This window comes from Lepidochelys kempii, chromosome 5, assembly GCF_965140265.1.
Source record: "Lepidochelys kempii isolate rLepKem1 chromosome 5, rLepKem1.hap2, whole genome shotgun sequence".
Lineage (NCBI taxonomy): Eukaryota > Metazoa > Chordata > Testudines > Cheloniidae > Lepidochelys > Lepidochelys kempii.
In genome coordinates this window covers 76,597,980-76,670,068 of record NC_133260.1, presented here as the reverse complement: position 1 = coordinate 76,670,068, position 72,089 = coordinate 76,597,980, and positions in this window count along the sequence as shown.

Below are 72,089 nucleotides of genomic sequence, written 5' to 3'. Positions count from 1 at the left end.
ATTGCCAATTCTCATGATTTTATGAAAAGTCTTCTTTTACTTGGTTGGTTGTTTAAAAGATAAAAAAGTGTTCATGATGTTGTAACTGACCCCACTGCAGGGTGTTGATGCAAGCGCTGTGGTACACCAGTCCACAGCATCTGATGTCAGACAATGCTTTGGGTGCACATGCTCTTATTGGCAAGCACTACAGGCACTCCAGGCTCTATGGTCTCCATGCTTTAGCGCTTGGATTCCCATAAACACTCTCACTTTGCATAACTGAGGATTCCTTTACTAGAGATGCTAGAAATAAAAGGTGAAAATACCCTAGGCACGCATACTTTCACAGTAACAATTAAAGATCGATAAACACAACAGTTCCCGACCCAGCCCCTCAGAGCAGTCAGTCCAGCAGTATGAAAGTTACGGAGTCCCAGTGTAACCCCTCCACAGTGCCCTCCTGCTTGCAGATTCTAGCGGTGTCCTGCTGCTGCAGCTACTTCCGGCTCCCTGCCTGCATCTGGGTGTGTCTGTCCAGCTCTCAGGCTTTCCAGCCCCAATACCCAGTTTGTCTGCTTTCAGGTTTTCCCTCTGCACTGTGGTCTCCCATACATACGTATCCTCTAGCTTCTTCCTGAGCCTGGTCCCTCTGACCTCAGGCTGTGCTTCCCTTTCCTGTGGTGACAGGATTGTGGTAGCAGTAGAAATGAGACAGCAGGTTCATTGCAGTGTATTCTGATTTCTGCTTTCAATGTCATGTAGTTTTGCCCTTATCCACAGTGGCTGCCATCTTCTGAGGTATCCCCAAGCTAAAAATTGCCACCGCTGCTCAGTAGGGCTAAAGTCAGGCTGCCTTCAAAAAAGATAGTGGCTATATAGTCACCACGTGAGGACTAGACAGGGACCAGGAGAATGTGGAAGTACTGGGGATGACGCTGTGGAGGAAACAGGCATAGGGGGGCATGTACCAGTAGACTATTAGGAATTAGAGTAATGGGGGGAGTATAAGACAGACTGAGGGGTACAGAGAAATATGAGAGAAGTATACAGACTGAAGGGAACCACTATTTGAGTGTATTCAAGTTTTGATTTTGAATAAGAGAAGATGGCCTTCAAATTGGCATTGGGCAACTTCCCACTAGCAGAGAAGAATACCAGAAGAAAAGCAAAAATGACTTTTTCTAAAAGACATGAGATTTTTAAGACAATCTCAGGACTTTTGAGGGTCTGACTCATGATTTTGGAACATTTGGGATTGGTAATACTGCAGTGCTCTCTCCCTGTGATCTCAATCCAGGTCCTCAACGCTCTCTATCACCACCCTCACATCTTCTGTGCTACGTGTCTTTGTGTTCCCCATGTCATATATCTTGCCCAGGGCTATCAGACACCCATCTGTGCCTCACAGGTCTCAGCCCTGAGATGGAACTTACTCACAGTAAGCAGACATTAAAGTGGCATGACTGTTACTATGCAGGAGTGAGAAGTAAGGAGGGGGCCTGTTTCCTGGTCACTCCTCATCCTACCTCTTCTGTATTTATAATACCATCATCTGCTCACAAAGGCTCTAGTGGAGAGGCGAACAAATTAAACAGGCAGGGAGAAGGGGCACAGGCAGCCAAAAGCCTTCCACACAATTCCCACAGTGGCTTATAATGGCAGAAAGCTAACAAAGTATACAGTACAGACCCATTTACGCACGAATCCACTTAACACACAGTAGCACCATGCCTCCCAGTGCTACCTATTTAACACGCAAGACTCATTAACACGCAGTACAGGAACTTGCTATGTAGGGCTACAGATTTGCTCACTAATTCACTGACATAGAAATCGACAGGAACTGTGGAGCAGAAACATGTTGTACGTCTTTACTGATATTGGTAAAAACGTATCACGCATGCTTAGTCATTGTCACTATATATGTAGTAATATATATACACACACTATATTAGAAAATTTTAACCGTAGGCCTAATATAATGGCAGAGGGCAAGAGTCAGCGTTCCTACACTGTAGAAGAAAAGCTAGCTGCAATAGATTGAGTAAATAGCGGAGAAAACCAGGCCAAAGTCCCAAAAGATATTGGGACTGCTGAATCTACTCTCCAAAAATGGCTAAAAAACGAATCTAAACTGAATGGCTTTGTACAAAATATTGATTCTGCCACGGGGCTTAAGCAAAAACATGTGCGCTATTCAGCAAAACCCACAATAGATAAAGCCATGCACACGGGGTTTACTCAGGAAAGGCTGAAAGGAATGATGCGAAGTGGGCAATTCTTCTAGCCCAAGCAACAAAATTTGGAAATTTAATGGGGGATGGATCATTCCAAGCCAGCAAGGGGTTTATAAGTCGTTTTTAAAAAGCGTCATGGCATAGTGCAGGTATTGATTTCTGGAGAAAGCCAATCAGCTGATGAATCGGCCATAAACGCATTGCCCGCTGAGTTAAAATCTATTTTACAAAATGAAGACTACCATGAAGAACAACTTTATAATTGTGACGAAACAGCTTTATTTGCTAAACTGCTACCTGATAAGACTTTAGCCTTTAATTACAAGACACAGAAAACAGCTGGATTTAAAAAGATAAAAGATCGTGTGACTCCTCTTTTTTGTAGTAATAAGATGGGCAGCCATAAGCTTACCCCTCTTCTCATTGGCTGCTTTCATAACCCTCGCTGCTTTAATCACCTCAATAGAGCAAGACTGCCAGTAATATATGCTAACAGCAAAAATGCTTGGAGGTTGAGACATTTTCGACGAATGGTTCCACAACAGCTTTGTTCCAGCTGTTCATAAGCATCTGCGGGCGAAGAAACTTGAAGCCAAAGCACTTTTGCTACCTGACAATTGTCCAGCCCATCCTCCAGCTGAATCACTGATATCGAGCGATGGAAAAATTCGAGTGCTATACCTACCATTCAACACAACATCAAAAATCAACCTTTAGACCAGGCCATTAGTCAGAATTTTAAAAACAATTATCGACGGGAGCTGATTTCAGCGATTGTGTCATGCATGACTTCAGGCATTTCCGAATTCCTGAAACAGTTAAACATGAAAGAAATTCTTTATTTAGTTAAAAAAGCTTGGGATGGAGTAAAACAAAAGTCCATAGAAAACTGCTGGCTGAAGGCTCTCGGTGATGCCTTTTCTGTCAAGGACAGCTCAGACTTGGTAAACTGCAGCAGTGGCACTGATTCAGAGCCAGACCTTGAAGGATTTTCAGAAGAAGACATCCTACAAACACGCACGCAGACAAAAGAGGATAAAGGTAAACTTCTCTTTCAAATGATAAAAGATTTTAGTTTGGATACGTCGCCGGAAATCATTACCGAGTGGCTGGAGATGGATGAAGATTGCCCGACTTCAGAATTTCTGTCCGAGGGAGAAATTTTAACAGGCTGCAAGGCTTCGTCAGACCACGAAAATGATGGTGAGATGTCGTTGAAAAGGTCAAAATTTTGCCCACAGAAGCCCTTAGTGCTGTAGAAACTGTTGTAAGATTTATGGAGGAGCAAAATGCAGAAAATATCGAAATCATTCATCTGCGGCGAATGACAGACTTCATAGGAAAGAAAAAAAATGTGAGCCAAGAAAGAGCAGAAAATACCAGCTTTTTTTCTAAGTGAATCATAGACACATTTTCAGCATGGCCCTCTTAACCCGTGGTCTGTTAACACATGGTCGTGATGGCTTGATTCCTGACATCCGCGCATAAATGGGTCTGTACTGTACTTGTTTAATTTAACTTGCTACTAGGACTTTGGTCAAGACTACCAGCATCCAGGCCCCAGACACATACAGTTTGACACATTTAAGGGTTTTGTTTGCTTATGTGGGTACACCCTACAGGGGACAGCTGACAAATAATGCTGTACTGTGATATACTGAGGCAGAGAACAAACGTTTACTAGTGTCTCCTAAAACACCTTTCCAAAACAACTGCACCAGACCTCACAAGTAGTCTTTCTCCAAAATAGCTGCCAACGTGTTCACTTAAAAACAGCATATAAGTTTACTTCTAATAATGTTGTCTGGTAACTACTAGTAACACTACAGCATATGCCTGAGCAAACGAGTACAGTTGGCAAATATGACAAAAAACACCCTGACTTTTTTTTCCCCCATTTTCTGTTCTTCCTACCATGAGCACCCAAGGGACAGTATGAAGCTGCAGTCCAGTCAGAAAGGATTATTAATGTGCATTAATAATATTTGTGATTATAATAATGTGCTTTCTAGAGAATCCTTCCTCATGGTTTCCAGCATTACAGCTTCACCATATGGTATGATATTTCTGTGCTATGCTTACATTTCTACTTTCACTGATAGACAATACATTAGAACTTAATTTAACAATGCTAAGATATCAGTATAATCAAAACTCCATATCATTAACAACAGTGCTGATATTATTTTATTCAGTCAAGGCTACGTATTAGACTTCTAACCATTTCTTTATTATGCCAGAAAATAAAAAATAAATTGGAAACCTAATGAAATATTCTGCAAACATCATTTTCCAAGTAAGATGAAATATTCAGTATGATTCCACTGAAAGGAGAAAGTGTATTGTTGTGTCACATTTTGTAATTTCCTATCAGTTCATCAAATTGAGTAAGAGAGACAAATTATAGCAGAACACCTAATACAATATTTATGAAATCAATGAAAAAGTAATTCACTATAAGAAGTCTTGAATTGAATGCTTAGTTAACACACATTGGCAGGATGTGAATGACAAATACAGAACAGTAGGACTGTGCCTGGAGGCTGATATTCATGTTTGGATCCCAAAATCTGAAACAAAGTGTACAAACTGAATATAAATAAAAGGAGTTTCAGTAGCTGAGAAATCTCACTCCCCAAGTTTTGCTTGCCTCTTGGAAGAACACCCCATCCTACCTCCACAGAAATCACTAAAGGGATAGCCCAAAATTATTGTTTTAATGTTTTTTAGACAGAGTTTACATCCAAAGGGGAAGGAACACATATCAAAATAGAGAAAGAACGGGAAAAAGAATCTTTAGACAAGTTAGATGTATTCAAGTTGGCAGGCCTTGATGAAATTCACCCTAGGTTACTTGAGGAACTAGCTGAAACAATCTTTGAGAACTCATGGAGGATGTGCGAGGTCCCAGAGGACTGGAGAAGGGCAAACATAGTACCTTTCTTAAAAAGGGGGAATAAAGGGGAAGCAGTGAATTACAGAGCAGTCAGCCTAACTTCAATACCTGGAAAGATACTGGAACAAATGAACAAACAATCAGTTGGTGCACACCCAGAGGATAATAGAGTAATAAGGAATAACCAGCATGGATTTGTCGAGAATAAATCATGCCAAACCAACCTAATTTCCTTCTTTGACAGGACTTATTGGCCTAGTGGATAGGGGAAAAGCAGTAGAGGGAGAGGAGAATACTGCAGGGTTTACAGCATGGTCACAAAACTAATTTTTAGCCAAAATGAATTACATACAACAAAACATTAACAGAACATTATGTTTTCACTGTTAAGCATTTGAAATACCACATTGTAGGTACAGGTTGCAGGTACAGCCTCAACTCTGTACTTGTTCGCATATGTATTACCAAGTATTTAATTACATAATCATATACCATGTCCCAACTAGGATGAAATATACATTTTTCCTAAACATGATACATTTATGGCATCCTGCAACATATTTTTATTCTTTTACACTAATATTCACTGTCATAATGTCCCTACTGGATCTTTATTGAAATAAGTTCTCTTCTCTAAGAAATCAAAAACAGAAAATTTCAGCCATGAAACGAAAGTTTTGAGAAATTAAAATAGCCAAAGTGGAAACCATTATGCAATCTTAATCTTTCCCCTGATATAGCCTTTAAGATAAAAAGATACCATCGACATGGAGAAATTACTTACATTTTGTAGCTGATTGAGTGGATCAGAAATAGTTCTGAAAATTCTAGGGGGAATTGGGTTTCTTAGTTACAGAAGAGCAACCATTAGAAAGTGACAAACTGAGTAGCTTCAAAATTACATTTTCCATATTTTTTTAGGTGTACAATAGCATGGCACATTATATTGTCATATAAAACATTTCAATACTTAGTTCAATCACTTTATTTTATAGTGCCTTTAATGCAAGCACTTCAGCAGGACTTATAGTACTAATATCAAATGAAAATAAAACACTTAATTAAAAGCCCCAAAGAGAAAACAGCAAAGGTCCAGATGTTGCAGTCTCCTGCCTGCCTAACACAATGGGTCCCCAATCGATCACAGGGGCCCAGAGAGGCTGATGTAATAAAAATAATACATTTATACATTCTATGCACTCCTATGAGGTAGGCATGGCCTCTTGTAATATGCCATCCTAAACTATGTGTCAAGACCCCTATGGTGCACAGCTTTGCTAAATTATACAGCATTATGTACAATGTTACTTATAAAACCATAAGAGAAGCTAAACAGATCCTGTGTTAGCAGAGCCGGAAACAGGCAATCACAAGAGGAAGTAAAACACGATCTTGGATAGAGCAGGGTGTCAAGGTTCCTCCCCCACTCTGAACTCTAAGGTACAGATGTGGGGACCTGCATGAAAACCTCCTAAGCTTACTTTTACCAGTTTAGGTTAAAACTTCCCCAAGGTACAAATTAATTTTATCCTTTGTCCTTGGAATATCCACTGCCACCACCAAACTCTAACTGGGTTTACTGGGAAACGTAGTTTGGACACGTCTTTCCCCCCAAAATCCTCCCAACCCTTGCACCCCACTTCCTAAAAAAGGTTTGTAAATATCCTCACCAATTTGCATAGGTGACCACAGACCCAAACCCTTGGATCTGAGAACAATGAAAAAGCATTCAGTTTTCTTACAAGAAGACTTTTAATAGAAGTAAAGAAATCCCCTCTGTAAAATCAGAATGGGAGATACCTTACAGGGTAATTAGATTCAAAACATAGATAATCCCTCTAGGCAAAACCTTAAGTTACAAAAAAGACACACAGACAGGAATAGTCATTCTATTCAGCACAGTTCTTTTCTCAGCCATTTAAAGAAATCATAATCTAACACATACCTAGCTAGATTACTTACTAAAGTTCTAAGACTCCATTCTAGGTCTATCCCCAGCAAAAGCAGCATACAGACAGACACAGACCCTTTGTTTCTCTCCCTCCTCCCAGCTTTTGAAAGTATCTTGTCTCCTCATTGGTCATTTTGGTCAGGTGCCAGCGAGGTTACCTTTAGCTTCTTAACCCTTTACAGGTGAGAGGATTTTTCCTCTGGCCAGGAGGCATTTTAAAGGGGTTTACCCTTCCCTTTATATTTATGACACAGGGGGTGTCTTCTGCAGGAAGTAGAGGCTAGATCCAGAAAGGGGCTGAAACACCTTACTGCCATTTTAAGTGCCTACATCCAACATTTATGCATCAAGATCCTCAAAACCTCGTCTCAGCTGCTACCTAACCCTGAAGGCACCTAAATTCTGCAGGTGGGCATGCACAAAACCACCTACGTCTTGATGCCACTAAGCTGCCCAGAACCCTCGACTAAACCCCAGTGGATGTTCTACCGCCTGTCTCGCCTGTGAGGTCCAATCTAGTAGGCATTCGCAGAGCATGCCCAACCCACACACAGGACAACTAGGGACAACCAGATCAGGAATTGTGTGGGGGGGGGCAGGTGGGCTGGCTAGCATGAGACGTGTGTGGGTGTATGTCCCAGAACACCCAATAGCCTGGTCGTTAGGACACTCACCTGGATTAGGTGACACCTAGATTCAAATCCCTGCTCCGCATCAGGCAGAGTGGGGAATCTGAAAACAGTATTGCCCCATCCTAGGTAAGTACCTTGTCCATTCAGTTATTGGCTCCAATGGGGCAGAGGGAGATATCTCTTTTGTGATTAAATGGCTGCCCTAGATTAGGTGCCTAATTTCAGGAGTGAGTTTACTGTGGTGTATTGAAAACTTTAAATTGTCATTTATCTTTCTACATTCTCAGGGTTTACCTGTTCCTGCTTGTGGGCAGGGAGCTCTGTAGGGAAGCATGCGCAGTGAGTTTAGCCTACAGCCAACCTAGAGAAATGAAGGGTGAACTGGGCCTCTCTGTTTTACGGAGCAACCTGCTTTGCCTGTCTCTCTTTGGGTTTCTAGGGTGTTATTCTGGATTATAAGAAATAAGGTAATGTTGTATTGCAACCTTCCTGGGCAAGAATGTTTAATGTTTTTATCTAACTTCCAGTAGTATGCTGTGAACATAAAAGTTCAGGTTTCTAAATCCTGAGCTGAGAAGGGTGCATAACTAGTCAGGGGCTTAGACCCCAGCCCTCTCCTCAGCATTCTCTAATGGATAGTTTAGGTGGCTCCCCACTTATTTTGCTGGCTTTTGTGAATCCCATTCTCAGGTGCCTAACTTGCCCCATGTTTTGTATATAGAGCCTGGGTGCCTAAATCAGGACTGAGAATTCCACTGGGCAGGAAGGTGCCTAAAATGTAGACATTATAATGCTCAGCATTTGAAGGCTTAAGTCCCTTTGTACATTTAACCCTATTGCTAATACAGCACTGAGGAAGACAGGATTGCAGTTGTGGATCAGACCAGTAGTCCTTCTACTCTAACATAATTTCTCTGACAGTGGCCAGTATCAGACTTCAGAGAAAGGAGCAAAAGCCCACACAATGGACAAAAAAAAAAGAATCAGCCATAAAGACAAATAATTCCATCACTTAGAAGCATAAAACACAAATGCTCAAGAACCAGAGGAAGACGTCCAAATCCAAGATATAGTCAACGATCCCTCTGAGCATAGGCACTGACTCCATGGATGCTCTGGGGCTGGAGCACCCATGGAAAAAAAATGGGTGCTGAGCACCCACTGGGAGCCTCATAGATCAGCTCCTCTCCCACCCGCCGGCTGCCCTGCCGATCAGCTCCTCCTACCGCCTCCTGCCAGTCATGATCAGCTGTTCATGAGGCACTGTGGGGAAGGGAGAGGAGCAGGGCCAGGAAGAGGCAGGACAGAGGGCAGGAAGAGATGGGGCAGGGGTGGAGTGGGGGCAGGAAGACAAAGGGCTGAGGTAGAGTGGGGGCAGGGGCTGGGGTCGAGCAGGGGTTAGAGTTGCCAACTGTCCAGGATTGTCCTAAAGTCTCCAGGAATGAAAGATTAATCTTTAATAAAAGATTATATCATGTGATGAGATCTCCAGGAATACATCCAACCAAAATTGGCAAACCTAGCCACTGGGGACTGAGCACCCCTGGGATCTGAGTAAGTCGATGCCTATGCCACTGAGACTGAATATTAAGACAGACCAGGGACACAAGGAACCAGCGAGATACCAGTGTAAATTGGTCATAAACAATTAACTTAATAGTTAACTTGCTAATTATAACCACCACATTAAGATCAATCAACCAATCAATCAAGCGACCAGCTTGGCTTAATGGTGAAATCCTAGCGGATCTTAAACATAAAAAAGAAGCTTACAAGAAGTGGAAGGTTGGACATATGACCAGGGAAGAGTATAAAAATATTGCTCGGGCATGTAGGAATGATATCAGGAGGGCCAAATCGCACCTGGAGCTGCAGCTAGCCAGAGATGTCAAGAGTAACAAGAAGGGTTTCTTCAGGTATGTTGGCAACAAGAAGAAAGCCAAGGAATGTGTGGGCCCCTTACTGAATGAGGGAGGCAACCTAGTGACAGAGGATGTGGAAAAAGCTAATGTACTCAATGCTTTTTTTGCCTCTGTTTTCACTAACAAGGTCAGCTCTCAGACTGCTGCGCTGGGCATCACAAAATGGGGAAGAGATGGCCAGCCCTCTGTGGAGATAGAGGTGGTTCGGGACTATTTAGAAAAGCTGGACGTGCACAAGTCCATGGGGCCGGACGAGTTGCATCCGAGAGTGCTAAAGGAATTGGTGGCTGTGATTGCAGAGCCATTGGCCATTATCTTTGAAAACTCGTGGCGAACCGGGGAAGTCCCGGATGACTGGAAAAAGGCTAATGTAGTGCCAATCTTTAAAAAAGGGAAGAAGGAGGATCCTGGGAACTACAGGCCAGTCAGCCTCACCTCAGTCCCTGGAAAAATCATGGAGCAGGTCCTCAAAGAATCAATCCTGAAGCACTTGCATGAGAGGAAAGTGATCAGGAATAGCCAGCATGGATTCACCAAGGGAAGGTCATGCCTGACTAATCTAATCGCCTTTTATGATGAGATTACTGGTTCTGTGGATGAAGGGAAAGCAGTGGATGTATTGTTTCTTGACTTTAGCAAAGCTTTTGATACGGTCTCCCACAGTATTCTTGTCAGCAAGTTAAGGAAGTATGGGCTGGATGAATGCACTATAAGGTGGGTAGAAAGCTGGCTACATTGTCGGGCTCAACGGGTAGTGATCAATGGCTCCATGTCTAGTTGGCAGCCGGTATCAAGTGGAGTGCCCCACGGGTCGGTCCTGGGGCCGGTTTTATTCAATATCTTCATAAATGATCTGGAGGATGGTGTGGATTGCACTCTCAGCAAATTTGCGGATGATACTAAACTGGGAGGAGTGGTAGATACGCTGGAGGGGAGGGATAGGATACAGAAGAACCTAGACAAATTGGAGGATTGGGCCAAAAGGAATCTGATGAGGTTCAATAAGGATAAGTGCAGGGTCCTGCACTTAGGACGGAAGAACCCAATGCACAGCTACAGACTAGGGACCGAATGGCTAGGCAGCAGTTCTGCGGAAAAGGACCTAGGGGTGACAGTGGACGAGAAGCTGGATATGAGTCAGCAGTGTGCCCTTGTTGCCAAGAAGGCCAATGGCATTTTGGGATGTATAAGTAGGGGCATAGCGAGCAGATCGAGGGACGTGATCGTTCCCCTCTATTCAACATTGGTGAGGCCTCATCTGGAGTACTGTGTCCAGTTTTGGGCCCCACACTTCAAGAAGGATGTGGATAAATTGGAGAGAGTCCAGCGAAGGGCAACAAAAATGATTAGGGGACTGGAACACATGAGTTATGAGGAGAGGCTGAGGGAGCTGGGATTGTTTAGCCTGCAGAAGAGAAGAATGAGGGGGGATTTGATAGCTGCTTTCAACTACCTGAAAGGGGGTTCCAAAGAGGATGGCTCTAGACTGTTCTCAATGGTAGCAGATGACAGAACAAGGAGTAATGGTCTCAAGTTGCAGTGGGGGAGGTTTAGATTGGATATTAGGAAAAACTTTTTCACTAAGAGGGTGGTGAAACACTGGAATGTGTTACCTAGGGAGGTGGTAGAATCTCCTTCCTTAGAGGTTTTTAAGGTCAGGCTTGACAAAGCCCTGGCTGGGATGATTTAACTGGGAATTGGTCCTGCTTTGAGCAGGGGGTTGGACTAGATGACCTTCAGGGGTCCCTTCCAACCCTGATATTCTATGATTCTATGATTCAATCAGCTGTTGTACTGGAAGAAAGTGATGTTCTGTCAGAACTAATGTCCTATGAAGACATAATTTATTCTTTGATGTGGTCAGTACAATGGAATTCTGCAAGTGCTGAAGGTGATTTAGGGATCCAACAGAAGGACTTGCCAGCTCTTGCTGCAATAATTTTGGAGGACGTTACTGTATTTCTTACAACAGTTTCCTGCATTTTACTAGTATGTCTATATATCATTTTAATTATTACCCAAAAAAATCAGTTATTGCAAGATTTATTATAAACCAGTTTTAAAAGAGATGCTTGCACTGGAAAAGCTATATAATTTAAAAAAAGAAAACCCACCCTACAGCTGGACATTCAAAACATACCCCAAACCAATCTTTTCGCCATATCTCCGTTCTTCTGTTAGCAACATCACCAGGGCCCCATCACAGTTCCAGACCACAAATTTAAAATCCAAATCTCTTGGCTTTAACAGATTTTGTCCACCCTTTCTCCTCCACCTGGCACTACTGAGGAGTCTGGAAGGAAAGCGACACCCACCAAAAGGCTTACAGAACATGGGCATGATTCATCACTGTATCACTGCAGTTTACCAGAATTCAAAATGGTGATTCAGACCCCAGGTCTTTAGCATTTAACAATCAACTTTTCAGTTGCAGCAGACTGTACTCCTACAACACCCAGCTTTATGGAAAACAGAGAGAGGTACTACTACAGCAATGCTACTAGCCCATCCTTCAAAATCTAACCCAATCTGCATGAAAGAAACCTGTTCCCCACTCACCTTCAGCACCATCAGGAAAGTGGTGCAAGAGGATAAGGCAGGACCTTTAAAACCTAGGGTTCCTGGATAAAGCTCTAGGAAACACTAAGGAAAAATCCTGCTTTTGGCAAGGAGATGCACTAATTGATCTAGGTAAGCCTTTTCCATCTCTTATTATCTATGCTTCTGTCTAGCTAGCAGCTGCTAAATGAAAGCTACACAATACGAGCAATCATTAATAGCTGTAGTAACTGAAGTCCTCTAAGAGAATACAGTTTAAACAGAAAAATGTCAATGGATTTTGCCAACACTAATTTAATCTCAGATCTGATAGTTCAATGAAAACTAATCAATTAGTACCTGACACACAAATACAAAAGGTTTTTATATTATCTCAGTCAGAATGAGTCATGTAAATGAGAGTTGCCCTTTTCATGTCTATCTGTGATAATGTAACAGATTGCAGGATGAAAATCAAGTGGCATTTTAATCCCATCATCTGAAAGGAACTAATAACCTTCAGGGTTATTGCATAAGCAGGGCTCATCAATCCTAATCAACCTCAGCTCTAAAATGCCTGAGGCTTGAACTAAGGAGAACAAGGTAAGGGTAGCTTAGCAGAAAGATCCTGCTGGGAGAAAGCTTGAATGTCCATATTTGAACAGCAATCCAATGCTAAATTAATATTCAGTGAACTGTCGTACTGATAGTGAGAAATACATAATAGAAGGCCAGATTTTGCCTAGCTCTTAACCTGGTGCACAGTAGGGATGGGGTGGGGGAACAAAGAAAACTTCCTCCACTTTCGCATGGCCCATGTTAAGATCAACATTGCCCACATTAGGATCAGCAGAATTTCAGTTCTACCCATGATCCCACAAAGATAGCAGTCTTGAGTTAGCTGCATCCCACAAAGGGGTGTAGCATTAAGCAGCCTCTTCATACTTGGGACCTCTGGGAGACATTTGTATGTCTCAGATTTCTAAGTAAAATGGCTTTGCATCGCTCCTTAGCTCTTCTTCTCAGTGTATGCACTTGTCTTAGGCGCCACATGACCAGGATTCATCATAGAATTTGGTCCACTGGTTGGATCATTAGCTTCCCTGGCCCAGGCTGGTTACTGGTGGGGAGTGAGACGGGAATGCTGATCCATGCCCCCCACTCCTTAGCTGTGAGGCCAGGATGAGCAAGTATCGTTCTAAAATTAGAAGTGTACCTAATGTCCTACCTTAACAGGATTTTAAAAATTGCTGTTCTACAAATATTTCCAAGTCACGTCAATGGAAAGGAAGCCTGTAACTGAACTAATGCAATGAAATGGCAGCAGTGTATGTTCTCAGAACTCTTCATAGTGAAAAGGATTTAATCCTCTCAATATGTCCTCATAAACAGCATTTGCCCTCCCCCTCAATAACCACTCAGACTGAGAATAGAATATGTTGGGGAGGAAGCAGCAAGTACATTTTTTAAAAGTTGAATTTTATTTAACAGAAAAATCTTTAAAACAACCACTTAAAGATTAAATATTGGATTTAATTTCTAATTACCCATATATTACACGATCGATACAGAAAAGGGAATTGAAAAAGACATCGGTTTTCACAAACATCTTGCCACTGGAAATGGGCCTGAACCAATGCCCATATCCAATAGTACATTCCAGATCCAGTTCTATTTATTACCCTTACAGAAAAGATAACATTGCCCATTTTTTAGCTATGAAGATCTTAAGCCTGGTTTTCCACTCCATTACACCAATTTCATAGTGTGACTCCAGTGATCTCAGTGGAGTCACACCAATGAAACCTGTATTATGCAGTGGAAAAATCAGGTCCCGTTTCCTTTAGCTAAGACACAGACTACTTAGTTTAAAAGAACCACACCCATTTTACTCAGCAGCATCAGTCTGAAAGGCCACAAGGTGATAAGTACCTCTTGCCATTTATGAACTGTGAAATATACTTAAAAATTAGTTTTTAGTTAAGATTGGCTTCTGGAGCCCACTGCTGCTAACATTCGTCTTGCTGAAAAGTATACCAGAGATTAACTTATAATGAATAACGTAACCAGTGGGGCTAGTCTCTTTTTTTTTTTTTTTTTTGCTCCCAGACTATCTGCACACAGATGATATTTTCCTCAAATTCTTCATCATTCACAAGTATCTGGCCAGTGTTCTGTCATTTCTTTTGAACTTCTAACTTTTTAACCAAGAATAGTTATAGTTGGCTGCAAGTATTTTAAATTAAACATACTGCTGGGGGAATTCTGCACCACTGCATGGGCACAGAATTCATGTCATCCACAGATTTCTTTGCTTCCCCACAGAAAAATGACTTCTGAGGGGAAGCAAAGAGAAGCTACAAGAGCAGTCACTCACCCCTCCGTAGCAGCCCAGAGCAGCTGGCAGAAACATACATCCATGAGTAAGGGTGGGGTTGGGCATTTTGTGCCTGGGGAGATGTCAATCACCACCAGATGGGTGGAGCTGGGTGTGAGAGCGAGTCAGAGAAACACTGTCCCTGTGGCTCACTATTGCAGCAGGCCCAGTTTGCAGGGGCAGGGCTTTGGGGTGTTTGGAAGTAGGTGTGAGGCATGCTTTGTCCCCTCAGGCAGAGCATAATGTAGCAGCCTGCCTGCCTAGTTGTTCCCATTGTTGTTAGTGAATTGTGCGCATTCTTAGTGAATTCCCCCAGGAGCATAAAACATATGTAAAAGTTTTAAGGCTCCTTTACATTGCCAGAGCGGGGTAAAGGAGCCTTATTGAAATGACAGTATGGACTCAAATGCTTATGGTGCTTTAGTGATTATAACTGGTCTAAATTTTTGAAATTTTCCTACCAAAATGTGCTCCATGAACTGTTTACTACTGACCTTTCTGGAGATGAAATTATGAGTTTGATTCCCCAGTCCTCACCTGTTCTTCAGCTGCATATGACGTAATACTGAGCACACGGTTGCATAGATTTGTTGACTAATAACTAGATAATAAATGGTCAAACCTACTGTGACATCCTGACACCCCAATATTCACCACTGTTGTGTAATTAAGATATGTTGTATACAAAGTATGCTTTGTGAGGTGTCATTCTAAAAGTCTTGATCTGCTAGACAGCAATATCTCGTTGGATTGTATGTGCTGTCATCGTATGTGAAGTTATGAAGTTTGGCTATATATGTGTTGCTGAAACATGTCCTGAGGTTGAAAACACCCACAAGCAGCCTTTCAGGTATGACAGTAAAAAGACCAAACAATGTTTGTGGTTTATTGAAGAAATTCACACAAGGACAAGGATTACCCCAGGATCTGGTGAAATTTGAGAGGAAAAAACTCTTTGCTCTTTCTACCCTCAGCTTTTACACCCACACAGAACTAAGTGGAGCACTCTGTTTAGAAATACATTCTTAATAGATGGTATATACTATATGGCACAATTGTTTTTTTTTTTAAAATTAGCTGTTGCATTTTCATAATTCATTGTGCTAAAGGCAATCATCCAGAAACTAATGCTATTTGTTCTGTCTGTTATTGAGAGCGATGATGATATCATACACTTAACTATTACATGTAGTAAATATGATAATGTAATGTGTTTCTGTAATATATTCTAGTAAAAGTAGGAAAAGGTGGGAGGCAAGAACAAGCTGATATTTGACCCTAACACAAGAATCTCATATGCTGAATATGATAGAACTACTCAAGGGTACAAGGGAAATATATTTTTTTAAGAATAAAAGATGCTTTATATGGAAATATACAGAATTATGGATAACAAACAGAAAAAAATTGAGTTCCAAATGTAATTCCCTCCTCCCCCCAAGAACACACTTTTAAAAAAAAAAAGTTAATTTGAATTTCCTGGGGTGGGAGGAGTCATTATCTTGTGAATGACATTCACATCTGATTGATTTTTATCAGTTTGGGTCAGTAATGGCCAACCCTCATGTTTAGAGGCACATGAATTTCTACTGCACTGTTTTAATTTTGTGTCAGAGGCAGGACCACCTTTGATTCTTACAAAAGGCCATATGGAGTCTGATCCACAATGTTGTCAATCTGCTCATGCAAAAGATATAAACATGTCTGCAGTCTGATGTTCCATTTAACCTTAGCACTGATTGCTTTGCAAACAAAACAGTCAGCCTTTATTTCTCAGTCAGTTGCTATAGCTGTCTGCAGACTCATTCACAGCACCAAAAGAATAGTAATTTTAGTAAGTTTGTTTGTTGCATTCAGTATGCAAACAATCCTGCTTCACTAAATAAAATAATTTAGTACAAGATTCTCCCATTTCAATGTCTGAATAAACCTTTACTTACAATATCAAACTTTAACAGCCTGAGTACCCAGAAATATACTGTAAACAATCTGAAAATCTTGCTTTTGAATAAATATAAACACTACTCTCTCAATAGCCTGAATGTCAAAACAATGATTATTATTCAAAATTTGTTTTGAAAGCTCCTCATTTTCTCAAGAGAGAAATACTCCAAAGAGTTTATATTCAGAAACATCTTTTGGAATATTATTTGATATAAAGAATGAAAATTACACTAACCAATAATTACTACTGATTTGGCAATTAGCAACTTAAGTCACTAATTGTATTGCCACACAGTTCTGGTTAGAAATAGAAATATTAGGTGCAATACTGAATAGGCTGAAAGGGCCAAATCCCGATTTCTTTTATCAACATTTAGTCAGTTCATACTAGGCAAACACCCATTGAACTCAATGGGTGTTAGCCTAACCCCAAACTGAGTAAAAACAGAATAAGGACTAGAGAAACAAATGCTACTCACAAGCCTTAACAGGTGGGGGAACTTGATGAGCCAGTGGCAAAGGGGGACAGCACCAATAATAGGGAGACACTTGCTGAAGGATACCATTTAGCTCTCCCCTTCCCCTTGGAGTCTCTGGAATCTATTGGCCAGTTGAGGCAAGAGGGTGTTGATTGGCCAGCATCCCCCAGTTCCAGGCATTTAACCTGGAAGAAGGGCCATGTGAAACTTCTTTCAGCTCCAGTCCAGCAACCCCACCTTACCCACCCTGAACTAGGATGGGAATCCAGCCTAACAGATGCTGTGGATCTAGCTGATCGCCCGTTTGGGAGTCAGGAAGGAATATTTTTCACCCATAGGGACAATTGAAAGAGGCCCAGGGAGTTTTTTCCATCTTCATCACAGCACCTTCAAGCCACAGTGGGATATATAGAAACGTGCTCAATGCCTAACTGAGGTACCTGGTTGAGTTGTTAATTCATCACAACTTGCAGCCAGTTTCCAGTGCAGTTAAAAGGAAAAAAATAACCATTTCCAGAGGTAAAAGACTTGGAATTTTGCTGATGGGCCCCATCCTTCTGCACCATGGTCCCTTCGGGGGATTGTTATGGTCAGAGTGAGCTGAATACTGGGGGATAAATTCAGGAAAGCCTATTCTGACTTATGGTTTATGTGGCAGGAGCCCTGAAACCCTGCCACACACTGGAACCAATTAAGTGCTTGGTAAGGGTGATGGGTTCCCATGTGCTTAAGTTTAATAAAAGTTGCTGCCTCCCTCCCCCTTAAAACCATGCAGGCATTTGCATCCAGGTTTGATCTGATTAGTTCACCTTCATTCTGTCTAATGGCAATGACAAGTCTGATTCATTTTCCTTGTGGTTTAAAGCACAGAAAACTAGTTTTCCTCACCGCACAAAAATATGAATCACACAGAAATGGGCTCCTGTCTACATTTACCACTCTGCCATAATTCAGGTTTCTCCAGACACAGAAGACAACCTGATGTTGGCCTATGAATAAGGCTGCTATTTTCCTACTTGCACTGCTGAGATATGATTTATTTCAGTGTGACCTTTGGAGGCAGGCTTGACTCATAGCATTAGAGTTTGATCAGCTCAACGTCATTTAAAAACATTGTTTAAAAATATTGTAAAATACACAGAAGATCTATTTAGATATGAATTTCTACTTGGTTGAGCAATTCATGGCTCATAGAGAATCACGTAGAACAGGGGTGGGCAAACTTTTTGGCCTGAGGTCCAGATCGGGGTTCCAAAACTCTATGGAGGGTCGGGTAGGGAAGGCTGTGCCTCCCCAAACATCCTAGCTCCTGCCCCCATCCACCCCCTCCTACTTCCCGCCCCCTGACTGCCCCCCTCAGAACCCCAGACCCATCTAACACCCCACCACTCCTTGTCCCCTGACCACCCCCTCCTGGGACCCCTGTCCCTAATCGCCCCCCAGGACCCCACCCCCTATCCAACTCCCCCTGCTCCCTGTCCCCTGACTGCCCTGACCCCTATCCACACCCCCACCCCTTGACAGACCCCTCCCCCGGGATTCTCATGTCTATCCAACTGCCCCCTGCTCCCCGTCCCCTGGAAGCCCCTGCCCCTTATCCAACCCCCCTGCTCCCCACCCCCTTACTATGCTGCTCAGAGCACCAGGACTGGCAGCCGTGCTGCCCGTCCAGAGCCAGCCACGCCACTGCACAGTCTAGAGCACTGGGGCAGGCCGGCGGCTCTTGCAGCCGCGCTGCCCGGCAGGAGCTCACAGCCCCACCACCCAGAGCACTGACAGCACGGCGAGCTGAGGCTGCGGGGAGGGGGGGACAACAGGGGAGGGGCCAGGGGCTAGCCTCCCCGGCCAGGAGCTCAAGGGCCAGGCAGGACGGTCCTGCGGCCCACGGGCCGTAGTTTGCCCACCTCTGATATAGAATAAGAATAATCTTTCTATAGAATTTTTTAGCCAACCTAGAGAATTCTATAGATATAAGCCTCTACTAAACTCTATAGCCTGGCATAAAAATTATATTAAAAGGATAGTGGGAGTAGGTGCAGTTCAGGACCTAACCCTGAATTTTTTTCTACTTATCACAGCAATTGTCTTTTTCACCTACTCTCACTTGCTTTTTACCCTTCATATATGCTTACTCATCCTCTCTTCCCGTTTATCATACTCACACTTTTGCTATTCTTCTTATGCACTCTTTTTGCACCTATTGCATGTTCTCTCTCTCTCTCTCACACACACACACACTCGTCTACACTCCCTTGACAGTCCTGCTTCCATGCCCTTCTTCTCATCCTCAAAAGGTGCTGACTCCCCACTTCCTCCAATTCCCTTGATTACAATTACCTTAACAGTTCTTGGATGCCACTGGGGGGAAAGGGAAGTAGGTATTAATACTTTCTCAGGCTTAGCAGGGCTTTGGGAAAGTACTACCAGAGTGAACATTATATAAAATGGTGCTGTTCACAAAAGCAGTAGCAGCTGATACCAACCTTTCAAGAATCTGTTTGTGTGTCTGTCTATCACACTGCTCCCTGGCATGGACCCAGCTCAGAGAGATAGACAGACAGACAGGGGTATGGGCTAATGCTGGCTGGATCACGACAAGCAATTCCTTAAGCTAGGATTAAACTCTTCCTCTCACTTGGCACACATCAAGGCCATTAACAAATCTTGCTGTTTCTTCCTCCCTGACATTTCTAAGATGTACCCTTTACTGTCCATAGTGCTAAAAGCTCACCCAAACCCTTCTCATCTTCTGGCTGGATTACTTCAGGTTCTTCCTCTCTGGCCTCCCCTCCTACTCTAATACATAAAAGCCACAGTTGCTAAAGTCGTCCTCCTTGCCCATCCTATCACCCTTTCCCCCTTTGGCATTACATCTAGTTCAAAATTATTGTCCTCACTTTAGAAGCCCTTGCCAACATATCTACTCTTAAAAGTGTATCCCATCTATTGCTGCTCCCTGGGTTTTGACAACAATCCCAGGTTCAAGAAATGATTCATCTCATCCTCCCCAAACCATTTGTGCTTTCTTCCATCCTGGCTATTACTCATGGAGTACCCTCCACAAACTGATTTTCTCAGCCACTACTCTTCTCCCTCCAAACCCTTCCTTAAGGCACACTTCTGCCTACAGCAAATCTACTAGTTTGAGAGGCAGTTTAGTTATATGGTGATATACTTTTAATTGATTTGGAAACCCTTGTGTTGTGTATGTACCTGGCTTCTGCCTGTTTGCTCTTATTACTGTTACCGCCATTCTTTCCCATTGTTCCTTAAATTCATCTGTTGCACCTTATCTTGAACTGAATTGTAAATACCTGGGGGGGGAGCAATTGTGTCTATGTTTGTACAGCACCTTGTTCCAGAGGTCTAATCTTTAGTAAGTCTTTCAGGCACAAACACATTACAAATAATGAAGAAGAAGAAACATGACACCAAATTCTGGTTTTGTATTTCCATGAGAACGATTGTTAAACTGAACTCAAAATTCTGCATGACTATTCCATCTTTACCGCAATGTTATGATTCATCTCTGTTCTCTTTTGGTCCTTCTCAAATGACCTACCGTGGCCACTAGTGCATTCATGAACAGTATATCACCTCCCTGTGGTGAATCACCATTCAGGATTTGGTCTTTAGAATGACTCAGACTTAATCTTATAAGATGCTAAAACAACATACATTGTACACTTTAACTATATTATACTTCAAACTCTTCAGCTGATACATGGAATATTTTATATATCTGTTCCTGCACAAAGGAAACAATTGGGCAAACCTGACATGTCAGAGAGTTGCCCTAACTTTATCATACACGTTACCATGTGGCAATAGCCTAATTCATGTCTCTAATAACAATATGAATGTTGCCCATGCAGATATTTCAAGCATATGTAGCTATTTATAGGAATAAAATACAGTTGCTTTTTTAGGCAGAACTCCAAGAACAGAAGCAAGTATTAATGTTAAGAAAATATAGTTATGAAGCAAACCACATCCTAATGTTTATTCAGTTAAGAATTATCAGTCACGATATAACATCAGAGTAAGTTTCACTTCAGGACTCCATCATTCATTGATTATATGCAGTACTGTGAGCACATGCTTAACCGAGATAAAAGGTTCAATGTTTCTAAAGTATGTTTGCTTTGTTAAAGTCTGAAAATGTTAAACTAAGTGTCAAGTTCGTACCACTGAGGTATCAAAGATTTTAGAGGAAAGTGAAAAGAAGTTGTGCTACCAATGCACTACTAATGAACATTTTTTTAAAAATAGCATCTTGTAGTGCACCTATTATATTTCCACGATATACTGTATAATGTTATGGTCATCTTACCTGGGTGTTCTATCATTATAAAAGAGATATTCAACTTCATCTCTTATTTACAATGCAAAAAAAATCAGAAAAAAATCATTTTACATTGGAGTAAATATTTTCAATGTTTTGCTAACTATTCAGTAACAACAAAAGTAGACTTGTAGACTTTTCAAAAATAGGAGCCTAACATGAGGCTACTAAATCATTAGTTTGGCACTTAGCAGTTTAACTGTCACAATGATTAGGGTTGGCTGATAAGAGATGATGACCCAGAAAGGTTGCTTATAAGGTAAAAGGAAAAGACACATTTATTACCAAAGAAAAATATAACAATAAGACAACAAAGAATTTTACATTTCTCCCAAACAGGCTTTTACAGCTCACCAAGGGCTTGAGGATGCCCACAGCTTTTATATGCTCCTGCAGTTGTGACACAGGCTTGCCCAAACCTCTCCCTGAGCTCCTGATAGCCATTTTTAATCTCCTGCTCAGCTTTTATAAGCAATAGGGTCACATGACCTCAGCTTGCTGGGAGCTGTTCCTTCTCCAACGGAGCCCATTTCAATTAGATTCTGCTGCACATAATTGCTGCTGTTGCCTCCCCTCAGGAACTCTAGCTGTTTTGGTAGGGAGGAGGAGTGTAAAGGTGGATAAAAAAATATGACAACAAAGAAAAAATACATTAAAAAACTTTTTTTTTCTGCTCTGGGGACAAAAATCAAGATGTGGCAGCAATTTAGAGAAGGAAAGAAAAGAAGTGACTGACTAGACATTCACACACATTTATACCAGAAGAGATTCCCAGAGCAGGCCGTTAAAGGGAAAAATACCAACTCAGGGGCCTTAAAATTGGAGAGCAAAGGAGCTCTTACCCTTAGACTACAGAGCTCTGCACTCTGGGCTCCCAAAAGAGAGAGAGACTGACAAGAATCCCCGTTCCTGCTATGTAATGCACTGAGAGCTCTTCCTCCCTACACCTCATATAAATCCAAAATAACTTAACTTATTTGCCTAACTTGCTGCCTCTGCTACCTCCTGATAGTCTTTGACTCCGGAGGCATTCCCCTGACTGCCTGAAACCTAGCCATTCTGACGTACTGGCCCAATGCCTTCAACTTTTGCTGTTGTAGTTATATTCATTGCAGATGGAGTGTTACATAATGAATACAACTATAACAGATTGAATAAATACTGCTCTATGAAAATAGCACTATTGTAACCAAGGCCTCAACTATAATAGGTATCTGGGCACTACCCATGTATATCTGGGTACCAGACAAAAACCACTGGATACACATTTTTATATAAAGCAGACAAAGGATAGCACGATTTTAAAAGTCTGGGTGCTTAACATTTTCTGAAAATCAGGCCCATTTAAGGTATCTCAAGTTGCTTACCAAAAATGGAGGCACCCATAATCACTGGTTGCTTTTGATACCCTTGGCAACAGTTTTACCCTGCTAACTGAGGGGGGCTTTTTTTAGCAGTAATCAAATGGTGTAGAAAGTTCAGCATGTTTCTCTCTGAGTTTCTTGTATCACAGAATCATAAAAACGTAAGGCTGGAAGGACTTCAAGAGGCAGGACCATGACAACAGGTGTTTGTCTAACCGGTTCTTTAAAAACTCCAATGATGGGGACTCCACACTCTCTCTTGGTAGCCTGTTTCAGTACTTAACTATCCTTATAGTTAAAACATTTTCCCTAATATCTAATCTAAATCTCCCTTACTGCAGATTACGTCCATTATTTCTTGTCTGACCTTTAGTGAACATGGAGACCTATTGATCGCCATCTTCTTAATAACAGCCCTTAAGGTATCTGAAGACTTATCAGTCCCCCTCGGAGTCTTCTTTTTTCAAGACTAAACAGGCCCAGCTTTTTTTTAACCTTTCCTCATAGGTCAGGTTTTCTAGCCTTTTGTCATTTCTGTTGCTCTTCTCTGGACTCTGTTCAATTTGTCCATGTCTTTTTTAAAGTGTAGCACCCAAAACTGGACACAGTACTCTAGCTGACATACATACCCTCACTTTTCTTTCTCTGAGCATATCACTGGCACAAGAGACAATCTACCTATATCTTCAGTAATTTGTGTTAAGACTGGGCAATCAATTATAGCATACTGGATTTTGTGAATTAGAGAACAGAAAGAAAACAAGGGCATCATATAATGGAGTTTTTTCAAGGATAGCTAAATTTTAATTTCATTTTTTATGATAACACTTCATACTAGATAAGCAAACGATCTGCAGGATATTTCAAGCAACATATAATGACCTGAAACTACAGCTTTTTTTCTTTTAAATCTTTACTGCCATGTAAAGAAAGGCCATTGGCTTCTATGTGCAAATTAAGGAGTGTGTGGTTTTGCAAGTGCAAGTTAGCAAGGCTTTAATATATTTAATAGCTTTGAGATCAAGAGGTAAAGAATCTATCTTTGATTTTCATTATCTGATTACCACTAACAATTACATATCCTCATGTTAAGGCATTGACACTATAATGTTAATACATGTTAATGCCTTGTACTTCATCTATGCATTTAACCTACTTGCTTTAATGAAATGAAGATGAAGCACCATGCCTCGATGGTGATGTATAATTAAAAATAATAAAAATGGATAATAGAGTACTGACATGTGCTTGATGAATACAGCAGTGCAAGTCACATGCAAATATACTGTACAATTCATTTAGGCTTTCAAAAGTATCTGGAAAGAATTGTAAGTAAGCGTTCTATATACAGCTGATGTACATCAATGTCTGCACAGCAAGCTAGAGTATTAGCAAGTAATTAGTATTCAAATCCAAATGAGTAAACAGTTTAAAAAATTTGATAGACCATCATACTCAACCATGAGTATGCATAATTTATTGTCAACCCATAATGTAATGTTTTATAACACCATGATATTTCAACATCAGACAGGCGTATACAATTATCTTGAGATTGTTAGAGGCCATGTTCCAACACAGTAAGTCATTCACTATGGAGTTATGTATCACGCCTTTCTTTTCAAGAAGATGGAATGAAATATAGAAAATTAAAACACACCTTGAGCATTATTGCTACAACATACATTTTCAAATGTATTATGTCCACAGTCACAATGCTATCTAGATATATGTGATACAGAAAACTATTACTCATTCCTTAGTGTTAGAATGTAGAGTTTCACCTTTATACACTGGCAATGTAATAACTCTATAAAGTTGGAATCCCATTTACAATGGCAATTTTAGGCAACCTCTTCTGAAAATACTTTCTGTGTACCTACATATATATTTACAGGGACAGAAGGGGACACACACACACACTCAGGGACCCAGAAACTGTAATGATGGGTGCAGTATATGAAGCTATCTATCTTAATTACTTACATGACCTCCACTTCTGTAGTATCTGAACACCCCACAATATTTAATGCATTTATCTACACAATACCCCATGATGTAGGAAAGTACTATTATCTCCATTTTACAGATGAGGAACTTAGACACAGAAGCCCAGATCCTCCAGGGTATTTAGGCACCTAACAGCCATTGAAATGTGAGTTAGGCACCTCAATATCTTTGAGGCTCTAGGTCTAAGTCAGAGGTGGGCAAACTACGGCCCACAGGCACATCTGGCCCGCGGGACCCTTCTGCCCAGCCCCTGAGCTCCTGGCCCGGGAGGCTAGCCCCCGGCCCCTCCCCTGCTGTTCCCCCTCCCACGCGGCCTCAGCTCACTGCACTGCAGGCGCAATGCTCTGGGCGGCAGCACAGCTGCAGAGGCACAGCCTGACCCGGTGCTCTGTGATGCGCGGTGGGCGTGGCTGGCTCCCCGGTGCTCCGGATGGCACAGCTGTAGTGCCGCCAGCCACCAGTGCTCCAGGCAGCGCGGTAAGGGGGCAGGGAGCAAGGGGGGTTGGATAGAGGGCGGGGAATTCGGGTGGTGGTGGTCAGGGGGCAGGGGTGTGGATAGGGGTTGGGGAGGTCAGAGGGAGGGGAACAGAGGAGTTCTATGGAGCAGCAGGGGGCAGTCAGGGGCAGGGGTTCTGGGGGCAGTCAGGGAGAAGGGGTGGTTGGATGGGGCAGGGGTCCCAGGGGGGCAGTCAGGAATGAGAGGAGGGTTGGAAGGGGCAACTGGGGGCAGTCAGGGGCAGGGAGGGGTGAATGGGGCAGGGATCCTGTGGGCAGCCCATCAGAGGACAGGGGGGGTTGGATGGAGGTGGGGGACAGGCGACGCCTGGCTGTTTGGGGAGGCACAGCCTCCCCTAACCGGCCCTCCATACAATTTCAGAAACCCAGTGTGGCCCTCAGGCCTAAAAATTTGCTCGCCCCTGGTCTAAGCAATTTGCCCAATGTCATATAAATAATCTATGATGAAGCATGGGAGACTTGAGTTCAGTCCAAAGTCATGGGTTAGCACCCTAAGCACTGGACCATCTGACCTCAACCTGAATAGAACAGAAGAGAAATTGATAAATTTATGTCAACCTGAATTGAACAGAAGACAAATTGACAAATTTATGTCAACAGAAGTTATGTCGTTGCATAAATTAAGCCACTGCAGTTAGTACATCAACCAGAGACATTATAAATTATTTTTATATATATAATATCCCCTTTGGGAGCATATAATGTGATATAAAGTAAAACATGCCATCAATTCTATGATTAATAAGGTATAATCAATGACCCACTTCCTGTGGGAATTATGGGTTTTTTTAAAACTTTCTTCTGACTGTAGCATGATTCTAGAAGCTATGTCCTGGTTAGACAATTAATTGTTTTCTTCTCTAAAGACAGATTAACTAATTAGAGCTAAGGTAACGGTCATTCTTAAGTGCTCCCTTCATTGTCCTGTGAGAAGATAATGACTAAGGGTATGTCTTCACCACACAGTTGACATTGGCTCTTACCTGGACTTTAGCCCAAATCTCCCTACCATCCACATAGAAAAATCTTTGACTGGGTTTGAAGGAGTTTTAAGTCCAAGCTAGCCTATCCGGCTGGGAGTTTAGTTAGAATCCAGGCTCCACATTCACTCAGGCTGGAACCCACCCATTTTGCAGTGAAGACACTCGCAAAAAATACTGAAGTGCTGATAAACCCTTCCCATATTTCTCCCTGAAGGATAGACTTCTGCAATTGACACTGTGGACTGAAAAAGAATCCTAGCCCTAGTGTACACTAGGACTTTAGGACGAATTTAGCAGCGTTAAATTGATGTAAACCTGCACCCGTCCACACGATGAAGCCCTTCATTTCGACTTAAAGGGCTCTTAAAATCGATTTCCTTACTCCACCCCTGACAAGTGGATTAGCACTTAAATCGGCCTTGCCGGGTCGACTTTGGGGTACTGTGGACACAATTCGACAGTATTGGCCTTCAGGAGCTATCCCAGAGTGCTCCATTGTGACCGCTCCGGACAGCACTCTCAACTCAGATGCACTGGCCAGGTAGACAGGAAAAGAACCGCGAACATTTGAATCTCATTTCCTGTTTCACCAGTGTGGCAAGCTGCAGGTGACCATGCAGAGCTCATCAGCAGAGGTGACCATGATGGAGTCCCAGAATCGCAAAAGAACTCCAGCATGGACTGAACGGGAGGTACGGGATCTGATCGCTGTATGGGGAGAGGAATCCGTGCTATCAGAACTCCGTTCCAGTTTTCAAAATGCCAAAACCTTTGTCAAAATCTCCCAGGGCATGAACGACAGAGGCCATAACAGGGACCCGAAGCAGTGCCGCATGAAACTGAAGGAGCTGAGGCAAGCCTACCAGAAAACCAGAGAGGCGAACGGCCGCTCCGGGTCAGAGCCCCAAACATGCCGCTTCTATGATGAGCTGCATGCCATTTTAGGGGGTTCAGCCACCACTACCCCAGCCGTGTTGTTTGACTCCTTCAATGGAGATGGAGGCAACACGGAAGCAGGTTTTGGGGACGAAGAAGATGAGGAGGAGGTTGTAGATAGCTCACAGCAAGCAAGCGGAGAAACCAGTTTTCCCGACAGCCAGGAACTGTTTCTCATCCTGGACCTGGAGCCAGTACCCCCCAAACCCACCCAAGGCTGCCTCCTGGACCCGGCAGGCGGAGAAGGGACCTCCGGTGAGTGTACCTTTTAAAATACTATACACGGTTTAAAAGCAAGCATGTGAAAGGATTACTTTGCCCTGGCATTCGCAGCTCTCCTGCATATACTCCCAAAGCCTTTGCAAAAGGTTTCTTGGGAGGGCAGCCTTATTGCGTCCTCCATGGTAGGACACTTTACACTCCAGACCAGTAACACGTACTCAGGAATCATTGTCCAACAAAGCATTGCAGTGTATGTTTGCTGGAGTTCAAACAACCAACCGTTCTTTATCTCTCTGTGTTATCCTCAGGAGAGTGAGATATCATTCATGGTCACCTGGCTGAAATAGGGTGCTTTTCTTCAGGGGACGCTCAGAGGTGCCCATTCCTGCTGGGCTGTTTGTCTGTGGCTGAACAGAAATGTTCCCCGCTGTTAGCCACAGGGAGGGGGGAGAGTTGAGGGGGTAGCCATGCAGTGGGGGGAGGCAAAATGGGACGAAAGCACATGTGCTATGTATGTAATGTAAACAGCAAGGTTGACCCTGAAAGAGTGTAGCCACTGTTTTGTAAAATGTGTCTTTTTAAATACCGCTGTCCCTTTTTTTTCTCCACCAGCTGCATGTGTTTCAATGATCACAGGATCTTCTCCTTCCCAGAGGCTAGTGAAGATTAGAAAGAAAAAAAACGCACTCATGATGAAATGTTCTCTGAGCTCATGCTGTCCTCCCACACTGACAAAGCACAGACGAATGCATGGAGGCAAATAATGTCAGAGTGCAGGAAAGCACAAAATGACCGGGAGGAGAGGTGGCAGGCTGAAGAGAGTAACTGGCTGGCTGAAGAGAGGAAGTGGTGGGCTGAAGCTCAAATGTGGCGGCAACGTGATGAGAGGATGCAGGATTCAATGCTGAGGCTGCTGGAGGATCAAACCAGTATGCTCCAGTGTATGGTTGAGCTGCAGCAAAGGCAGCTGGAGCACAGACTGCCACTACAGCCCCTGTGTAACCAACCACCCTCCTCCCCAAATTCCATAGCCTCCACACCCAGACGCCCAAGAATGCAGTGGGGGGGCCTCTGGCCAACCAGCCACTCCACCACAGAGGATTGCCCAAAAAACAGAAGGCTGGCATTCAATAAATTTTAAAGTTGTAAACTTTTAAAGTGCTGTGTGGCATTTTCCTTCCCTCCTCCACCACCTCTCCTGGGCTACCTTGATATTCATCCCCCTATTTGTGTGATGAATGAATAAAGAATGCATGAATGTGAAGCACCAATGACTTTATTGCCTCTGCAAGCGGTGATCGAAGGGAGGCGGGGAGGGTGGTTAGCTGACAGGGAAGTAGAGTGAACCAAGGGGCAGAGGGTTTCATCAAGGAGAAACAAACAGAACTTTCACACCGTAGCCTGGCCAGTCATGAAACTGGTTTTCAAAGCTTCTCTGATGCGTACCACGCCCTCCTGTGCTCTTCTAACCACCCTGGTGTCTGGCTGCACATAACCATCAGCCAGGTGATTTGCCTCAACCTCCCACCCCGCCATAAACGTCTCCCCCTTACTCTCACAAATATTGTGAAGTGCACAGCAAGCAGTAATAACAGTGGGAATATTGGTTTCGCTGAGGTCTAAGCGAGTCAGTAAACTGCGCCAGCGCGCCTTTAAATGTCCAAATGCACATTCTACCACCATTCTGCACTTGCTCAGCCTGTAGTTGAACAGCTCCTGACTACTGTCCAGGCTGCCTGTGTACGGCTTCATGAGCCATGGCATTAAGGGGTAGGCTGGGTCCCCAAGGATACATATAGGCATTTCAACATCCCCAACAGTTATTTTCTGGTCTGGGAATAAAGTCCCTTCCTGCAGCTTTTGAAACAGACCAGAGTTCCTGAAGATATGAGTGTCATGTACCTTTCCCGGCCATCCCACGTTGATGTTGGTGAAATGTCCCTTGTGATCCACCAGAGCTTGCAGCACTATTGAAAAGTACCCCTTTCGGTTTATGTACTTGCCGGCTTGGTGCTCCGGTGCCCAAGATAGGGATATGGGTTCTGTCTATGGCCCCACCACAGTTAGGGAATCCCATTGCAGCAAAGCCATCCACTATGACCTGCACATTTCCCAGGGTCACTACCCTTGATATCAGCAGATCTTTGATTGCATGGGCTACTTGCATCACAGCAGCCCCCACAGTAGATTTGCCCATTCCAAATTGATTCCCAACTGACCGGTAGCTGTCTGGCGTTGCAAGCTTCCACAGGGCTATCGCCACTTGCTTCTCATCTGTGAGGGCTGCTCTCATCTTGGTATTCATGCGCTTCAGGGCAGGGGAAAGCAAGTCACAAAGTTCCATGAAAGTGCCCTTACGCATGCAAAAGTTTCGCAGGCACTGGGAATCATCCCAGACCTGCAACATTATGTGGTCCCACTAATCTGTGCTTTTTTCCCCGAGCCCAGAATTGGCATTCCACAGCATGAACCTGCCCCATTAGCACCATGATGAATGCATTGGCAGGGCCCATGCCTTCAGAGAAATCTGTGTCCATGTCCTGATCACTCACGTGACCGCGCTGACGTCGCCTCCTTGCCCGGTATCGCTCTGCCAGGTTCTGGTGCTGCATATACTGCTGGATAATGCGTGTAGTGTTTAATGTGCTCCTAATTGCCAAAGTGAGCTGAGCGGCCTCCATGCTTGCCTTGGTATGGCGTCCGCACAGAAAAAAGGCACGGAACGATTGTCTGCCATTGCTCTGACGGAGGGAGGGGCGACTGACAACCTGGCTTACAGGGTTGGCTTACAGGGAATTAAAATCAACAAAGGGGGTGGCTTTACATCAAGGAGTATTTCAGGCAGGACTTCACGGAGGGTTCCAATAAGAAATGGTGCACCTAAGTAATTGTTCTTATTGGAAAAAGCAGGTTGGTATAGCCTCTGATTGATACATGGCTAGATTTACCTCGCTGCACCTTCTCTGTGAGTGACTGCAGTGTGACCTGGAGGAATGAGTCCCCTAGATGGGGGAGGGGGGGAAGCAAATGAGTACAAAACAAATCTGGTCTATTTCTTGTTTTGATCCACTCCATCTATCTTTTACATCTTTGGCTGGCAGCAGACGGTGAAGAAGGACTGCTAGCAATCCATATCGCCTGCCTGCTCACCATAAGATGGTTCAATAGGACTGACTGCAGGATTAAAGAGGATGACCTGGTCAAGTCACTTCTAATGTAGTCCCTGCGCCCATGTCTGCCCAGGCGCTCCTGGCCCATGTGGCCAGGAGCACCTCGGACATGACGATGATGGCTACCAGTCCTATTGTACCGTCTGCTGCCACAAGGCAATGGGTTGCTGCTGCTGTGTAGCAATGCAGTACCACGTCTGCCAGCACCCAGGAGACATACGGTGACGGTTACCTGAGCGGGCTCCATGCTTGCCGTGGTATGGCGTCTGCACAGGTAACTCAAGAAAAAAGGCGCGAAACGATTGTCTGCTGCTGCTTTCACGGAGGGAGGGAGGGAACGGGGGCCTGACGATATGTACCCAGAACCACCCGCGACAATGTTTTAGCCCCATCAGGCATTGGGATCTCAACCCAGAATTCCAATGGGCAGCGGAGACTGCGGGAACTGTAGGATAGCTACCCACAGTGCAACACTCTGGATGTCAATGCTTGCCTCGGTACTGTGGAAGCACTCCGCCGAATTAATGCACTTAATGCACTTAGAGCATTTTCTGTGAGGACACACACACTCGAATATATAAAAACGATTTCTAAAAAACCAACTTCTATAAATTCGACCTAATTTTGTAGTACAGACATACCCCTAGAGCCTGAAGAACCATGGGATGTGCCTGACAACACACATAGGCAAGTGCAGACAGCGGGGACAGAGTGACATAGTAAGACTTTGCAGTGTAGCCATTCACACCTCTTGCCTAGGCTAATCCAGGTGCTCAGATATGGTGCTGATCATCTAGGTTAACTGTGCAGTGAAGATATACCCTTAACTGTTTTTGAGCTAAATTAGATTAAGTGGGCCCAGGAACCAACTCTCCAGAAATAGAAGTGACTAGATTTATCCTTGCTTTTCTGCTTAAAAAGTTTCCTGGACAAGAAAACAATGGGAATATGAGCACATGAGTTTTACTCATATAGCACTTCACATTTACCTAGCTACCCATATCGTAAACCACCCATGCTTTACTGTTCAAATATAGGAAATAAGAGAATCAGAGCTTCCACAAATATTTCCAATAAACTAAACATCTCCCATACCCTGGGCAGATGAAATGACCATAAAAAATGCTATTAACCCATTCATGCTGAGGTACTAGGAACTATTGAGTAGGAAGTATGATTCTTGTGAAAAGGATTTGCCCCTAGATTTGAACCTACCCAAGATGAATTTTAATATACTATTATGTCAAAAATAATACACACAAGACAGATCTTTTTACATTTTCAAATTAAAGGAAATTGCCCCTTTATGAAAATACTTATGCAACATATACTTCCAATTGTTATATTTTTAACTTACTTTTTTACTTCTTCATAACTGCAGTTTATTGTAAGCATTAAGCTATTGTGGTTGTTTCAATATAAAAATGGAGATTCTAACAAAACAGCAAACCAAACATGATATATGCTATAGAACATGAATGTATAAAAAAACTGGGATGATTTGGGCACTGTCACATATTATGGAGGGTTATTTGCTGAATACTTGTGCAGACAGTTATTCAGTCCTGCCAAACTGATGAAGAAAGGGGTGAAAAAAGAAATGATATGTAATCAAGACAGTCTGAAGAAAGTCCTGCATTTTTGTTCAATTTACCATATGATCAAGAGCTATTTAAAACAACACATTAATTCATGGACATGACTACCTCTTTAAAAGACTTGTTGAACGTGACATGTGCATTGAATTATAAATCTTGGTTTCTCATTCAAATATCATAATGACACAACTGTTACTTTCAGGGGGGAAAATTACCGTCTTCTTCTGGTCCTGGAAGAACAGCAAGGAGAATATTTAATCATGGATCCAAAAGTGAAGTTAAATATATCAGCTAGTTACATGGTTTAAAATAATGAGATATGTATATAAAAGCAGAAAGCAATATCTAGAGTATGTCCCTTGATTAAAATGCTTGGTTTATCTCCTGGATAACAGCCATCAGGATAGGATTTGCTTCTCCAGCTCTCATTACAGATTTTTCTTTCTGGGGAGAAATATTTCATTATTAATCACGCTAAAGATGTTTCCTGGAATGGTCCCATAATCATAATCTTGGTCCCATCCAGATGAGCTAAATGGCTACAGTGAGAATCATCTCTCCTTCCCATCACTCAGAGCATGTTGTTCATAATTGCATTCAGTCTAACACCTTCGACTCCCCTGCCTAAAACTGCTCTTGCTTACATCTCTGCTCTCATTTCTTCCTACTTCCCCTTTCCTCTTCATGAAAGCCTTCCTCTTGTTTCCCTCTCCCAATCCCATCATTGTGCATTTCCCCTCCACCCCCACAATTGCACTTATTCTTGGGACCTTGTTACGATTGGCATGCACCAAGGATGTGATCCGAAATCTTTGTAGTCAATGAAAAGACTCCAGTTGACTTCAACAGGCTTTGGACTTCAAACACCTGCTTTCTCCTCACCAAAAATCGATTGAAAACATTCTTCTTTCAGGAAGCCTTTCATCAAGAGAATATCACAGAAATAAAAGAATACATGAAAGTGGATCTTATAAAGTGTCAGGGACACAATCCATGATCAATAAAAATAAAAATTATAATACAATAATATGCAAGATGTGGCCCTAGGAAACATTAACTGTACATGATTTTTCAAGAAGAATTATTTTAATTTTAGGTTAGATTTTTTTTCCTCACAGACTTTTGGCTTCAATTGCTAATAGTTACCTCACAATGGAGTATGGGATTCCAGTCCTTAGGATAAAAAAATAACTGTGGTAACCATGTGATATCTCTTAGCAAATTTTGATTTTTTCATTACTTTTCTGTTTATTGTATGATATACAGTTAAACCATGTAACTAGCAGCCATAAACTTAAATTCTGACACTAAGCTGGAGCCCTGTGCTTGGAGTAGTGCTGAGCCATGTCATTCTACTGGGACATATCTCCTGGAACTCCCAAGCCAGCACACCAACCTTGAAGAGAATGCAGCTGACATTCTACTGTAGCTGGCCAGTCAGAGAAGTTGAGGCCATTATTATTTTGATCATTTATACTATGGTAGCACTCAAAGGCCCTAATCAGAACTAGAGTCTTATTGTGCTATGCACTATAAAAAGTGCTGAAGTGATGGTACTAGCCCTACTCCTTCCTGCCCCTTTCAGGATAACTAACAGCCTAGCCACAAGCAGTCCTTGTGCTCATGGGAGTGCAACAGTTGCTTTGACTTGTGTGTGTTCTGAGAGTTCAACTCATAATAAAGATTGGCTAAAGATATAATTGTTTAAATAATCATAAATGTAAATCCTTTGTTTCTATTCTAGATGACCGGTAGAAGTTTACTACTTTCTATATTTATTGCATATGAGAAAATGAGTCATAGCTTATTCCTTAAAATACTGTTACTTGAAGTGCTGCATCCTAATTGCAGTACTTAAAACAATCTCAAGCAATTTGTGGCCTATAATTTTATCACTGCCTTGCTAGCTCTTCTAAATTGAGAAGTATCAATTTGCAAAACTGCTGGTGTTTTCCATATGACTCTGGTTGTTAAATGTTTAACATTGTGTAGTCCATTACAAATAATGTTAATGATATAACAAATATATAATAAATTATTGTGATGCATGCTGTATTCCCTTTCAAAGTTTAACTGCTCAATAGGGCTAAGCAATTATTTTTAAAAAGGATTCACGAACAGCCATTCAAGCAAAAAACAATGAATTTCATTGCTTGTGAAAAGAAAAGGAGTACTTGTGGCACCTTAGAGACTAACCAATTTATTTGAGCATAAGCTTTCGTGAGCTACAGCTCACTTCATCGGATGCATACTGTGGAAACTGCAGAAGACATTATATACACAGAGACCATGAAACAATACCTCCTCCCACCCCACTCTCCTGCTGGTAATAGCTTATCTAAAGTGATCACTCTCCTTACAATGTGTATGATAATCAAGTTGGGCCATTTCCAGCACAAATTCAGGTTTTCTCACCCTCCGCCCCCTCACACACAAACTCACTCTCCTGCTGGTAATAGCCCATCCAAAGTGACCACTCTCTTTACAATGTGTATGATAATCAAGGTGGGCCATTTCCAGCACAAATCCAGGTTTTCTCACCTCCCACCCCCCCCCCCCACACACACACACAAACTCACTCTCCTGCTGGTAATAGCTTATCCAAAGTGACCACTCTCCTTACAATGTGTATGAAAATCAAGGTGGGCCATTTCCAGCACAAATCCAGGTTTTCTCACCTCCCCCCCACACACACACACAGACTCACTCTCCTGCTGGTAATAGCTCATCCAAACTGACCACTCTCATTACAATGTGTATGATAATCAAGGTGGGCCATTTCCAGCATAAATCCAAGTTTAACCAGAACGTCTGAGGGGGGGTAGGAAAAAACAAGGGGAAATAGGCTACCTTGCATAATGACTTAGCCACTCCCAGTCTCTATTTAAGCCTAAATTAATAGTATCCAATTTGCAAATGAATTCCAATTCAGCAGTTTCTCGCTGGAGTCTGGATTTGAAGTTTTTTTGTTTTAAGATAGCGACCTTCATGTCTGTGATTGCGTGACCAGAGAGATTGAAGTGTTCTCCGACTGGTTTATGAATGTTATAATTCTTGACATCTGATTTGTGTCCATTTATTCTTTTACGTAGATACTGTCCAGTTTGACCAATGTACATGGCAGAGGGGCATTGCTGGCACATGATGGCATATATCACATTGGTGGATGTGCAGGTGAACGAGCCTCTGATAGTCTGGCTGATGTGATTAGGCCCTGTGATGGTGTCCCCTGAATAGATATGTGGGCACAGTTGGCAACGGGCTTTGTTGCAAGGATAGGTTCCTGGGTTAGTGGTTCTGTTGTGTGGTATGTGGTTGTGGTGAGTATTTGCTTCAGGTTGGGGGGCTGTCTGTAGGCAAGGACTGGCCTGTCTCCCAAGATTTGTGAGAGTGTTGGGTCATCCTTCAGGATAGGTTGTAGATCCTTAATAATGCGTTGGAGGGGTTTTAGTTGAGGGCTGAAGGTGATGGCTAGTGGCGTTCTGTTATTTTCTTTGTTAGGCCTGTCCTGTAGTAGGTGACTTCTGGGAACTCTTCTGGCTCTATCAATCTGTTTCTTCACTTCCGCAGGTGGGTATTGTAGTTGTAAGAATGCTTGATAGAGATCTTGTAGGGGTTTGTCTCTGTCTGAGGGGTTGGAGCAAATGCGGTTGTATCGCAGAGCTTGGCTATAGACGATGGATCATGTGGTGTGGTCAGGGTGAAAGCTGGAGGCATGTAGGTAGGAATAGCGGTCAGTAGGTTTCCGGTATAGGGTGGTGTTTATGTGACCATTGTTTATTAGCATTGTAGTGTCCAGGAAGTGGATCTCTTGTAGGCTGAGGTTGATGGTGGGATGGAAATTGTTGAAATCATGGTGGAATTCCTCAAGGGCTTCTTTTCCATGGGTCCAGATGATGAAGATGTCATCAATGTAGCGCAAGTAGAGTAGGGGCATTAGGGGACGAGAGCTGAGGAAGCGTTGTTCTAAATCAGCCATAAAAATGTTGGCATACTGTGGGGCCATGCGGATACCCATAGCAGTGCCGCTGATCTGAAGGTATACATTGTCCCCAAATGTAAAATAAAAGGAGTACTTGTGGCACCTTAGAGACTAACCAATTTATTTGAGCATGAGCTTTCGTGAGCTACAGCTCACTTCATCGGATGCATCATCGGATAGATTGCATCCGATGAAGTGAGCTGTAGCTCACGAAAGCTCATGCTCAAATAAATTGGTTAGTCTCTAAGGTGCCACAAGTACTCCTTTTCTTTTTGTGAATACAGACTAACACGGCTGTTACTCTGAAACCTGTCAAATGTAAAATGGTTATGGGTAAGGACAAAGTCACAAAGTTTAGCCACCAGGTTAGCCGTGACATTATCGGGGATAGGTTTCAGAGGAACAGCCGTGTTAGTCTGTATTCGCAAAAAGAAAAGGAGTACTTGTGGCACCTTAGAGACTAACCAATTTATTTGAGCATGAGCTTTCGTGAGCTACAGCTCACTTCATCAGATGTTTACCGTGGAAACTGCAGCAGACTTTATATACACACAGAAATCATGAAACAATACCTCCTCCCACCCCACTGTCCTGCTGGTAATAGCTTATCTAAAGTTATCAACAGGTGGGACATTTCCAGCACAAATCCAGGTTTTCTCACCCTCCACCCCCCCACACAAATTCACTCTCCTGCTGGTGCTAGCCCATCCAAAGTGACAACTCTTTACATAATCAAGTCGGGCTATTTCCTGCATAGATCAAGGTTTTCTCACATCCCCCCCACCCCCATACACACACAAACTCACTCTCCTGCTGGTAATAGCTCATCTAAACTGACCATTCTCCAGGTTTAAATCCAAGTTAAACCAGAACATCTGGGGGGGGGGGGTAGGAAAAAACAAGAGGAAACAGGCTACCTTGCATAATGACTTAGCCACTCCCAGTCTCTATTTAAGCCTAAATTAATAGTATCCAATTTGCAAATGAATTCCAATTCAGCAGTTTCTCGCTGGAGTCTGGATTTGAAGTTTTTTTGTTTTAAGATAGCGACCTTCATGTCTGTGATTGCGTGACCAGAGAGATTGAAGTGTTCTCCGACTGGTTTATGAATGTTATAATTCTTGACATCTGATTTGTGTCCATTTATTCTTTTACGTAGAGACTGTCCAGTTTGACCAATGTACATGGCAGAGGGGCATTGCTGGCACATGATGGCATAGATCACATTGGTGGATGTGCAGGTGAACGAGCCTCTGATAGTGTGGCTGATGTTATTAGGCCCTGTGATGGTGTCCCCTGAATAGATATGTGGGCACAATTGGCAACGGGCTTTGTTGCAAGGATAAGTTCCTGGGTTAGTGGTTCTGTTGTGTGGTATGTGGTTGTTGGTGAGTATTTGCTTCAGGTTGCGGGGCTGTCTGTAGGCAAGGACTGGCCTGTCTCCCAAGAGTTGTGAGAGTGTTGGGTCATCCTTTAGGATAGGTTGTAGATCCTTAATAATGCGTTGGAGGGGTTTTAGTTGGGGGCTGAAGGTGACGGCTAGTGGCGTTCTGTTATTTTCTTTGTTAGGCCTGTCCTGTAGTAGGTAACTTCTGGGAACTCTTCTGGCTCTATCAATCTGTTTCTTTACTTCTGCAGGTGGGTATTGTAGTTGTAAGAAAGCTTGACAGAGATCTTGTAGGTGTTTGTCTCTGTCTGAGGGGTTGGAGCAAATGCGGTTGTATCGCAGAGCTTGGCTGTAGACGATGGATCGTGTGGTGTGGTCAGGGTGAAAGCTGGAGGCATGCAGGTAGGAATAGCGGTCAGTAGGTTTACGGTATAGGGTGGTGTTTATGTGGCCATTGTTTATTAGCACTGTAGTGTCCAGGAAGTGGATCTCTTGTGTGGACTGGACCAGGCTGAGGTTGGTGGTGGGATGGAAATTGTTGAAATCATGGTGGAATTCCTCAAGGGCTTCTTTTCCATGGGTCCAGATGATGAAGATGTCATCAATATAGCGCAAGTAGAGTAGGGGCTTTAGGGGACGAGAGCTGAGGAAGCGTTGTTCTAAATCAGCCATAAAAATGTTGGCATACTGTGGGGCCATGCGGGTACCCATAGCAGTGCCGCTGATCTGAAGGTATACATTGTCCCCAAATGTGAAATAGTTATGGGTAAGGACAAAGTCACAAAGTTCAGCCACCAGGTTAGCCGTGACATTATCGGGGATAGTGTTCTTGACGGCTTGTAGTCCATCTTTGTGTGGAATGTTGGTGTAGAGGGCTTCTACATCCATAGTAGCCAGGATGGTGTTATCAGGAAGATCACCGATGGATTGAAGTTTCCTCAGGAAGTCAGTGGTGTCTCGAAGGTAGCTGGGAGTGCTGGTAGCGTAGGGCCTGAGGAGGGAGTCTACATAGCCAGACAATCCTGCTGTCAGGGTGCCAATGCCTGAGATGATGGGGCGCCCAGGATTTCCAGTTTTATGGATCTTGGGTCACATTTGGGGACAATGTATACCTTCAGATCAGCGGCACTGCTATGGGTACCCGCATGGCCCCACAGTATGCCAACATTTTTATGGCTGATTTAGAACAACGCTTCCTCAGCTCTCGTCCCCTAAAGCCCCTACTCTACTTGCGCTATATTGATGACATCTTCATCATCTGGACCCATGGAAAAGAAGCCCTTGAGGAATTCCACCATGATTTCAACAATTTCCATCCCACCACCAACCTCAGCCTGGTCCAGTCCACACAAGAGATCCACTTCCTGGACACTACAGTGCTAATAAACAATGGCCACATAAACACCACCCTATACCGTAAACCTACTGACCGCTATTCCTACCTGCATGCCTCCAGCTTTCACCCTGACCACACCACACGATCCATCGTCTACAGCCAAGCTCTGCGATACAACCGCATTTGCTCCAACCCCTCAGACAGAGACAAACACCTACAAGATCTCTGTCAAGCTTTCTTACAACTACAATACCCACCTGCAGAAGTAAAGAAACAGATTGATAGAGCCAGAAGAGTTCCCAGAAGTTACCTACTACAGGACAGGCCTAACAAAGAAAATAACAGAACGCCACTAGCCGTCACCTTCAGCCCCCAACTAAAACCCCTCCAACGCATTATTAAGGATCTACAACCTATCCTAAAGGATGACCCAACACTCTCACAACTCTTGGGAGACAGGCCAGTCCTTGCCTACAGACAGCCCCGCAACCTGAAGCAAATACTCACCAACAACCACATACCACACAACAGAACCACTAACCCAGGAACTTATCCTTGCAACAAAGCCCGTTGCCAATTGTGCCCACATATCTATTCAGGGGACACCATCACAGGGCCTAATAACATCAGCCACACTATCAGAGGCTCGTTCACCTGCACATCCACCAATGTGATCTATGCCATCATGTGCCAGCAATGCCCCTCTGCCATGTACATTGGTCAAACTGGACAGTCTCTACATAAAAGAATAAATGGACACAAATCAGATGTCAAGAATTATAACATTCATAAACCAGTCGGAGAACACTTCAATCTCTCTGGTCACGCAATCACAGACATGAAGGTCGCTATCTTAAAACAAAAAAACTTCAAATCCAGACTCCAGCGAGAAACTGCTGAATTGGAATTCATTTGCAAATTGGATACTATTAATTTAGGCTTAAATAGAGACTGGGAGTGGCTAAGTCATTATGCAAGGTAGCCTGTTTCCTCTTGTTTTTTCCTACCCCCCCCCCCAGATGTTCTGGTTTAACTTGGATTTAAACCTGGAGAATGGTCAGTTTAGATGAGCTATTACCAGCAGGAGAGTGAGTTTGTGTGTGTATGGGGGTGGGGGGGATGTGAGAAAACCTTGATCTATGCAGGAAATAGCCCGACTTGATTATGTAAAGAGTTGTCACTTTGGATGGGCTAGCACCAGCAGGAGAGTGAATTTGTGTGGGGGGGTGGAGGGTGAGAAAACCTGGATTTGTGCTGGAAATGTCCCACCTGTTGATCACTTTAGATAAGCTATTACCAGCAGGACAGTGGGGTGGGAGGAGGTATTGTTTCATGATTTCTGTGTGTATATAAAGTCTGCTGCAGTTTCCACGGTAAACATCTGATGAAGTGAGCTGTAGCTCACGAAAGCTCATGCTCAAATAAATTGGTTAGTCTCTAAGGTGCCACAAGTACTCCTTTTCTTATTATCGGGGATAGTGTTCTTGACGGCTTGTAGTCCATCTTTGTGTGGAATGTTGGTGTAGAGGGCTTCTACATCCATAGTGGCCAGGATGGTGTTATCAGGAAGATCACCGATGGATTGTAGTTTCCTCAGGAAGTCGGTGGTGTCTCGGAGGTACAAGGAATGTACAAGAAACCAAGAACTAAAGAAGCCTCTTTAGCCAACAGACCCAAAAGCATTCTCTCTAGCTTTTCCCATGGTCACACTGTGTTCACAGGCTATTGCTTGGCTTTCTTTTTATTTTGCCAGCTTCAGGGATGTCCCACAATCCTGGGAACTCTGGGGCATCTCTTTAACTGTCTTGAAAGAAAGTCAGGTGACAGCAAAAGAGTTTGTTTCTGTTCTTTGGCTGCCTTATGAAGATTGGAGAAGCCGTTTGGGAGCACTAGCAATTCAAATGGGTCTATGTCCTGCTGGGGAAGTAACCACGTGTCAACCTACAAAGACACTCAGGAGGGAGAAGTGTACTAACCAGCACCCTAAAGATATGAAAATGTGAGGGGAATTCCGAGGGAAAGAGGCAGTGAAAATAGCAATAATTTAGGTTCAAGAACCTTTCCTGAAATGTGCCAAGCCCCTGGATATAATAGAACTTCAAGTCACTTTGGTTTCAGGGTTCTATAAGAAGCTACAACAGTTGTGGGTTTTTGTTAAGAAATGTATATTTTTCTTAAAATTCAATTATAAGCAGATAAAATTTAAAATACAAATACCAAAATACCAAAGAAACCACTGTATCCTATTATAAGAATTCATTATTCTGCCTCCTAAAGTTTTCCTCTTCACAAAGAGAGATGAGATCTTGCCAGGCAAATTTAACTGTTTTTTTTAATAGAATAACAAAATTAGTGTTTGAAAGGAATGCAGTAAATGTAATATATTTAGATTTTAGTAAAGTAATTAACACCATGTATCACAATATCTTACTTGAAAAATAATTCAGTTTGGCTTGGAACACTAGTGTGATGAAAAAAGAAAAGGAGTACTTGTGGCACCTTAGAGACTAACCAATTTATTTGAGCATGAGCTTTCATGAGCTACAGCTCACTTCATCAGATGCATGCCATGGAAACTTCAGCAGACTTTATATATACACAGAGAATATGAAAAAATACCTCCTCCCACCCCATTGTCCAGCTGGTAATAGCTTATCTAAAGTGATCATCAGGTGGGCCATTTTTGTGTATATATAAAGTCTGCTGCAGTTTCCACGGCATGCATCTGATGAAGTGAGCTGTAGCTCACGAAAGCTCATGCTCAAATAAATTGGTTAGTCTCTAAATTGCCACAAGTACTCCTTTTCTTTTTGCGAATACAGACTAACACGGCTGTTACTCTGAAACCTGTCATTAGTGTGATGAAGTATCTGTATTAATTGCATAATTTTGATAGGTATCCAAAATGTGATTTATGTGCTTGACTTCTAAATATGTGTTAGATTCACAAAGGGGGCTGTGGAGGCCCTAGAACAGCAGTGTCCAATACGTTCGCCACTAGCCACATGTGGTTAATAGGCTATTGAATTGTGGCTAATGCATGTGGCTTTTTGATAATGTGGCTAATAAGAACAATTCAAAACCACAAGTGTGGCTAGCAGTGTGGCTAGCATCGAATTTCTATTGGACACCACTGCCCTAGAGCTCAGTCAGTTTCAACACTCTCGCCCACTGTGGGGAGACAAAATCTTGTGTCAGTGATTAAAATCTATTAAGACAGAATTGATCTAACACCGAAACAGTGGAGCAGCCATCATGGGAGTTTCCTCTTTGACAGCTTGTATTAGAGTATTGGATAGGGTGACCAGACGTTCTGATAAAATCAGGACTGTTCCAATATTTAGTCGTTTGTCCCGTGTCCTGAGCAATGTACGGTCGGGATGCCATTTGTCCCAATATTTTGGCATGGGGCTGGAGTGGACTGGCCAGCTCTTGCTTGGGGTCCTGCCGGCATGTACCTGGGGGAGCTCCTGGGAAGTGGCCAGCAGGTCCCTCTGGCTCCTAGGGTTGGTGCGGCCAGGGGGTTTCCGCACTGCACCCGTCACAAGCACCTGCTCCATCACAGCCAACGGAAGCTGCGGGGGCCGGTCCTGTGGGCACAGGCAGCATGCAAACTCCCCTGGCTGCCCCGACCCTAGGAGTCAGAAGGACCTGCTGGCCACTTCCCAGGAGCTGCCCCAGGTAAGCGCTGCTATGAGCCCAGCCAAGCCCCTGGCAGGTCCCTCTGGTTTCTAGGGCAAGGGGCAGCCAGGGGAGTGGTTCCCAGGCAATGGGAGCTGCAGAGGCTAGTGGTGGGCACAGCACGTGGAGACTCCCTTGGCCGCCCAGACCCTAGAAGCCAGAAGGACTGGCCAGGCACTTCCCAGGAACCTCCCCAGGTAAGCACCGCTGGGACCCTGCACCTCCTCCCTCTGCCCCAGACCTTAGGTGTGGAGGTGAGCAGCGGGCAGGTGGGCGGACCAGCCAGAGGCACACTGGTCTTCCTGGCCCTATGCTGCCAGCATGTCCCTTCCTGTTGGGGGCAGGCCCATGCTGTGCCACACAGCTCCCCCACCCAGTGCCCCCTGGACCTGCTACGCTCCACACCCCCTGGACTGATTATGCCCAGCGTCCACTCACACAACCCTTCCACCACAAATGCACAGTGCCCTGGACACCACCACCCCTGCCCTGTGCCCCCCGCCCACAACCCCACGACAACTGCCCAGTACCCCAAACAGAACCCCCCACTCCCTAGTTCTCCAACACACACAGATCTCCCCCTCCCCCACTATCCAGTGCCCTTCCCTACAGCCCCACCGCCAATGATGCAAGTAGAAATCATTTTTTGCCAATACTTCACTCATGGGAGGGACACAAGGGCTGGGGGGTATGTGACCTCCCCACATGAACCCCCATGTGACTCATCCCTGCTCCGCCCCCAGCCTAGGGCCCCCATGCTCTCCCCGTCCCTTCCGAAACCCCCATTTGTATATACAAACATCAACATGCTTAACTACTCACTTTCCCTCCAAATATATAGTATTCAGTCTGTTTACATGGAATATGGGAGTTGGGTGAGGATCCATTTCAGCACATGTAGGATTTATTAAAAGACAATTTTTAAGTAGAACTGTATCCTAAACTGCTTTATGGTATTGTACCCAAACATTGCACTTCAATGGGGGATTCAACTTCCTTTATAGGAAAAGACTCCTGAAACTCTTACCTGTCCACAAAAGTGGTCCATAGTCATGCAAATAGTCCCATTGTCTTCAGTGGGATTGATCAAATTATTAAGGGTTTACACAATTAGGTTGCAAGTTTGTAAATTGTTCTGGACGAAACAGACAATGCCTGAGCTGTCAGATCAGAAGGAGCTTCATTCAAATAAAGGTGGGCAGATGTGTGATAAGTCTTAGTTCCATTGCTAAGCTGAGGAACATAGGAACAGCCATACTGGGTCACACCAAAGGTCCATCAAGCCCAGTATCTTGTCCTCTGACAGTGGCCAATGGCAGGTGCCCCAAAGGGAATGAACAGACAGGTTATCATCAACTGATCCATGCCCTGTCACCCAATCCCAGCTTCTGGCAAACAGAGGCTAGGGACACCATTCCTGTCCATCCTGGCTAATAGCCATTGATGGACCTATCTTCAATGAATCTATCTGCCTCCCTTTTGAAACCCGTTATAGTATTGGCCTTAACAACACCCTCTGGCAAGGTATTCCAGAGGTTGACAGTGCGTTGCGTGAAAAAATACTTTCTTGGGTTTATTTTAAACCTGCTACCTATTAATTTCATTTGGTGGCCCCTTGTTCTTGTATTATGGAAAGAGTAAATAACACTTCCTTATTTACTTTCTCTATACCACTTATGATTTTATACACCTCTATTATATCCCCCCTTAGTCACCTCTTTTCCAAGCTGAAAAGTCCCAGTTTTATTACTCTCTCCTCATACGAAAACCATTCTATACTCCTAATAATTTTTGTTGCCTTTTCTCAACCTTTGCCAATTCCAATACATCTTTTTTGAGATGGGGCGACCACATCTGCATGCAGTATTCAAGGTGTGGGTGTACCATGGATTTATATAGAGGCAATATGATATTTTCTGTCTTATTATCTATCCCTTTCTTGATGATTCCCAACATTCTGTTCACTTTTTTGACTGCTGCTGCACATTGAGTGGATGATTTCAGAGAACTATCCACAATGACTCCAAGATCTCTTTCTTGAGTGGTAACAGCTAATTTAGACCCCATCATTGTATATGTATAGTTATGTTTTCCAATGTGAATTACTTTGCATTTATCAACATTGAATTTCATCTGCCCATTTTGTTACCCAGTTTTGTGAGATCCTTTTGTAGCTCTTTGCAGTCTGTCTGGAACTTAACTATCTTGAGTAGTTTTGTATCATCTGCAAAAGTTGCCATCTCACTGTTTACCCCTTTTTCCAGATCATTTATGAATATGTTAAATAGGACTGGGCCCAGTACAGATTCATGGGGGGCACCACTATTTACCTCTCTCCATTCTGAAAACTGACCACTTATTCCTACCCTTTGTTTCCTATCTTTTAACCAGTTACCAATCCATGAGAAAACCTTCCCTTTTATCCCATGACTGCTTATTTTGCTTAAGAGGCTTTGGTGAGGGACCTTGTCAAAGGCTTTCTGAAAATCTAAATACACTACATCCACAGGATCTCCTTTGTCCGCATGCTTGTTGACCTCCTCGAAGAATTCTAGTAGATTGGTGAGGCATGATTTCTCTTTACAAAAACCATGTTGACTATTTCCCAACAAATTATGTTCATCTCCGTGTCTGACAATTTTGTTCTTTACGATAGTTTCAACCAATTTGTCCAGTACTGAAGTGAGGTTTACTGGCCTGTAGTTGCCAGGGTCACCTCTGGAGCCCTTTTTAAAAATTGGCATCACATTAGCTATCCTTCAGTCATTTGGTACAGAAGTTGATTTAAATGACAGGTTACAGATGACAGTTAGCAGTCCTGCAATTTCACATTTGAGTTCCTTCAAGAACTCTTGGGTGAATACCATCAGGTCCTGGAGACTTATTACGGTTTAGTTTATCAATTTGTTCCAAAACCTCCTCTAATGACACCTCAATTTGGGATAGTTCCTCAGATCTGTCAACAAAAAGAATAGCTCAGGTTTGGGAATCTCCCTCACATCCTCAACCGTGAAGACCGATGCAAAGAATTAATTTCTCCACAATGGCCTTATCGTCTTTGAGACTCCTTTAGCATCTCGATCATCCAGTGGCCCCAATGATTGTTTAGCAGGCTTTCTGCTTCTCACGTATTTAAAAAAAAATTTGCTATTACTTTTGGAGTCTGTGGCTGGCTGTTCTTCAAATTCTTTTTTGGTCTTTCTAATTATATTTTTACACTTCATTTGCGAGAGTTTATACTCTTTTCTATTTTCCTCATTAGGATTCATCTTCCACTTTTTAAAGGATGTCTTTTTGCCTCTCACTGCTTCTTTTACTTTGTTGTTTAACCACGGTGGCGCCTTTTTGGTTCTCTTACCATGAGGAATATATTTTCAGCAAAGTTCTTGGCAGATTCCGGAGGCAGCTGGTTTAAGGCCATCAGTGTCCAGCATTATAATCTTCACTTATAGTTCTCTCACCCACAAAGCTGGAAAATGAGGCATTTGTTTTCTTTGTTTTGCTGCTCCAGTTCAAGTTAACAAAATGCATGTTAGACTAGTTTGGCTGCAAAGAAGAATTCAATGTACACTGGAGACAGCACTTGATTCTTGTCAGGCTGCAGAACTGGGCTGACATCAGAATCCAAACATCCTCTGGTCAGTTCAAGTAGAGGCATTCCTCTAATGATTTGGACTTGATGTGACTTGATCCATACTGTGATGCAGTGTGGCTGGCATGGATAATTCAGACCAATGAGGAGAAACAGAATCAAAAACACTGTTTAAACCATTCCCACCCCTCCCCTCTTGAGGACTCCTGACCAATCTAACAGCACAATACATATGCTAATAAACTTAAACAAAGCCTTTGTTTACGTTTATTAGCTTATGTATTGTGCTGTTAAAGCCATATAAAGAATGAATGCCCTCCCTAGCCGCATTCTGCTCCTTTAAGGAGCAGAGTGCAGCTCCACCCTACCCTTCCGGTACCCCATACTCGCTAAAAATTTCTTGCTGGTACTACGTTCTGGAGGGTACCGCCCTACTTACACATCTGCCCACCACCACAACTACACAGTGCCCTACACAGACCCCCCACTGCCCATCATGCTGACACATACAGATCTCCCGAACTGCCCAGCACCCTACCAGAGACCTCCCAAATGCACTCTCCCTCAGACCTTGCCCCCACCCCTGGCCGCACTCAATGGCCCTGCTGGGAGGTGAGGCGAGTGTCAGCTGGGCTCAGCCCACAGCATGGCTGGGGCCATCCCCGGGACAGGGAATCATTCTGGCCCCTTGGGAGCAGCGCGATCAGCCAGGCCAGGGCCTGCCCCCACCCCAGCCAGGCTCCCTCAAGACCCACTTGCCTGGAGGGGCCCAGCCAAGCCTCCTCACAGTGACCTTCCCCACACACACTGGCCGAGACTAGCCTCACTTCTGCACCGGTCCCAGACAGCTCAGCTCTGGGGAGGCAGGCGGGCCCCCCAGGTGGCGGGCATCTGACACTGACCAGAACTGGAGCTACCCTGGGGTCCAGCCAGGGCATGGGGTGGAGAAGAGCCAAACTTAACCACCACTCGTTGCATGCCATGCAGGAGGCAGGCTGTTCTGTATGGATCTGGATTCACCACCTCTCTGGGGACACACTCAGCGACCACCACGCCTGATTGCCTCACACATATAGACATACCCTGATGTGCTGGGATGGATGGACAGTTCCGGGAAGGAGCCCGCTGACCTCACAATGACACCAGCCTATGTCCAAGGGAAGAAATAGGTCAGGGAGGAATAAAACCAGGGGGGCGGGGGGAGGAGGGAAGAGAGCTCCAAGAGGGGACAGTGTGAAAAGCACAGACCCCCTGAACAGGAGCGGGGATCCTCAGGGGTCCAGCAAGCAGGAAATGGAGCCCAGGAAGGGGGGAGCCCTGAGGGGCCGCTGGAGCCCATGAATGTAGGGGGCTGGAGCCTGCAAAAATGGGGCCCCACAGGGAGCACTGCACAGGGGAGATGGAGCCCATTGGGGTGGGGGCCACTGGAGCCCATGAAGCAGCGGACGGAGCCCATGGGCGGCAGGGTCCGTGCGGTGCTGGCTGTGTGAGGCAGCTGAGGGAGAAGGGCAGCCCCCCCCACACATGGACTGCTGCTGGGTCCCAGGTTCATGCCGCTGCTGCCTTTTGCCAGCAGAGTCTCATTTGCTCCAGGACAGGGGAGGCTGACTGCTGGGTGCACATCTGAACCTCGACCCCTCCTCGGTGTGCGTCCCCACACTGCCGCCAAGGGCCTCGCGCAGGCACCTGGGAGTGCACATGCACCGGGAGTGTAGCATAGAGTGCTCAGGGGCAGGAGTGGGCTCTGCACTGAGTGTCCCAGCCTGCTGTGCATCAAGTGGATGGGGGGGCAAGAGGAGCTGGCAGGTGGGGCCGGGGTGGAGAGGAGCCAGTGGGCTTCGCGGGGCCTGGGGGCATAGCACAAGCAGAGCTGGCCCGGCGCCACTGAGTCGCCATTGTAAACCCGGTACTGGAAAGAGCTGCCCTTTCCTTGAGGCTGGGAACAATAGTCATGCTTCAATTCAGCTGTCACCTGCCAGTTCTTTGTGACCAGGCTTAGCGTTGTGCTGGATCCAAACCTGCTCTCGGCGAGCGAGCTTTGGGATCCGACTGATCCAAAGTGAACTGAAGTCACCCATTTATTTTAAGGGGTGGGGGCAGCACCCCCAGAAAGCTCTGCCGTCCAGAAGACTCACTCTGCAGCGACAACAGAGAGGAAAACCCACCCCAGGCAATTAAGCCCAAGCGGCTGCTGAACCCCAGCCCAGCCCCAGGGCTGCAATGTTCCAATGGCTCTCGGCACTCAGGGCCATCGTGATCAGCTCTATGATGATGTAACGGGGCAGCGGCCCTATCCCCATGCCAGATTGGGCTACAGCAGGCCAAAGTGGCTGCACAAGGCGGCAGCCAATCAGGGAGGGCCTGTTAGAGAGCCAATCAGGGCTGAGCAGGAGGCAGCCAATCAGGGCCAGGCTAGGCCCTATATAAAGGCTGCCCAGGCAAGAGGCAGTGAGTCTCTCCCAGACCTCCAAAGGGGAAGGTCTGCCCCCTGAGTGAGGAGACCAGTGCAGCACTGGGCAGCAGAATGGAACTCCAGCCCAGTACCTGCCAGGCTGCAGGCCTTGAGGAAAGGGCCTAGCTGGTGCAAAGGGGCCAAAGGGGAAATGGCCCAGGGAGAGAGATGGACAAAGGGAAAGAAGGAGGGCAGGCAGGAAGGCTGCTGCCAAAGGGTCCCTGGGTTGGGGTCCAGAGTAGAGGATGGGCCTGGGTCCCCCCCACTTTGCCCTTGTATTACACCTGACCCCTGACAGAAGGGGTTAGACTTTGCGGGTGTGGTTGGCTACTGCTGCTGGGGTGAAGCGGAAAGACTGCCATTAACTCCCCGGAAGGGGGTGAATGTGGACTAGGGGGCACTGCCGGAGGGCAGTGTCCTAAAGAGGATGCCTCAAGAAGGGAGCAACGCGGGTCCAGATGCCAACAGAGGGCGAGAGATGGATGGGACACCACCAGTGGAGGGTGCTCCTCATGGACTGAGATAATTCCCAGAGGTACCAACAAGAGGCGCTGCGGTGGTGAGTCCCAACCCCATCACAGATGAGTACTGTATGATCAAAAACATCAACTCCAAGTTGGAGCCTGGCAAATACTCAGCTGGGGAACTCTGGTCTCAAGTGCTGAGAAACAAGGAATTCCTGAACGTGACAAAGCTGGTGTCATATGTGCTCAGTATACCAGTAAGCAACGCATACACAGAGCATGTATTTTCAATCATGAAAAGACTGATGTCTGGAATCAAAGCAGCATAGACTTGGTGCGGTATGCAACCCTTGTCAAAATGAATTTCCAGATGAGTTGCAAGGACTTCTACAGCTTTGTGATTGCCCAGAAGCAAGTCATGACTATGGCAAAGTCACCCAAGAAGTACTAGACTTCTGGCACGTCTGAGAGGTATACAAATTGTGAAGTTGATTTATTGGCTGAATAAAAACCCCCGCCCTTTATTCCTGTTAGTCTTGTGTACAAATAAATCTGTAGGTTTAAATATGGATTACAACTAAATCTACAATTTAGTCAGGGAGGGCACAGCAGTCACTGATTCTGGATCTCCCTGACATAGTTTGCTTCAGCTGTCAGCAGTCCTGCCTTCAGCCTCGGCTGTGGGCCTCCCCTCCGTGACTGCAGCTGGGGCTGGAGCCAGGGCTAGAACCAGGACCCTTCGCTCCCCTGCCCTGCAACTGGGACTGCAACCAGGATCCTGCGCCCTGTCCCATGGCAGCAGCTGGATCTGGGATCATGCGCCCCTACCCCGAGGCTTCAGCCGAGGGCTGGAGTCGGGGCCCTGTGCCCATGGCTTCTGCTGGGGGCTGGTACTGGGGCCATTAGCCCTTGCCCCATGGCTTGCGGCAGGGGTCATACCCACCCTCGCAGCTTCCTAGGGCTGTGCGCACCTCTACCCCATGTTGGGGCTGTGCACCTGTGGCTGCCACACACACCCCCCGCCCCATGTCTTGATATTTTTACTCTTGCGAACTGGTCACCCTAGTATTGGGTGCTGCAGCCAAATGGGAGGAATGCGTCTTGGCCTCAGGGATTAGAGCCACAAAAAGATTTAGGTGCTTAACTGCCACTTTAAGCATCTAAATCCAAACGTTAGATCCCTGAAACCCCAGCTTATCTGCCATGTAACCCTGTAGACACCTAAAGTCCTGAGGCACCTAATTTTCCACTAATAAAGTCTCCTTAGCACTTATATTTCTGCTGGTCGGCATGCTCAAAGTCTCCTCCGTCCTGACTCCCAGATCCTAGCTCATGCCTAAGCCCTAGAAGACACCTCAAATTAGGCACTGGGCTAGACAAAGTGAGAATGACTCTACAGAGCAGTGCTTAGGGCAAGTTCCAGTACAATGATTAAGTAGTTTGTACAAAGGGAAATAGGTTTAATAGAAGAAACAGAGACACCAACCACAGAATACACTCAGTCATTAGGACACTCAGCTGGGACATAAGGGACCTGAGTTCAAGTCCCTACTTCACATCAGGCTGAGTGGAGACCTGACCCTAACCTGACCTTGGCCTCCCACATCCTGGGTGAGATCTCTAGCCACTGGGCAATGTCATGAGGGCAGCGGTACCCCCACTGCCATTCTTTTTTGCAAGAAAGGACAGGCTGACCTCGCCTAAGCACCTACCTCCAGCAAAAGATTCACACCTCTGAATCCCAAGCAGAGGGAAGCACCTCCTGTTAGGCACCTAGTTCTCTTTGAGGGGTAGAGCTTCTACCATGCTCTTCTCCTTGGTATTTCCTGTTGGCTCGCTTAGGCAACTCCCCACTCAGCTTGCTGGCTTTTGTGAATCCCATTCTTAGGGCAAGTCTACGCTACAAAATTCAGTCGACATACAGCCACTGCAGTAGCTGAATTAGTTTTACACATCCACACTATACTTCTTGTGTCAGCAGTCCTCACTAGGAGCACTTGCACCGATTTTAACTGCCAGTGTGGGGCATTGTGGGACAGTTTCTGAAAGGCAGCAACAGTCAATGTAAATAACGTAGCGTCTACATTGACACTGCATTGACTTAAGCACTGTGCCTCTGTGGAGGTGGAGTTATTAAGTCAGTGTAGTGGGCAAGTAACATCGGTGGGAGCTATGTTTTAGTGTAGACACGTACAGAGTTAGGTTGACTTAATTCTGTAGTGTAGACCAGAGTCTGGGTACTTAACTATGCGCTCTGGATTCCACTGGGTGACACGGCACCTAAAAGTTAGGTGTTGTAACACTGAATCTAAGTCCCCTTTGTGGATCCACTCCCAGAAGATTTCTCACCTGGGCCCTGAATCAAAGAAAATAATTGAGCAACATGATAACGAATTCCTTCTAGAGTGGGAGACCTCTCTTCAGCTTAACACACGGGGGGGAGAAGAAGAGCAGAAATACATGCTGTCTGTTATGCCAGTGACGGACACAGAAGAACCTTGCTTTCTAGGAAAATGTGAGTTGGTTCATTTCTGTTCCTGTAATTTAAGAAAATCTAATTTAGTTTGTAATGAAGCATAAGATTAAATGAGGCTAAATATGTACATTGGCAATGTGTTGCTTTAAAATCCCTTTTTCTTTAACACTTTATTCCAACTGCTAAATAAAAACACTTGTTTTGAAGAAGACTGTTGGTCACTCACACCAGCCAGAGGTTTCCAGAGGGAGGATCAGGCAAAATTAAGCCTGCACAGTAATAAGTAGTTGGTACAGATGGGGTAGTGCACCTGGGTCCTGGTCTAAGAATGGGAGAATTGCGAAATTCTACCCTGATGGAGGGAAGATTGAGGCCCAAGATCTCAGGTGAATGCACTCAGAGATCAGAAAAGGGACAGAGGTGCAGCCAGCCCTATAATCATTGTCCTGTGGATTCAAAGAAAGCTGAAGGAGCGTAGAAAAAAACTAATGGTAAATACCGACATATTGAATTGTGAGGAGCTGTTTCAATCAGATATCAGCAGATCCAGTTTTAGGTCTACTTTTAATTAATATTTTCACTGACAGATTGACTAGGGAGTGAACAGCTCATGAATGAAACATGCAGATTTCACTGAAGATGGAGGAGCTGCAAATAGAAGTAAAGAAGAGAAATAATACAAAAGATCTAAAAAACTTGGTGACATGGGCAATGTGTGTCACCAACAATCAATTCAATAAATATATATGCACATTCATAGTTAGAGGTAGCTAGGACATAGTTAAATTGTTTGGAAGCTTTATTTAATAATTTGTTTAAATGAGGGAGGTGTGTAGTGCAGTCAACAATCCATTGCTTAGTCCATGACAGGATACAAGCAGCCACTATATGCTGACATTGTGCATCACTGACTGTGTTCACCCACATGTGAGGATAAGAAGCCAAGGAGCTGAAATGTCTCTCTGTGTCCAGCATCCTCACTAAAGAATAAAGAGTTTATTGCAACTGAGTCCTGCTTCTTTTCTACTATGAGTAGAGCTGGTCGAAAATTTTCTGATGGAACAGTTTTCTGTGGAAACTGCTGTGTCTAAGAAATTGAACCATAACAGCTGGAATGTATCAACTTCATGGAAATTTTTGCAGCAAATCACTGAAACATTTTATATTTCAACTTTTATGTTATAATTATAAATTAATGCTATGTTAATATTATAATATCATTATGAAAGTCAAAATGATAATGTCAAAGTGAAAGATTTTAACCTGATCAAAATCAAATGTTTTGATAAGGTCAAAACAAAACGTTTCTCAAAAAATTCTGAGATTTCGACTTTTCATCCCAGTTTGTGAGGAAACCGAATTTTGAAATCTTGGTATTTTCTGTGAGACGGAAATTCCATTTTCCAAACATGTCTACCCTTTTAAACACTAAAGGAAGAAAATAGTGAAACAAGATTCTTCCTGGCTGGCAAATTACAGAAAAGTGGCCAGTGTAATATAAGCTGCACCCACACAGGCATCTTGTCATGGAGCAGGGATGTAATAGCCACTTTTCCACACAACTGTGGTATAGCTTCTATTTGAGCCTCATGGATGTTCATGTGAAAGTGGCTGCCTTTCCACTCATTGCATACCAGAAACCAGAAGGTTTCTGAGCAAAATTTAGTACTGCCTGAGGTTGTACTGGTTTTGTGTGGCGCTCCAGTGTAACGTGGAACATCCTCCTCCGACTCCTTTTATTTGGGAGCAGCTGAGTGCAAGGGAAGTAATGCCTCCCATGGATTGACAGAAAGTCAGAGGTGTCTGACATCAGTGTAGAGGCACAGGGCCTCTGCCCAGACGGCCTGGTCTCCACTGGTTCCTGTGAGATCTGCAGCTTCTGGGCACTGAACTCCAAGCCCATTTCTCATGGAAAGAAATAGTCTCATAGAATGATCTACTGGAAACTCTGAAAGAAGGATCAAGCTGAGTTTCTGGTTCCCTGTATGGGTTTTTACAGAGGGGAACTATTGGGCAGGGAACAGTAAGGGGAAATTTTAATGTCACATGAAGATGTGGGCAGGAAATGTTATGCCTGAAAGAGAGAGAGAGAATGTGACCATCCTTGGATAATCCAGTCATTATCAACTCGTGTCAACAAGTTCTTTATTCCACACTACTTCATATTAGTGTTGTATATAATTTAAATGAAAAGACGTGAGTGTTGGATGCAATGACATTTTAATAGGGTTAATATGTGAAGAAACCATGATGAAATCATAGCTATCAGTTTATGTGAGAAATAAAACCCAAATATTAACAGGGCTGTAACCTTACTAAGCCAATAGCGTTTTATGCATATGTATAAAATACATAACCATAACATGTAAAAACCTTTTAAATTTGCACTTAGAGTGAAATATGGTATAAAAACTCTTAAGAAAGTAAGTCTTTTCAAGTGAATATAAGTTATATTCCTGTCTGTTTTCTGCAAATCATGTCATAAAGATGTGAATTCAGTCTGTTTTTCAAGTCTGTCTATACTAAAACTGCTTCTGTAATATCAAAATTTGTTTACAAAACAAATTATTAAACAGTTATTTGTAAGTGGAACCAAAAAAAGAAAATCTGTAGCCACTATATGATAGATCCAAGTGCAAATCCTCAGTCATATTAAATGCAGAATAAACCTAGAGACTATTGTCTCATTTGGAAAATAGAATAAATTATTTTGGGTTTTAACCTTAAAATGTAGTATTCGCAAGTTTATTAAACCTTTCCATATTGATCTCCTAAATACCAGTCATCAGTAAATGCAACTAACTTTGAATCAGTAAAGTGATGTTTATCAAAACTGCTCCAGTTTCATGGAAGCTTCTAAAATTCTAATCCTGGCAAACAACATATATACTGTTCCATTAAATATCACACCCAGTTCCAGCTGAAATGCTGTGTTCCATTCTAGACACTTCATTACTAGGAAGATGTAAACAACTGGAGAGAGATCAGAGAAGAATAAAAATTAAGACGTTGGAGGGACTGATTTATAATCAACAAATAAGACAGACGCACAATAACTATCTAGAAAAGGAGTACTTGTGGCACCTTAGAGACTAACCAATTTATTTGAGCATAAGCTTTCGTGAGCTACAGCTCACTTCATCAGATACATACTGTGGAAAGTTTAGAAGATCTTATTATATACACACAAAGCATGAAAAAATACCTCCTCCCACCCCACTCTCCTGCTGGTAATAGCTTATCTAAAGTAATCACTCTCCTTACAATGTGTATGATAATCAAGTTAGGCCATTTCCAGCACAAATCCAGGTTTTCTCACACACACACCTCACACACACACACACACAAACTCACTCTCCTGCTGGTAATAGCTTATCTAAAGTGACCACTCTCCTTACAATGTGTACGATAATCAAGGTGGGCCATTTCCAACACAAATCCAGGTTTTCTCACCCCCCACACACACACAAAAAATCACTCTCCTGCTGGTAATAGCTTATCCAAAGTGACCACTCTCCTTACATTGGGTATGATAATCAAGGTGGGCCATTTCCAGCACAAATCCAGGGTTTAACAAGAACGTCTGGGGGGGTTGGGGGGGGAAGGGTAGGAAAAAACAAGGGGAAATAGGCTACCTTGCATAATGACTAAGCCACTCCCAGTCTCTATTCAAGCCTAAATTAATTGTATCCAATTTGCAAATGAATTCCAACTCAGCAGTTTCTCGCTGGAGTCTGGATTTGAAGTTTTTTTGTTGTAAAATGACAGGTTTCAGAGTAACAGCCGTGTTAGTCTGTATTCGCAAAAAGAAAAGGAGTACTTGTGGCACCTTAGAGACTAACCAATTTATTTGAGCATGAGCTTTCGTGAGCTACAGCTCACTTCATCGGATGCATGCCGTGGAAACTGCAGCAGACAGAAATAAATAAAGTCTGCTGCAGTTTCCACGGCATGCATCCAATGAAGTGAGCTGTAGCTCACGAAAGCTCATGTTCAAATAAATTGGTTAGTCTCTAAGGTGCCACAAGTACTCCTTTTCTTTTTGTTGTAAAATAGCGACTTTCATGTCTGTAATCGCGTGACCAGAGAGACTGAAGTGTTCTCCGACTGGTTTCTGAATGTTATACCTCTTGACATCTGATTTGTGTCCATTTATTCTTTTACGTAGAGACTGTCCAGTTTGACCAATGTACATGGCAGAGGGGCATTGCTGGCACATGATGGCATATATCACATTGGTGGATGTGCAGGTGAACGAGCCTCTGATAGTGTGGCTGATGTTATTAGGCCCTGTGATGGTGTCCCCTGAATAGATATGTGGGCACAGCTTATGATCAAATAAATTGGTTAGTCTCTAAGGTGCCACAAGTACTCCTTTTCTTTTTGCGAATACAGGCTAACACGGCTGTTACTCTGAAACCTGTCAATAACTATCTACACACATTTGAAGAGTATAAACACTGAGATTAAAAGGAACTATTTAAACAAGGTTAGGGAATACAATAGGAGCAACAGGATGAAATTAAGGTTAAACATCAGCAAATATTTCCTTCATTTAGCTCTTATTAGTGAACCTGTCTCCCAACAGAAGAGATGCAGGCCTTACCACTAGAGACTTTTAAAGCTAAGCCAGAGAAAGCAATGTGGAGAATATCTGGTAAGGAACATACCCTGCATTGGCAAGGAATGGATTTGACAATCTCACAGATAATCTGTAACTTTGATTTCACCTCTAATTTCTGACTCTGTAAAATGCCAAAATAATTAAATGTTAATAAATGACATGATACTTTCCCATGGTTTGTTCAACTGGTTTATGTAGTACTTCATCACATGACAATACAGATCTCTGATAATCTAAGTCACAGTTGGAAAGATAATGTTGTGTAAATCATGAAAGATTTGGAATTCTCTCCTGCTGTCTTCAAGAGCAGGCCCAGAGACAGGCAGGCCCAGAGTACACTTTCACAGATAAGATTTATCAGTTCCCAGTTTTTGCCCACAGAATTTGTTAAAATAAGTAATGGGATTCAGGACTGAAAACTCACAAAGCATTAGTAAAGATAACAAAATGGCCAGGCTACAATTTGGCAGTAAATCTATAGTCGCCCAGCATCTATGCTCTCCCTTCAAAAACTTTAGCATATTTCTCATTACAGAGCTGTTCATTTGTTAAATCTCTGTATAAATCAGTCAAGACATTCAGTTATCACAAATGGGGTAGATATGTAATTTTATGATATTCAAATCATTTTGCTTGAACTATCTAAATGTATTATCTTCTTTGAGGGCTTCTGGATATTCCCAATTGTGGAATATGGCACCTCTGGTGTGAAGCTGTGGAATTGCCTTCTAAAGCAGTGTCTGCTGGGGGGCGGGGGGTGGTGCACAAACACACTCTCATTTTCATGTGAAGATGATGTTATTGCCACAATCCATATAAGGAAGTGCACCCGCATCCAACTGCCTCTGTTTCTTCATCACTGCCACAGAAAACAAATCAAATTCAGCCTCATCATGTCCTCAGATCCTTCTCTGGCTTTTATATATAAAGATATTGTAAATAACTGTATGTACTGTAGAACCTCAGAGTTAAGAACACTTCAGGAATGGAGGTTGTTCATAACTCTGAACAAAATGTTATGGTTGTTCTTTCAAAAGTTTACAACTGAACATTGACTTAATACAGCTTTGAAACTTTACTATGCAGAAGAAAAATGCTGCTTTCAACCATCTTAATTTAAATGAAACGAGCATAGAAAGAGTTTCCTTACCTTGTCAAATAATTTTTTTAAACTTTCCCTCTTTTTAGTAGTTCACATTTAACACAGTACTGTATTGTATTTGCCTTTTTTTTTTTTAAATCTCCGCTGCTGCCTGACTGTATACTTCCAGTTCCAGATGAAGTGTGTGGTTGACTGGTCGGTTTGTAACTCTGGTGTTCGTAACTCCGAGGTTCTAATAAAGTTGTTAGTGTCTGGTATAGGTAATAGCCCAAGTTAGCTGCTTCCATACCCTGGAGCCCCCAGGCACCCTGACTGGAACTATGTGGGGATCTGAGCCCTGTAAGGGATTCAAAAGATGCACCTCCTGTCCTTCAATCATACCAGGAACTGATACCCATATCCAGTGCCTCATATGCTTAGTAGAATCCCATCTAGGCACCCAATGAGTGGTTTGCCATTCTTTCACACCCTCAGTTAGGAGAGAGGCATCTCAGACTACAGGTTTCATAAACTCAGGTTCATAACTAGCTGCTTGCCTCCAGGCTGATACCATTACAAGCTATATCTATTATATCTACTTGTTCTCCATTCAGCTACAGTTTACATTCCTTTGTACACTTTCCTTTTTGTAAAGATCAGTCCTTCAGTTTTAGCAATGGAGAATTTGAAACCCTATGCATTTCCCCAGTATGAGGTCTCTCGTAACACTTTGTTGGTTCTCTTTTCTGACACCTCAATATTCCTGCTCCTAACCCACAATGTAAAGTCATCTGAACAGAGTGACACCTACCCTGGCACTTATTTTTGGAAGATTATTTATCTTAATATGAAATAAGGTTGGGCAGATAAACACTTCCCATGGTGTACCATTTTTAATATTATATATGTTTGACATAACTTTCCCAACTCTGACTTGCATGGTCCTTTTACTGAAAAATTCTCTCCTCCACCCATATATTCTTCCTGGTCACCTACTTTGTCAATAAGCCTTCCCTCCATAGCCTATCATATGCCTTTTCAATATCTAGAAAGACGGCTATCATGAAACCTCATGCCTTGTACTTTTTTGTATTTCAGTTTCTAATTTAGCAGATCAATGGTGTATCTTCCTCTCCTAAAACCACTCTGTACCTTAGCTATAATGTCGTTGTCTTCCAAATAGACATACAATCTTTCATTTACCACTCTCTCCATAATTTTACCCAGACAGGACTTGAGGGCAATTGGCCTACAGCAGAGTTTCTCAAACTGGGGTCTGCCAGCTCCTGGGGGTCCCTGCAGGTACACCAGGGTGTCCACGGGCCGCACTGATGAAACTCTTCCTCCTTTCTCCCTCCCTCAACTCCTCTCCCTCCCTCTATTCCTCTACTGAAGCCAAACCAGGAGATTTTAGACTCTACAGGTATCCACTCTTACGGATAGTTTGCCTGGTTTTCGTACTGGAATTTCTACTGCATGTTTCCACCCTACTAGTATCATTCCTTTTCCCCATATAGTGTTATATAATTCCAAGAGAACCCTCAAACTGCTTTCAGAGTGATATTTAAAACTTTATGTTACAAATATTATTTTTACCTGGAGATGTATTCGTGCTGGTATCAATAGCTTTCTCAAGTTCTCACGTACAAAGCCATTCATTCAGTATAGTATATTTGTGTTTACCCTAACTACATAGTAGATCATGATTCTCTCTAATGAACTGTCTTCTAATCTGGTGGAAAACTTAATTTTGGTTTTCATCATTACTCAACCATCAACATTTCTAGTAAAGCTTCCACTTTCTCATTATCAGAACTTCTAACAATGTTGTCATTCCCAATAAGAGCTCGGATGCAGCTACTGTTAGTCTTAATTCCATTCATTCTTCTACTTTGTTGGTATATTTATTTTGATTTCTTTATAATTCTTTGTGCTATTGCCTTTCTTCTTTTATACTTCATTAGATCTTCACTACTCATTGTATGTTTTGCTTTTTTATATAGGCTTTCTTCCTTTCTTTAACTGCCATTTTGCACTCCTCGTTCCATCATGGAAGTGAGTTTTTAGTTTTGGGGTATTTCAATATCCTGGTATGGCTACAGAAGCTGCTATTATGAATCCCTTTATTACATTATCGTTAAAATTCTCTATGTCACCACTCACACGATTATTCACAAATTCAGTACATTTACTTTTAAATAGCTCCCAATTAGCTTTCTTAAAATTCCTGATGGGTAATTTTCCATTACCTTCAACCTTACCTTGCCCTTTCGAAGTATTACATCTAGGGAAATGTTTCAGAGTAGCAACTGTGTTAGTCTGTATCTGGAAAAAGAAAAGGAGTATCACTTCCCCTTCCTTCTTCCTTATATATTTCCCAGTTGCTTTTACTTGCAATATCTGTTGTTACTAATTCCCAGGTATAAGCAGGAAAAACTACCATCTGCTGCATTAAATCTAGTTGGTGAGGCATCATTTTTTCATCAATGAACTTTTCAAAGCATGCACCATTTCTATCAGTTGTCATACTTCCCCAAATTTTGTTATGACTGTTTAGGTCACCGCATATAATATATGGTCTTTTAGCATTCTTCACTATTTCTTATCGCTCTGAACTTTCTAATTTCCCACATAGGTTTTGAATGTTTTAAATCCTGAAAGAAATATTTCTCTTCTGCATTGGGATCTCAACAGCATTATATTCTAGGCTTATTTCTTCATTCTCTACTGCTATGTAGTTTAATCTTTCCCTTATGAAAGTACAAATGCCTCCTCCTCTTCCTAGTTTTTGGTCTTGCCTAAAGGCAATATACCCTGAAATTTTTAAAGCGAGTTTTTCAACCAGCCATGGTTCCTGGATACACGTGGTTTAGTTTTAATTTCCAGGATATTTTCTTTCATTTCAGTTCTTGACCATGTGGTAACAGACTATGCGCATTCCAACAGAAGATTGAGATCCCTATACTAGTCATATTTCACAGTTAACTTCATTCAAAATTGCATGATTATGATCCATTGACAAGTTGCTAATATTTAAGTAGGAAGCTGCTCTTCCTATAATTTTAATTTTTTTCTGATTTTTCCCAGTTTGTGATGTACAATTTATCACTTCTGTCATAAATGCAATAACCCTTTCTTTTTCCATCACCAGTATACAATTGCCTATTCCTTCTGCTGTGTTTATCATATTCTGTATAGAATGAGGCTGTCTGCAGTCCCCCTTTTCTTGTGCCGATTGTCTCTTCCTTCTCTACCTGATGCTTTAAAAGTCCCCTTACAGCAGGGGTGGGGAACCTACAGCCCATGGGCCGTATTCAGCCTGCTGCTTCATTTTATCTGGCCCATGGCAAGTCTCCATGCCTTGGGCCGGAAGTCCTTCCCACACCATAACTCCCTCTCAGACCTTGCACCCCCACCTCAACCCTCTGCCCAAGCCCTAAGCCCCCTCCCACACCCCAACTCCTCATCCCCACACCAGAGCCCGCACCCCCCGCTAGAGCCCTAACCTCCTCCTGCACCCCAACCCTCTGCCCCACCCCACAGGGCTGTGTCTGGCCCACGACTGATTTTTTTCTGTGGGTCAGTGGCCTCTGGTAGAAAAGAGGTTCCCCACCCCTGCCTTACAGCTTCCACAAAAGGTATGTTAACCGTTTTTGTCTTTTGTAACGCTTTAGCTTGCCTTGCCTACAGTACATGCCCTATATGCCTGAGTGTGATTACCACTACAGTTACATTTGACCTCTGACCCTTCTATACAGTTTTCATAGGAATGCTCATCCCATTAACCACATCTTGTTTTCCTTTTATAAACAGCTCCTATATGCCCACACCATTGGCATTTATAACACCTCAAGGGAGGGGGACTATATGGCTTGTTTTTGAATATGTGAAACCCTAATGTTACTTTCTCTGGTAGAATCCCTCCCTTAAATATAATCAGAAGAGCTAATGATGGTTTGCTTTCTCCTCCTCGTTTTCTATTTAGTCACTTACTAAAACTTTGTCTTCTCCTGTGATTTTGGTTATCTCATCATTGGTCAGCTTTAATGGAACTCCATATATTACCCCCTTTATTTCAGTCAAATTCTTTGGTAGCTGGCAAATCATTTTAACTTTCCCTAGCATTTTATTTTTTAGCAGTTTATCAGCTTGCTCTTTGTTTTCACATTCAATTAAAAGCTCACCATTTCACAACCTCCTAGCTCTTACAATATCCCTATACTTTTTAATCCAGTCAGCTATTTTCACAGGGTTAATATCACCTAATCTTATTTCTTTGACTAGGAAATCTTACAATTATAACCTTTTGGTTTATTTCCTCTCTCAGCTCTTCTTTTCTGCTGATATTGTCATCTGCTTCTACTCTTTTTTCCTACTTTGTATCCATTCTTTCTCTCTAATAGACACATCTGCAATTGCCAGAGTAACTTCATTTCAGGTCAGAGAATCTTCCATCTCCCACCAAACTAGTTCCCCAGCACCAGCCCCTTCTGTTCTCCGCTTGCTGGCTGTATAGAAGCGCAGCCTATCACTACTCAGTTGAGCTTCGTTATCTTCCAGCCTTTCTGGCTCTCCCTAATTGACCTAATTTAACCTGCTCTGCCTTGTGTGAGGAAGACACCACATCACAGAGAGGAAACCTGATCAAAGTAACATGCTAGGACAACAATCTCTGCCGCGTTATTCTGAATGGATATGCGTGGGGCAACACTGTATTTGTCAAGACCAAAGAAAAGGATGTTGCACTAATGGAGACACAAGAAGATAAGAAACTGAATGAAAGTTTTCGCTGTACGGATGAATAGGGAAGGCAATATGTTAGAGAGAAAGAATCTGCAAAATTTAGACATAGCCTGGATCTGAGGGCCTAGAGAGAGTTCCAAGTCAAAGATGATGCCCAGGTTACAGGTCTGAGTGACAGGCAAATTCACACTGTAGCTGTACACCTGGCAGAGGAGGAGAATGTGGAGGCTATCTTCTGCAGTTCCAGTGCTGAAGGAATCCCTCCCAGATAGATACAGGGCTTTTAGGGCCCTTTAGCACCACTCCAGCCCTGTTATATGGTGGAAACGGCCCTGCGCAGGGGTGAGGATCTCATGCTTAAACTTTACCTCTGAAAGGGGAGGAGAATGAAAATGTGAAAAATGAAAGTGGAGGAAAACAAAACTGCAAATTCAAGGATGATTCTACAAACATAAATTACCGACTATAGATCCTTTAACAGGCTTACTAGGGCTACAAGCCTTCTACTATTAGGGCTCTCATATTATCAAACAAACTGATTGAAGTTATGCTACTCCCTCCCATTTTCTCTTTCCTAAATATTTATTGCTTCCTACAATGAAGAAATTCTCCCATGAAAAATTGACAGCATCTTACAGAGTAAAAAAAAAGTCACTTCTATTCTATTAAAAAAAAAAATAGTACAAGATCAAAATCCCCCGTGTCACTGCAGTGTTTAGGTCCATTACTGTAGAACACTGTGGGGGGTTTTCTTTGCTATCAGAATTGTAACTAATTATAACAACTGAGCATTCTCCTTAAGAGAATTACAATGCCCTCTTGAAAAAGGAACATTCGCTAGTGATGTTTTTGGCTGCTGGAGTTCTGACTTACTGTCAGGGTAAACAGATCTGTGTTAATTGTGCAGTGAAAGATAAAGGATGAGTACTCTAGGAATCTCCCAGTTATGATTAAAAAAACATTAGGTCTTTCCCCTCAAATGTCTCTTAAGGCCTCATTCGAAGTTGCCACAAACCAGCAGCTCCATGTGCAGCTTTACTGCTTCTGAAACTTATTTAATTGGAAATGAGCATGGCCAGCCAAGGAAAAGAAGATCATATCTCTATTTTATCCTTTTAAACCTTGCTTTGAACTTCTTTGAAAAATCTGGATGGGGAGGAAGATGTAATTATGAAGTCCCAGATGTGCATAGAAATTGCAGCATACATAACTTCTTTCAGTATTTCCTCATGTCCTTGACAACATAGAGGTCCAAATATAATAAAGAGCCATTTAGTATGCAAAGGTCATGTTGATATATTTTCACTTGTCTTGTTTTATTTGCATTTCAGTATGTGTTGTTGAGATGACTGAATATTTTTCCTTTTAATATCTATTTCCTTTGTATCCATATTATATCCATAAATATTATTGCATTACATAATGAAGATTTCAATCAGCCAATTAAGACCTGAACCTTTTCCAACCTATTTTAGGCTCTGCAAGCAGCATATGAAAATTAAAAAATATATATGTAAAGGTTCTTAGTTCCAGTACCCAGTGGCACTCTCGCCCAAAGCACCACTGAAGGCAAAATCAGGCATTGCAATGGTAGGCCTGGGCTGGAGCATGCTCATTCACTCTGTAGGAATGATGCATGTGCAATTCAGTCACACATATGAGCTGTGAAGGGATGGAGCATGCTCAGTTACTCTGTGGGGATGGAGCATGTGCAGTCCTGTTAGCATTAGCATGAATTTTGAATTCAATACTTGATTATAATATTCAAAGTTCACATTAACTATTACATAAGTCAACCAATCAGAGAAGAGGAAATACTATGCAAGTTATTTAGGTGAAACACCTACAGATTACAAATTGTGAACATTGGCAGTTCAGCCATCAGATAATAATTCTTGCTCTGCAGATTGTTTACAAATAACTGAAAATCATATTGAATTACATTATTTGTGAAAGTTACCATCTGATCAGACAGAAAAAAGAAACAAATATGAATGGCAAATTATTTTTCAGCTGAGCTAAATAGTTTCAAAAGAAAAATCTGTTTGCAACTCCACTGTACAACTGATTAGAGATTGTTTATTTTAGTGCTGAGGGGTTATCCAAATATTAAGTACTGCCACCTTAATGAGGGTAGCAGGTCATACTGTTGCTTTAGTGTTAGAAAAGAGAAAACTGGGTAATCCATATGATTTTTACTTTACTGACTAACTGGGAAATCCATATGATGCCCTCGCTCAGCCATTTGTTACAAAATTACAGTTTTTTCCCAATTTCCAAGTCTGGGTTACTCCAGATAGGGGCTTTTGCATGATGGTGAAGATGAAATTCTTGAAATTCTTGTGTGAATAATTTCAGCCTACGGCTGACACTTGAACAGATCACTGTAAATATTCCCTCAAGTCAAATGGTATTAATTTTGTTCCAATTGTAGGACCTAACAAACTACTTCCACCTGAAACTAATTTTACTAAACTACAAAATTAATTTTGCTTCATGATGACTCAAATCTCAGCTATCAGCCTAAAATTCACAGTTTCCTATATATCACTGTTATCACCTCGAGACTGGAATACTGTAATTCCCCCTACCTCTAGCTGAAGATTAAAGCCAACAAAAACTCCAGCTCTCATAACAGATGGAAGCCTAAATTGAGTAGGAAAGATGACTGCAATCTTATAACACCAGTGCTCTGTGCCCTCAACTCCCTGTCCATTTGCTTTATTAATAAACAGTACTAATATCTAACTCTTGTTCAGTGCTTTTCATCAGCAACGCTCAAAGAACTTTAGGGTAAAATTCAAGGCACTGGTCTTAATAGTAAGGTAATGGCTAATTATCTATTAAAAATATATGCCTTATTTCTCATTTTAATTTTTCTGGCTTCCACTTCCAGTCATTGGTTTTTATTGTTTCTTTCTCAGATCAATTAAAGAGTTCTAAGTACCCAGTATTTTCTGCCAGTGAAGGTGCTCATACACTGACATCAAGTCACCTTTGCCTCTACTTTTTTAATTAGCTAAACAGACTGAGCTCTTTAGGCCTGTCACTTTAGGCATTTTCTCCAGTCCCTGAATCACTTTTCCCTCTCCAGTTTTTCAACATCCCTTTTAAATATGGACACCAGAACTGTACTTGGTATTCCAGTACCCATCTTACCAATGCTATATATAGAGGTCAAATCATCTCCCTATTCCTACTCCCCTGGTTATACATCCAAGGATCACATTAGCAAATACCCTGCTAGTTAAGGCAATCACCTGGAATGTGGAGGATCTATTTTCAAATTTCTATGTCACCTAATTTGAAGCAGGAATTTGAACTCTGGTCTCACACATTTAAACTGAGCGAATGGGTATTCTAGGGTAGGTGTCTGTCAATCTCTTCCATTGAAGCTGTTCCACTTTGCATAAATAATTAAATATTCATTAGGCCAGAAAGAGAGAATGACTCTAGAGACCGGTGGTCAGCACAATCACCTAGGATGTGGGAGACTCAGGTGCAAGTCCCTTTTCTCCAATGAATATTCAAACAGCTTTAACAGGACAGATTAAGAGACGCATGACCTGGAAAACGCAACAGTCTAGTGGTCAGGACACTCATCTGGGATGTGGGAGATCTAGTTTTAAATTCCTGCTCAAAATCAGGCAGAGATCTGAAAACAGATCTCCCACAACCCAACGAGTGATCTACCCATTGAGCTATCACGTATACTGTGACTGACAGACAAACGGACACACACAGTATTCAACCTGGCTGTCTTTTTTGCAGGATGGACATACGTTGAGCATGCCTAACAGTTTGGACTTGCAGGCAAGTTACACAGGGAAAAGCCTAGTTTGAGAAGCCCACCAGCGCATAGGAATGAGTGGGGGCTCCAACCAGCTCGATAACAGTGGGGTGGCATCAAGACTTTGTGCATGACCATGAGTTAGGCACCTGTAGGGTTAGGTGACAGCTAAACTGTGAGTTTGTGAATTTCGGTAGCACCCGAATGTTGGACTTAGAGGCCTAAAGAGGCAATTGGGCACCTATATACCTTTAAGAATCTATTCTTATGGACTGGAAAATATATCAGCCTCATGTAATACAAGTATGTCATCCTGCTTCTTTTCAAATACTGAACAGAAATATTTATTGAACACTAATGCCTATTCTGCATTATTAACAATGTTACCATCTCCATGTAATAATGGGTCTATAAAAGGAATCCTACACTGGGATTCTAGATGTATTGACTATTATGAGAGTTAATTATCACTGTTAAAAATCTGTAGTAGGTGCACTTATAAAGTCTATTCCCATTTTAGATATATTACTGATTCCCTATATTTAAAATAGGAAATATGAGTAGAAGAAATACTATCTCTAAAATCAGAATGGATTTTTTTAGTTCGCCCACCATCCATATGGCAAGAGATAATGGCCTAAATTGTTCTAAAATAACATTGTGCATTTCCCTCCTGCATAAAGTTAATAATACCACAAGAATCTAACAACCCTTTTATTCCACTGGTTTACTTAAAGCATATAACTGTATTGTTCTTTAGTAAAAGAGCTCATTTTTATTTCTTCTAAAAATGCTAGAGGATATAAATTTGGCTTTGTATTATTTGTATGCCAAATACTCTGTCGTGTTAATTAATCTGCTGAGTTTTCATTCTTATATAATAACCATATCTTGAAAGAATATAACTATTACAACATCAATAAACATTGTGTAGCTGCTGTTATTAAAGGAATTGTATACGTATATTTTTCATTTTTTGGTGGGGAGTAGGCAGGGGTGAGGGCTGAGCTTTAAAGCCTCTTATAGCTCTGCTAACATGAAATGACAGTCTTTCATAATCCTGCCTAAATGTAAATTCTTGAGTCTGTTAAGACTAAAAGCTTCAGCTGTATAAAAATTACAAAAATACATCACACTTTAATTGGCAGAACAGCTATACTGTAAAGGAGATATGGCTTATTTGGAGCTCTCTCCCTAGCTAGACTGAGCTTGCCAACGAAATTTCAATTATTTCTCTCTATTAATCCCACAGTCACCCATTACTATCACTATATATCACATCAGAAAGTATTCCCTGCTGTAAAGCATTTTGATTTTTAAAAAGGAAATACTACCACCTCGCTGTCCTCTCCCATCCTTTTCCCCTTCTCCTCCAAAAAACTGGCAATAGGTTCATTGTAACAATTACTACTCTGCATGAACATACATTCAATATTAAATTATGAATTGTTAAATTGTGAAATATGGGAAATTTATCCATTCATCAACCAATAAAAATAACAGGCCAGATTCTCAGTTGGTATAAATCTGTGTAGTTTCACTGACTGCAATAAAGCTATATTGATTTAAACCAGATGAGGTTCTGACCCATTACCTTTTCCATTGGAACTCCCCTGACTGGAGTGTAGACATGAGAGCAAGAGAGACAAAAAAAAGAGAGACATGAGAGCAAGAGAGACAAAAAGAAAAATCAATACAAGAAACATGGAAATAATAAGACCAATGATAAAGCAAAGTAATCCAACTGTAAAGTTTCTGATTGATGTCCATACCATTACTGTTCCATTGTTAGACTGTTGCCTAGCTACTATGCCTTTTAATCTGTAAAAACCTACACATGCTTAACTAGAAGCATTGACCACTTCCATGGAACACAAACGAGTTTAGAGTAGTCTCAGACTTAAAGTTAACCATGCCCTGCACAGGGTCAGGGATCAGAGATTCTTAGCAACTCAAAGAGGACTCATCTTCCCACATAAGGGTCTGGCATGTTTCTGGTGCCCTCTAAACAAATAATAATTATTATAGGCTCCTGTCAACCTATTCATGTGGATATATATTTATTTTAACTAATTAGCAAAAAAAAGTAAGTAAAACTATGTTTCTAATATGCACCAGTTTTTGGTTATCTATTCGCATATTTCTGATAATTATCTGATAATTATCTGATAATTATAAGTATAATTTAAAGCACACTATTGATTGGCGCATTCAAAATAATAGTGGCTACCAGAGTTTTTCTATGGATGTTGTCACAGCAGTTGATGTTTTTTCTCATAATGTTAATAGAAAAAACATGTTTTATTATTATTAATCATTTGTGTTAGCAAGTAAAATGGAACAGTGTGTTTGGATGTATGAAGTTTGCCATTTGTTAAAATAAAAGAAATATTTGTAGAATCATAGAAAAGTAGGGCTGGAGAGTCTCTCATTTCTACATTTCCCTAGTTTGCTTCATAAGATTATGTTAAAAATTTTACTACTACCTAGTTAATTATTCCCCATTTTTTAGTTGTACATTTGATTTTTCCTTCCTAAGTGAAGTACTCTGCACTTGTCTTTATTGAATTTCACCTTGTTGATTTCAGAACAACTCTCCAATTTGTCAAGGTCATTTTGAATTCTAATCATGTCCTCCAAAGGGCTTGCAACCCCTTTCAGGTTGGTGTCATCCGCAAATTTTCTAAGCATACTCTCCACTCCATTATCCAAGTCACTAATGAAAATATTAACTAGTACCTGACCCCCTGTGGGATACCACTAGAGATGTCCTCCCAGAATGACAGCAAACCATTGATAACTACTCTTTGAGCATGGTCTTTCAACCAATTGTGCTTCCCACATTACAGTAATGTCATTTAGACCACATTTCCCTAGCTTGTTTATAAGCATGTCATGTGGGACTGTGTCAAAAGTCTTACTAAAATCAAGATATATCACATCTACTGCTTCCCCACTATCCACTAGGCCAGTAACCCTGTCATAGAAGGAAATTAGGTTGGTTTGCCATGATTTAACAAATCGATGCCGTCTATGCCTTATAGCTCAATTATCCTCTAGGTGCTTTCATATTGATTGTTTAATAATTTATTCCACTATCTTTCCAGATATTGAAGTTAGGCTGACTAGTCCATAATTCCCTGGGTCCTCTTTGTTCCCCTTTTCATAGATATGTACAACATATCCTCTGGGACCTCACCCATCCTCCATGAATTCTTGAAGTTAATTGCTGATGGTGCTGTTTCAGCTAGTTCCTTAAGTACTATTGCTAAGTGTAACTCATTTTGTGCCTTAACATTTCTGATTATGTCCCTGCATGCTTGTGCTATTCTTTTGTACTTCTCCTTAGCAATTTGTCCATGCTTTCATTTTTTGTAGGATTCCTTTTTGATTTTTTTTAAATATTTACAGTAAAATACAAAATACCAGAAACCTCTCTAATTGCCACGTTCATAGAAATGCAATATTTTAATATGAAAGTTTTCACACATGAGAAGTTCACTGTGGGGATTTTTTCAACACCTGGAAGCCTCCTTTAATTTCAAGACAACTTTTCATGATGCATTTTTGCGTGTCAAGTGGTTTAGGATTGCTAGAGCACTTTCCTGATAGCTGTGCCAAGCCCACATGGCCAGGGGCATCAGCCTGTGAACAAATTGGGAAACCAGTTATGTGCAGATGACGGCGGAACTTGTCCATAATTCATAGTTCATAACAAAAGAAAAAAGCTTCTTAGGGATTTAGCAAGAGCCCTCACCAAAAATCAATACCATCCAGATAACCTGCTCTGTGAGGTGCAGTATCTAAGCTAGGTCATTAGAACTTTTAAAGGTGGATATTAAACATCATTAAAGAGTCTTTATATCCTTAATGACTAATCTCAGAGAATACAAGGAGTCCACAAAACCCTATTGTGTGTGTTTGTAACTGGAGAAAACGGATTTGGAAAAAGGAGGTGGCTGGCCTAGATCAATGAAGGTGTGTCTAGACATGCCAGCTGACCAAGCTGCAGGGACTTGATAAAAGGATCTGTAGATAGAGTAAATACTTGCGTTCCAGGAAGCAAGTGATATTGCCAGTCTAACCAAAGACTGGTCAGAGAGGGGATTCCTTGTAAAACATACAAGATATTCACTTTTCATGGTTTTCCTCTGTGGTGGTTTACAGAATATTAGTAGCCAGAGGCCAGCTTTGATGGTGGCTGCAGCAGCATCTGTTCACATGCTACACTATGCATGTGTTGCTTTGAAAAAAATCACACAGTGACAAAAGTACTTGGGAGAAATCATACAAGAGTGGCTGACCAGCTCTTCTCTCCCTCTCAGTTTTGTCATCAGTCAGTCAAAACGTGAAGCCAATGGCAATTTTTGGCCACAGTGACGGATTCATACACAATCTCAACATAGTAGTGAGGGAGTTCCCCAGGTCACCAAAAACATTAAGAGTGTGTTTACCAGAGATGTGCAGGAACTGGAAGTTCCATTCTATGAAAAATTTTGCATCTCTGAATTTTCTTTTGTTCCAAATCCGAATGAAAAAAGTCAGAAAGTCATTTCCTGAAAAACAGAAATTTTCAAAGAAATTCCATTTTGGAGGGAACCAAAACGGGATTTTTTTCAAAAATTATGGTCAGGGAGCCAGCCAAGTGGCTGGGCAGCTCAGAGAGCCTACCCACTCATTAGAGGAGCTGCTAGGGAGCTGGAAAACCCAAGGAGCCAGACAGGCATACTGACAGGTCAGCTATCCCTCCTCCAGATTTCCATCAAATCAGCATTTTCCAGTGGAAAGCTGTTCTGCTGGAAAATTTTCAGGCAGCTCTAGTGTTTACCATGGCCCATAAGAAGGATATTTCAGCCACTCCTACCTGTCAACAGCATCATTAAAAGAACAGCCAATGCAGAGTCATTTTCCCTCCCCCAGATAAAGCATGTTATAAAGTGTATTCTTTGCTGCACCAGCTGGAGTGGCTGTTTAAACACACAGAGCAAAGGAACCTAGCACACTACACCCACATACATATCTATGGCTGTTTGATGATTCCACAAAACTGTTTAAAACGGATGATGTTCTTATCAGCAAAGTGATAATGCTCACTTTGCTGTTGGAAAATAGACATCTCTCTGCTCCATCAGAATGAGCTGGAAGTTGATGATATAATACTATCACTGATATGCAGCAGATGTTGCAGAATAATCAACAAATCAAGGGCATGCTGTGATTTCCCCATATTTTTATCTAAAAACACCCTGCCCACTTTCTTGCCTGCAGGACAGAAGGATCCATAGTCAGTGCAAACATAGGTTGATTGACATAGTGCCTGACTCAAGCTCTTTGATACTATATTGATGTCTCTATAAAAGTACCATATTAGAGGTAATTAATTACTTATTTGGATTCCGACAACAGCAGTAGCTGAGTGCCTATGTTAGAGATCTACCCAATCATGCTGCTTGTGGCAGTGTTGTACATCTACTTATCCAGATTTATTTTCTTCATTTGCCTTCTAATTTTAACAGAAAATATTAATATAAGGCACATTTTGGTTTCAAAGAACCCCAAATTACCTTCTGCTTGGAAGTTGTACATTTATGCTATATCAAAAATAGATCTTTATTTTGATTACAGTCATTTTAAAGATGCTGTTTTCATTTTTAAATAAAAAGCTTGGCTGTATTAAACACTTATATATATCCCAGATGTCAAAATAAGTTTATTCTAAGAAGATAAATATTTAAAAAGGGATGTCAGACCTTTCTATGTTGCTGGATAACAAAGTCAAATAACCAAGTGTGTGTTACATTGACTATGAATACTGAAAAATAAGATAATTGACAGATGAAAGTATGTCCTGCTTTGAGCAGGGGGTTGGACTAGATGACCTCCTGAGGTCCCTTCCAACCCTGATATTCTATGATTCTATGTTTTTCAGAAGTGTGAGATATTAGTCCCATAGTAAACAAACACACACAATTCAGCTGGATGACGTAAAGAGGGCCCAGTCCTGTAGTCCTTACTCAGACAAAACTTCCATTGTAGTCAATTGGTATTTTGCATAAGCAAGCACGGAACAAAGACTGAAGGATCCAGATCAATAGGAATTTTGTTAAAACATTTTTAAATATTTACACTGTATATCCATACATTTTGTTTTGATTTTAAGCATTTAAAAGGTTACTTGAATAAACATGGTTGACATTAGGCCCAAGAAATTGAAAACTAAGATCATAGTCCAACTCCAGACAATATTGGATGCTAGAAGAAAAGTAAACAAGAAAGGATATAGCCAGATCCAAATTTTTCTGTAATACTAATGGATAATGGGATTCTTGCAGATAAATATTTTTCATGCATTATGTACAAGTTAAATTAACTAAATTAA